Genomic DNA, 72,089 nt, shown 5'->3' on the forward strand with positions numbered 1-72,089 from the left:
TCATTTGTGAGAAGTGATGACAAGAATATCCCTTATTGTAAATATGCCCCACAGACTATGAAATGACAGGTGAGCTGTGGGCTGGGCTATGCATATGTGTCATTACATCAGACCGATTTTTGCACCAGTGATAGGACTGTAGCAAGTGTGCAAGTTTAATAGCAACAGCTGTGGATCCAATCGTGGGTGCTCTGATGTGTACAACGCGGCATACAGTAGTCCGCAGCTGGCGCAGGGAAAATTACCTACGGTTGCTGTTTAATCATAATGGTTTTGTTTCCTTGACAACAATCAGCCAGGACTGTTCAGCAAAAAGGGAATTGAAAGTAAAAAAGACCACAAGAAACAAGTCAGATATAAAAATTTGTATGTATATTACAATGAAAGTATGACAGAGCACAATACCATCAGCAAGCTACCAGTTGTAGCCAGCACCATGAACATGTGTTCAGAATTTTACAATATTATACATCTTACACATTATAAAGCAATATATATATATATATATATATATATATATATAATTTGTTTTTCTGGCACAGAAATCTCCCAGTGCAGCATTGTCACCAGCTATATTGGCCGTGATGTACGGTCGGATCGTCTGGGAACACGTATGAATGTTCTGACAAAAGTAGCACATTTTAATAGAACATAAAACGTTCACGGGGATCATGCAGTCTTCTCTCCAGTATAACTTATTACCAAAACAATGTCTGTACTTCGGAATCCCACGTCCTCTCTCGCAGTGGTTGAAAAAAAATAATGGCATTCTTTTTTTCCTTTTTTGTTCAGTTAAAAACATAAAATATACACTGGTTGGTTTAAAAATATAAAGGGTATATATATATATATATATATTTCTGGTCTCTCCATAGTGTAAAGAACTCATTTGTTGAATCGCCAGGGTTCCAGTAACAGAACTGTGCTATCGTACAATAGAAACAGACAAAGCTTAAACAGAACTTTGACTTTTGAATAGATTTAATAGTTTGCATACCTGTAACGTTATGACTACTACCTCCTACTATAAATCTGCTTTTTGCCTACATTAAACCGATGGGAGCCATTTTGCGGTCTCAGCCAATCAATTCGCTAGAAACTGACTTTACTGAGGCAATCATGCTTCCTTCTAAAGAACTGATTGGTATTGGTCCAAAATGGCTGTCTCCACGGTAGACAACACACATACTTTAAATTATGGATAGGTCAGATAGTAAGGGGTATTTACTTCTGAAAAAATAAGTGAAGGTGTAGCATGTAGCAGCCAATCAGAAATTAGCTTTAATTTCTCTGGTGAATTCTAGAAAATGATAAAATCTGATTGGTTGGGCAACGCCACCACCGGTCTGTTTTAGAAGGTTTAGTAAATCTACACCTAAGAGAAGAGAAATCTCATATATGAATGTTCATTTGGAGGACTCCTATTGTGCATGAAGGTAATGCACAAAAAGCAAATTACCTCAGATTTATTGGGGTCGCAACCCAGGGCTGCCACAGTTTCGATTTTTGCCCTTTATTAAGGCTATAGTGCTGGGCTTTTAACCATTGCTGGTTTGAAAATCAAACTGTGTGAAATAACAGCTCACTCCCGACTGGCGCGCAATCACACAGTACCGCAACCTGAAAACTATGACGAGCTTAATAAGTACACCTGCAAAATGTCCATTTTGATAAATAGCTAATTTTAGGCTCTATACAAGGAAGACTAATCTCATTGGTAAACCTAAATTAAAACAAGCTATCTACTGTAATGACTGGAACAAGGGGGAAAAACAAGGTAGTAATGGTCACAAAAATACAAATCCTCTGTATATGAAATTACCCTGCACATTTTTTTGTCACTCACCACAGTAAAATCTAGTCTTATTTTGGCATAAAGCGATTGTAGCGCCAAAAAGAACAATGACACCAAGTGCCATGAAGCATACATTAGTTATACATATATACCCAAATGGCGAATTATCTGAGGTTCTCTGCAAGTAGCAGGAATTCAGCGAACCCCACATTGTGGATGACACATTCAGTCTAGACATTACTCCTGAATAGCCTGCAAGGGTGACAAATTATCGTCACAAAAGAGGCGGACAACTATTATCACCGGTGTTGGTGACAACTGACCAGTGGCCGTCCTTTCCTCTGATGAACCAAAGTATTTCAATACGCTGAGCCCAAGCCATTGCCGGCCTTCATGACCTGTGCAAGTTATGAACAAATGTATCTTCCGGCCTCTGAAAACTTTGTGCCAGAGAATTCCATTCAATGTTGAGGTTCTGTCCTATTACATTGCAATCTCAGTCCCTGTCAGGTCATCTGACACGGTTACTATGGGATCCTGACACTGCTGCTTACACCGCCAGGCCTATAATAATTTAAGTACAGTACATCCAGGTCCAACCTAAAATGTAATTTACGAGAATAACATCAGATTCTAGTAACTGGTATGGAAATATCCAAAGTCCATTGTCACCATACAGGGCTTGTCCAAAAGTAATGTATAGTATAAAAATGTCAATGTTATACTGAATAATAAGCAGAAAAAGGCTTGCGATCCCCATAACAACTGATCAGATTTATTTACTACACTTTATAAAAGCAAATTCTGACTGCCCGTTATGGGAATCACCTTTTGTCGCCAGTTGTCACAAACGGGCATCAATCTGATTTAAAAAACGGAATAGAATTTTAGTAGGCCGAAGAGCGTAAAACAAGGCTATTTCATACTGTTCTCTTGCAAGTGTCTGACTTGCACCCTCCTTGCATGGACTCCCGATATTACGCCACTTTCCAGGCACTGTCCTCTATCGGACTGTATCAGATGAATGTCATCAAATAAGCTTTATTGACCACATTGTGCTAAACATAAATACAGGATCTTCTCAGATGTAAAGCATCACATCCTACAGAAATAATCTCAAGTCTTTAACATGTGATTGGACAATGTACAGAATTCAGTAATCTCATCTGACCACTGGTCAGTGAAACCGTACTTGCCTCAGTCAACAACATCGATGCCGTAATGCCAATCCTTGATGTGTATTAAAATCAGCATGGGGGTAAAATGTTGTAAGTAATATTTTGCATAGCAATGGTAATTACTAAATGCTAAGGGCATAAGAACATAATTGGAATGTCTTCGTATGAATGGCTAAATCAATTCAGGGGATGCAAACCTTTCGGGAGAGTGACTGTGTTATAGCGGTCACCCACACACACACACAGTGGAAGAAGCCCCTTTTGAGGGCTGTACCAACATTAAGCATATTCGTCCTCAGTGATCTAATACATTCGATGGAGTTCCTCCTGCTTCAGTGATGGGATTGGTTCCTGGTGCACAGGCATGCCACAAAAGGGCTGCATCCACGGTACGTGGGTAACAAGTCCACAAAGACACGCAAAATGTGCAAATCAGGAACAACCCAGGATAGAAAAACTAAATATTTACTACTACGATTTACGAAGCTTTGGTTAGAGATAAAGTTCCAGCCGATCAGCTCCGAACTGCCACATCAAAGAATGAGTTTGAAAAGGGACAGTTAGGAGCTGGTTGGTACTTTATGTCCATTCAAGGCTTGGTTTCCTTTGTATCAGTGCAAAATTCTCTTTATTTGATCTGGTAGTGACCCTACACATTGGTTCTGTGCAAGACAATCTTCTGACAACAGACCGACACTGCTTCACCATTTATTGGTTTCTGCAATTACGATCAGTTCTTTCACTAGGTTAATGGTAACAGTCCGCTGTTGCCTAAAGCAGGTCTAGGTCACGTGATTTCCAATTAAAAGCACCTGTAGCCTACAGAGGCACGAGAGTAGCTGCTTTGTGGGCATATCCAACATTCGGAAACCCACCGCCTGTCCTATTACAAGCAATGAGTGATTGGGGAAGCCCAACTGCTGAAACTCCGTTCTAGAGTGCTGATAGGCTGAATATGGTTTTGGCTACTAAAACCTTCGCCGAGTACAATGGTAAATAACAGAGCTACTAATTATTTCCGCTTTCAAATACATCGTTTAAATATTGCCAAGTTCCTAAGCAACACTAATAAGCGAGAGAGGGTCACCTCTCCCCCCACCCCCAGCACAGTCACCAAAGAGAATATTCAGCTGCCGAGTGTAGTGACTGCACCACCCCCCTCCAACATCCAGTAATGAAGGGGTGAACCTGAATCAATCATGTGACTAACAGAAAAATAAAATAAACATACATATGTGTATGTCCTTGTTGGCAAGACCCAAAGCCAAGTAAGTGCAAATGACAGGGGACCTTCATGAAACATTGCGCACAGGAAAAAGCATAGCAATCAATCAGACGTCCTCTTTAGTCTTCTAGGCTTCACAAGAAAAAGGAGGAAGAATCTGATTGGCTCGCTACGTAAATGCCACATTTCTCATCCTGTGAATGCAATCCCCCACTGATCTTAAGCTGCCACAACATGTATTAATTGTCTAACAATAACTGGTTTTCTTAGCGGAGAGAGAGATGTCTGCTTTAATAGTACAGGCCGGGATTTCAACATGTTGCTACAACTAGAAATAAAATGTTCTCTGCACTTATTTAAAGAAGTTTGTGTTTTAAACTTTTGCCTTATTTATTTTGACCGGCGAATCACCTCTTACTCAGCTACAACATTTGGTAGGCGTCAGCTGAGTAACATCGGATTTACGTACACAGAAGTGTTAGGTCTAGGCTTACTAAATCACGTGTGCGAGGCTGGTGCTACCATCGGTCAAACTTACGCGCTCGCTCGGGGGGGGAGTCTGAAATTGTACCCGTGTCCCCTATGTAGAGGGGTCAGCCCTTTTTATTTTGAACCAAAGCAGCTCATTTTATCAATTCATTTTGAATGAGTGACATTTACTATACAGTAACTTTGATCACGTCTTGGTATGAATGTGAGGGCAATGTTTAAATGCCAACAGATTGGTGTTTAGTTTTAGGGGCGGTGTGTAATGGAAGTGGACATCTACAATGTCTTCTCTTCTAAAAAGTGTCCTATACTGTAGCCAGTGCGGATTCTGAGTCGGACGCAGCTGCGATGTCAGATGCAGCTGAGCGGTGTGCATCATCTGTGCTCGCATCTGAGTGACATCACACACATCACACACCTCCCAGCTTTAATCGTACAGAGCAGCAGCACAAATGCAGGCAGGCGGCAGTGTATTTGAAATGTATGGGGGGATTCCTGGGCAGTGGCTAAATCAGACGCATCAAGATGTTGCATTTTAAGGGAGTGTCATGGGTGTGTCGCTGAAAGCATTTGCTTACAAAATCGCCTACGTAGGAGGCCGTACTCTGGCACCGAAACGGCAACTACCATACACCTGGAGCAATATCCGATGGTGAGCCTGACAGCAAAGCAGCATCTATAGATGCTGTGAGTGGGTGTCCCAGTCCTTTGCAAATTCAGATGCCTGGCTATACACCAGGGATACACAGGGGCATTAGCATAAAATTGCTGGCGCCACTGCAGAAAAATATGCAAGGACAGCCGCGACTGTTTCCGACCAGAATCAGCTCCTTCTCCCAAGTCTGTGATTGGACTGTACAGTCTCTCCTTGCTGGGGAAGCACAATGACTACAATTATTTGTCCACGGGCCAAGTAAAGCAAAAAAAAGCAACCAACTGGGTAAAACCATGCTGCTCTGCAGCTGGGGCAGATCTAACATGTGCAGACAGATTTAGGCTTTGGGTGGGTTGTGTCCAAACAGTGTAACAATAAAGCTGTCTAACATTTGTGGGCTGCATGCAAAAGCAGACAGTATTTATCGTGCACAGAAAAAAAAACATAAATGTATTTGCTCCCCTTGTATTGCAACATGGTTTGTTCCAGACTTGCTTTTTTTCCCCCTTTACTTACAAACATAAAATCAGGACCTATTTGCCTAATTGGGCTGCATTGTAAATTAAATCCATTTTGTGAGTTATCCAAGTTTTTTTTTTTTTTTAAAGCGGCAATCATTCACACTGCAAAACCAGGTTATCACCATGATTGCCGTTTAAAACAAAAAAACAGGAGAGAGAACGCTCAGAAAATCTCTCTCACACCCTGTTACATCCCCCCTCCCCCATAATGGTACATTTCTATAACTGCACTCCAGCACTGAAGGTGTAATAGGGCCAAGATGAACCACCAGGTTAAAAGGCTTTCCACTGAAAATAATCTGAGAAATTGTCAAAGAAAATGACAGTTGATTACCAAGGCACAATATGAAGAAAATAAGAGAGTCCCTGAGACTCTGGTTTGGATTAATCCCTTGCCCATCCCAACCCTCCCTCCCCAATATAATGAGAACATTTAGGAAAATATAATACAAAATCTTTTACAGGAAATATAGACTACACTTGCTAAAATCACTCGCCAGAAAGTGTCAATAGCTTCTTTTTTTTTGTCTTTTTTTTTGCACAACCTCCATGTTCTCTCAGACTAAAGGTGGCCATACACACGCAGATTTATCTCCAGATCTGTCTGGTTGGAACAAAAACATGGTTATGGATGAGAGCAAATGACAGTTTACCATTTGCTTGGAAATGCTGGAAAACTGACAAACTGTCACTCATCCATAACCATGTTTTTGTTCCAACCAGCCAGATCTGAAGATAAATCTTACTAGTGTATGGGCATCTTAAGGGGCAGATGTAGTAAATCTTGGTCAGATAATGTACCAACTAAACAGCTCCTAACAGTCATGTTACAGGCTGTGTTTGAAAAATGTCAGTTACAAGCTGATTGGTTGGTACTTTCTCTCTCTCTCCAAGCTTTGATACCCCATCTCGCCTCAAATGTACTATTGTATCCAGGACAGAGAACACAGTGATCCATCACCTACATAAGTAGAGCCGAACCAATATCTGGGTAATCAATTCACAGGCACCTAGTGACATCCCAGTATGTTGTTCCTAATTAGACCCACACCTGGTCAGCCTCCCTTTTTTGAAGGTGATGGTCCACTCTTATTGGCTGTGTTATCCTCTTTACCCAGCAAGCTTTGCTCTGACAGACTTAACGAGAGAAAAACGAGGCTGTGTTACACGAATAAAACTAGACTACGACTTCATAGTATTGCTACAATTCTCATAGATACATATTTAAAGTATATAAAATAAACAGTGCCGTTTCACAGCATGAATTTTTTTCCTACTTTTTTTTTCATTTTTAGGTTTCTTTATCATTCTAGACGTCAAAACATATTTCCTAGTGTGCGGAGGAAACACAATGTAATACGCAGCAGCTGTAAGCCATGCCTTCAGTTAAATGCAGTGGTAGCTGAAAGTTTAAAACACAAAACAAGCGATTCACAATTCTGCTTCACTCGAGCGAAGAGCTATATAAGAGTTATAGTTACGCTTCTTGGTGGTTGGAACTTAAAATTTAAAGCAACTCGGCGTCAAAACCTGAGTGCTTTAAGCTGAATGTAAAGGCCCCTTTAAAATTTTCAGTTCCAACCCGTCGGCAAGCTTCGTACGCACAGCTCCTTGTGTTATCTGACCACATACCATGTTTAGAGGGAAGTCTGGTGGTTTGTCAGTAAATTTTGCAAGAAAAAACCTGGATGGATGTCACCCTTCCTACATGTTATATTACATAATGATGGAGCAGAAGGATTGTATACAGTATATACAATCCAAATGCATGGCGAATATGAAGTGTGCTGATGTAGGTTATATTGCTATACTCAGAGGAAGGAAATGTAATGATAAACAGCCTACAGTTATGGTATAAAAAGGATTCTATGACCTTCCGGGATGTCTCAAAGATCACAATGTACAACCCTCCTGATGGGCGAAGCTAGCATTAGGGAACCTGTCAGTCTTAGGTTGTTGATTTTAAAAGGGGTTGGAAAACGTCCCAGTATATATCCCGATTAGCCTGAGGACAAGACAGCAGTGGGGCGTACCTGTCCCAAAATGGATTTGAGCATCATGTGATAAAGGGTGCCGGATGACTTCGCCAACGGTCGTTTCTCCAACATCAGAATCCTGACTGTAAGGAGCCCGACAGTCGAAATCCTGACTTACATGGGTTATTTTCCCTCTTGGGGGTCCACGACCCCCACAGGGGGAGAATAGAATAGGAGGCCAGTGCAGCTCACCACTGAGCCGGCAAGAGGCTTGAATGTGCTAGCCCGCCCCCCAGAAAGGCTCTTGACGGATTCTGATGTCGGAGAAACGACCGTCGGATTTCTGACTGTCGGTGAGTTATACCATAACCGTCATTACGTTCCACCTCATCCAACTACAGCAATTCCCATTAGTAAAATAGACTTTCCCCCTGAACATGGGAGGTCATTCGGGCCAGCTTCAGTGCAGGAGTAACCAGCGACGCTGCTTCTCCAGCACTGAAGGAATAAACTGCAGGAAAGAAGGAAGACGCATGCCTACGAAACCACAGCCAGAAGGCCTTCCCTCCCTTTACTGCATACAGTAGGAGCTTGAAAATTGTAATCACTTCCCAAAATGATGAGATACAGAATTGAAAGGAAGTTTTTCTCGCCTCCTGCTCTCCAAACACGAGTATGTGAAATACTGACACTGATAAATCTACTACCTGTTCTTCCAAGAAGTTATAATTTATTTGGGTAAGTCTAACTATGAAACTCGGCCAGCATGTACAAATTCTACTTCATTCTTAAAACTATATAATCTCTGGTAATCAAAAATATGTGACCTTCTCCTCTCTGTTTCTCCATGTAATACTTAGCAATGGAATGATATGACTGCAAAATTGGGCTTATTTGAGCTTTGAACTCTTTTTTTTTTTTTTATGCAACTAGCATAACCCTCTTCCCATCATGTCTCACCACAGGTCTCCACCAGAAGCGTTAGCTGGGATTTCTAGTGCTGTGGATGGAATGACGGGGGCCCCTCTCAGCAGGTCTGCTCCTGTAGGGACTCAGAGTAGGACGCAGTCCTGGCTGAGTGGCAGGTAACAACTCATATTAAGGTTTCTTTGTTTCCTTTAGGTTTTCTTTTTTTTTTTTTAGGTTTTTTTGTTGTTGTTTTTTTCTGGATGTAAGTGCTTTCAGCTGGATGGTCCTGAGTTGGTCCAGAGTTTTGGCCACTATAAAAGAGCGGAATTAAGTCTCAGGGAATGTGTGTAGCCGCTATCGCTGGAGCCACTTTGCAAACTGTAGTGGTCATCCACGTCGCTGACGCTCCCAATACTGTCCATTTCACCGGGGGTAAACTCCATGCCTTCAATGTCCACTTCTGAGGGAACAAAGAACACACAATTTAGGAAGGGATACACAAGAAAGTGACTATACATCTTCCATCATTAAATAGGAAGCAAGAGTCAAAATATGTATGGTTATTCTTTCTTCATTGTATAGAATCAGAAAACTGATGTTCTCCAGCCCACACAGGATCCAAAAAGCCGTACACCAACGTGTCAATAAATGCCTTTATTAGCAGCATTAGGGGGAAATGTATTAAACTTTCTAAAGAGGGGAAAAGTAGACTAGCAGGGAAGTTACCCAAATCAACTTCTATATAGCTTTTATCAAATACTTCTATAAAATGATAGTTAGAAGCGGATAGGTTGTTTTGGGCAACATCTCCACTTAACCACTCTTTAGAAGGTTTGAGTATGGCTACTTATAGAAAACAATTAGCTGCAGACACACACTGGTACCAAGTGATCCCTCCTCCTGAAAATACTCAGATACTCAGGTGTACAACTTCTCTAGAATGTGTCTCTCTTCCTAGAGCACGACTGACCAGCCTGTGGCTCTCCAGCGGTTCCCAGCATGCCCTGCCACAGTTATAGCCAGGGTTGCTTATGCTCCCTGAATGGCCCAAGGGTCCTGGAAATCACCCCCCCCCCCCCCCCTCCATACACAATGGGAGGCAGAATGATGCCAGTCTCCCAAGACCCCCCCTCGGTGTAGGGTCCACAGAACCAAATGACACAAATCGTGTAATTGTAGCCCCCCCCACTACTGTGCAATGGCAAAAATGTGCTGGTCATACCCCCAGACAGGATGTTTCTCTCTAGCTCCACCCTGATCCTGCCCTTTTCCATCCCGTCGGCAGCCCTGCCCCTTGCCTCAAAGAATTGGCTGCCCTCTCCCAGAGAGGACAGCCAGAAAGCGGTCAACCCTGGTTATAGCTTTCCCCAATAGCAAGACTGTGGCAGCGCATGCTGTGGCTTGTAGTTTGACAGCAGCTGGAGAGCCACAAGTTGGCCACTGAGCGGTACATTGTGTAACGTGTGTTATTTTCCACAGAGTTTATGCTACTTGAGGAACTGAGAATTGTAGAAACGCAAAAATCCAGGTGTGAACAATGGGTAAAGCCTGGTCTCGTTTCCGAAAACATTGACAGATATTTGTTCTTGGACCCACAGGTAGCTATGTACTAGAACCTTAAGATGTACCAGATGTACCATATATATCTATATGTACAGTATTCATGAAACTGTAATATGTGTTTGATGTTGAAAGCTCTTTAAGTCTTCTCTGTCAATAAAAATTATTTTGAAAAAGTGTTGCTTCGTGATCTACTACCCCTGCCTTCGAAACCTCCAGAAATCTTAAAGCAAGGTCAATGGCAGGGAACTTGCTCCTGGCCTCCCCTCTGTGCTACCTGCACCAGACATTCTAGGGGTGTAATTATATATAATTTACCCCACTGTGTAATATTATTAGCAGGCAGGATGCATTTTACTTCCTCACCTGCATTAAATCACTATGTAGGAAAATACTGACTGGGTTCACATGATTAATATAATTGTATCTCAATCAGTGCTGTCTACAATATTAACCTTTGTACTTCTGTAGATGAATAAATGAACAAATGCAATAAGTAAAAGGTGCCCATACACAGGTCCGATGTCATCTGATTCCGACGGATCAGGCCGATATACAGTATAGGATTAAATCAGTCCAAATCGGAGGTGTTTGACATCAGGACCGGTCTGATGCGGGTTTCCGTGCGCATCAGATCGGATCCTGTAGATATTATGTGCAGCACATAAGATAAATCCGAATCGGATCATCAGTGGGGGAAACAACTAAGGTGATGGATTCCCTTAAACTCCCCCGTCAGCTCCCCGGGAATTCTTTTACATGCGATAAATCGCATGCAATTTATGGCTTGTAACAAAAGGCACATCAAGTGCCAAATCGGATGGAGCCCTCCCAGGCAGCTGCCAGGGGAGTTCAAGGGAAAACAGGTCCAAATTGTGCCTCGCACAAGTCAGACCTGTGTATGGGGACCTTACGTCTTGCACCACAGTAGGTTAGGAGGTATACAGTGCAGTGCAATGGAACAATGTAAGCATTCAGAAGGCAATACACCGAACGGTGCCTGCAGAATTACACGATGGCTACTGAATAATTCATTTCCTCTTTTACTAGGTGGTGTTCGGATGTTTTTCCCATTCATTTGTAACACTGAAATGTAAATATATACTGAACTCAGCACGGAGGCATTCCTACATCACCACTCGGCCCATCCAGATGTTTGCTTTGAGCTCTGGAACCTGCACCACTGTAAGTGGGTAGGATAACGGGCCCCTAAAGTGAAGGGCTTCACAGTGCATGCATCAGACTCTTGCGTATTATGAAGAGGCCCATGCTACACCCACAGTCACATCAGCAGACCCCCATACTGATTTTGCTACGGGACTTTCCATCCCTCCTCGTTTTCATTTTCTACACTCCACTGAAAAATAATTATGAGACCAGTCACCAAATATTCCTCAATCCATTATCTCTATGGCAGGGGTCTCCCTAAAGCACCGTATTGTGAAAGGGTACATGGAGTGGGCATGAGATAGTTCTTCCCATTGGATACGCACCTTTTGTCTGTCTGTCTCTCTCTCTCAATATATATATATATATTGCACTGTTCAGGCTCTGATTAATTACAATTCGGTCTATCTGCCAGAGGAATCATGCAAGAGGCAGATGGTCTATGCCTCCGTTACGAATGATGCAGCTTAAGGGGAAAATGTATCGATGGGCAAGGAACCCTATTGCCGATAACGCTGTTAAATAGCCCAGCCTTTACTGGAGGTCTAATAAACACAGTGGCACATACTGTATACCAATGCAATGAGTCTTTCGTTAGTAACTAGGCCCTTAAAAACGAAGATCTCTTTCAATGTAATCATTCGAGCAATTTAGAACCCAAGTGCAGTGGGGAACTTAGTGGGGGCATTGCACTTACCGTAGGACCTACAGAGGGCTTTTAACTTTCAGGTAGATTGGCCGGAGTTGGTGAATTAGATCCCAATGTAAGCCCTGCATACATTGCGAGTTCAGTGGCCAGAGCTATGTCATTAGTGTGCACAGTAACCTGTGCACACCCTCGTACCGCGTGCAGTTTTAACCTCGGGGCTCAACCTGGAAGCCAAAAGCCAGCGGTAAATCCCAGGATAATTCAGTTACCCCCCAATGTAGCCTTAGTAACCCTGGATAAAAAAAATAAAAAATGAAAGACCCTGATAAAAGTGTTTAGATCCTTTGCGCGCTCCAGGTCCCCCTCACCTTGTTCCGAGTCGGTGGACAGGATGGAGCCCATGCTATCGGTGCGCATGCGTTCCATCCCGTGCACGGAGAGCTGCTCTAGGCGGCGCTTGAGGTAGCGATGTTCTCTCTGAAGCTGCTCCTTAACGTTCAACGCTTTTCGGTCCTGTTCTTCTAATTTCTGACGACAAAGAGAAAAGAACAAAAGATTATAGAACAGGTATTCTATAGTCTAATTCACAACTGATAAGGGAGTATCCAGGAATGCTTACATCAGCGAAATCAATAAAAGTCTAACTTAATTATAATTGTTTGATCCATTCGAATGGAAATGATCCCCTACCATAGTCACAGCTTCCCTACCTTTCATTTATGAGAATTGTTCTGCAGGTAAAACCCAGAGAAATCTAGTTAAAAACAGAGTAGTTTATAATCAGGAAAAAGGGATTTGAAACGTCCCAATGTATACCTCTATTATTGTATCCCAATGTATACCTCTGTTTTCCAAGTATGATAGGAGTAGTTCCTCAATCATAAACTGTTAAATGCACATTTATTTTAATGGAGTCAGTGTAGAGCTGGATACACACTGTAAGATTATCTTTCCAATCTGACTGGCTGGAATAAAAATCTGGTAATTTCGGGGAGAAAATGACAATTGACCGTTTTATCCCAAACAGAGAAAACAGACAAAAATGGTCATTCAGACATATTGGTTAAGGCCTTTTGATTAAATCAATTTATGCCAAGGTTTTTGTCCATTTTCCAGCATTTGGGAGCAAATGGTTGATTATAATTGGTTCCCAGACATTACCAGATTTTCGTTCCAACCAGCCAAATTGGCTGAGAGTGTGTATCTATCTGAAGGGAGTGTTACTGTAGATTCAATAGTTTGATACAATGTTTGGATAGATTGCTGTGTTGCATCCATTCTAATTCTAGCTTCTACACTTCGCCACCTCTTCTACGGCCCGGAACATTGAACCTTATTTAGGTCCATTCGCAGTGGCCCGTTCGTTCACATGGGGGCCGATGCTTTCTCAATGCATATGTGCATGCGCTGGGTGCGTGCGGCCACGGCAGGTGCACGCACCCAACCTGGCGGCCTGTGGGCAGCAGGGCAGGGGTACTCACCCATGTGAACACCCAGTGGGTTTGATATACATTCTGAGACAGCCCATCGCATCCAACTGAATTCCCCCCATATAGGAATGTAAAAAACTTTTTCACTGCGCTTTCTAAGTGAGACCACAATACAAAAATAAAAACAGCCCTCCGACAGGTCAGACGGAGGGGAACCCCGGACAACCTACCTTAATGTGCATTTTTGCTCTTTTCAAGAGGCTTAGAGTGGTATGTCTGTTGCTATCTGGGCCCAGCGGCACAAGCTGCTTCAGCTGCTCCAGGTATAGTCTTAGTTTTGCTCGCCTAGAAAACAGAACATTCAGGTGATGTCGCCGCACTTACTGTACAGCCCGGGCTACAAACAGTCCCACACCCCCAATGCTGTGCTATAAATAACAGAGGATGGGACATAAAGTCACACAGCATCTGGAAAAGGACGGACGATGTCTGGGGAGCACAATCTGCTGGGGACAGAGCTCTGTGCAGTAAATCCCCCCCTGGTGCAATGTGCCTGTAACAGTATACGCCTAGCTGTACATGGGATCTGTTTGTGGTTAGCTTGCCGCAGACACAACAAGACATTTACTGCAACCGTAGAGGAAACGGTCACTAATAAGGTGGCTCTGTGTGACATGAATCTTGTTCACCTCTCGAAAAAAAACAAAAAACAAGACCAACCCCATGCTTCAGCGTTCCCTGTAAAGGGCAAATGAGTCACTTCCATCTAACATGGCAGCATTTGGACTTAAAATAGATCTGGAAGCGGGAAACCCTGCGGGAGGGAGCGATAAGTGTAACAGGGGGGACACTGTCATTGAGGCTACAGTGTGAGACGTTACGCTATGGGCTGTGCTTGGTAAAGTATCTGCCCCATAGACTGTGGCCACTGGCTGAGCTATGTGCATAGGTTCTGCTGCCTAGTTACCCAGCCTAATCTTTGTATCCCTAAGAAATATCAGGGTATGATCAGCATACCTCTGTCCAATCATGCCTACCATCAAGCATCACCCAATCAGGCCCTGTCACTTTCCAAACAGTCTATAACAGGCAGTTAAGAGCTGATTGGCTGGTAGCTTATCGCTCTCTGCTTTCTACCGCTCCAAGCTTTAATCATCTCCCCATGGATATATCTGCCTGTATCACCCCCAACGTGGTGGTCCTGCATCCCCTAACTACAGCATCACAGCTTACAAAGCAATAGTAAAATAATGCAGGCGCGTCAGAGGGAACGACACCGGGTGCTGCTGATTTTACTGAATAAAACCTAAGTGAGGCAGAGCAAGTATTTTATTTTTAGCCCGATGTCGCAATGCGACTTAAGGTGGCACGGAGATCATCTGCCACGTGGCAGCGTAATAAGCTCACCCACTCAATACAATGTGGGAGTGTGGCGCAACATGAACTCGCTCCATCTGTGTTATATAAATAACCCCTTGTACAGGAGGATACACACAGAACACAGCAGCATAGGACAGTGGTCAGGGTGCAGCTTACCTGTGCTTTTCCAGCTCATTGTGCGATGACCTACCAAAGAAACAACATCATTACAGACATGCAGATGTGATGCTCACTTTCCTCATATATATATTAAGCGTGCACAGAGAGACAGCGCGTATATGCACATACAGTATGCAGGACTGCGCGCGTCCCGAGAGATGAGCACCATACAGTATGTGCCTGGCTTACTACAGGACATAAATATACACCCTCCAATGTGCCATTAGGAGACGGCAGGGTTACAATAGGCCACATCATCCCAAGGATTTTATCCTAATGTATTATATTCCTACAGTATACACATGTAAGCTAGCGAGCAGGCCCTCTAGTTATTTAATTGGCTTGTATATATAGTACCTAGAGATATATGGCATTATTTGTTAGTCAGTCTTTCCAGCCCCCAGATTCTAATCAGTCACCCTAAAGCTGTTCAGAAAACGCAGCAAGATTCCCAGGATGATCTTGTGACAGCATCTTCTTCCCGATTTCCAGTGTTCATTATGTACGCAGCAGTAAGCAATCTAGTAGTCAACCCGGTCCTCGAGATTTACCAATAGGTCATGTTTTCCAGACCACTTAGCTGGTGCACAGGTGTAGTCATTACTAACGGTTACGTCTTCCAGACCACCTAGCTAGGGCACAGGTGTAGTCATTACTAACTGTTATGTCTTCCAGACCACCTAGCTAGGGCACAGGTGTAGTCATTACTAACTGTTATGTCTTCCAGACCACCTAGCTAGGGCACAGGTGTAGTCATTGCTAACTGTTACATCTTCCAGACCACCTAGCTAGGGCACAGGTGTAGTCATTACTAACTGTTATGTCTTCCAGACCACCTAGCTAGGGCACAGGTGTAGTCATTACTAACTGTTATGTCTTCCAGACCACCTAGCTAGGGCACAGGTGTAGTCATTGCTAACTGTTACATCTTCCAGACCACCTAGCTAGGGCACAGGTGTAGTCATTACTAACTGTTATGTCTTCCAGACCACCTAGCTAGGGCACAGGTGTAGTCATTGTTAACTGTTACATCTTCCAGACCACCTAACTAGTGCACAGGTGTAGCCATTACTAACGGTTACGTCTTTCAGACCACCTAACTAGTGCACAGGTGTAGTCATTACTAACAGTTACGTCTTCCAGACCACCTAGCTAGGGCACAGGTGTAGTCAGTACGAACTGTTACGTCTTCCAGACCACCTAACTAGTGAACAGGTGTAGTCATTACTAACTGTTACGTCTTACAGACCACCTAGCTAGGGCACAAGTGTAGTCATTGTTAACTGTCTATAGATTGTAAGCTTGCAGCAGGGCCCTCCTACCTCCAAGTCTGTCTGTTGTTACCCAGTTTGTCTTATCACTGTCTACTATTGTAAAGCGCAACGGAATCTGCTGCGCTATATAAGAAACTGTAAATAAATAAATAAATAAATAAACTGTTACATCTTCCAGACCACCTAACTAGTGCACAGGTGTAGTCATTACTAACGGTTACGTCTTCCAGACCACCTAACTAGTGCCCAGATGTAGTCATTACGAACTGTTACCACCTAGCTAGGGCACAGGTGTAGTCATTACGGACTGTCACATTTCCCAGACCACCTAACTAGTGCACTGGTGTAGTCATTACAAACTGTTACGTCTTCCAGACCACCTAACTAGTGCACAGGTGTAGTCATTACTAACTGTTACATCTTCCAGACCACATAACAGGTGTAGTCATTACTAACGGTTACGTCTTCCAGACCACCTAGCTAGGGCACAGGTGTAGTCATTACGGACTGTCACATTTCCCAGACCACCTAACTAGTGCACAGGTGTAGTCATTACTAACTGTTACATCTTCCACACCACATAACTAGTGCACAGGTGTAGTCATTACTAACTGTTACATCTTCCAGACCACATAACTAGTGCACAGGTGTAGTCATTACTAACTGTTACGTCTTCCAGAGCACCTAGCTGGTGCACAGGTGTAGTCATTACTGACTGTCACATTTCCCAGACCACTTAGCTGGTGCACAGGTGTAGTCATTACTAACTGTTACGTCTTCCAGAGCACCTAGCTGGTGCACAGGTGTAGTCATTACTGACTGTCACATTTCCCAGACCACTTAGCTGGTGCACAGGTGTAGTCATTACTACCTGTCAAATTTTGAAACATGTGCCGGATTCATTCCTAACCAACACATTCTACAGATCCACAGGTGTCCTTGAAAACATGAACTGTTGGTAGTTCCCGAGGATCAGTTTCGCTGCCCATGATCAATAACAAGGACTGTGCCGATTATTGGGCACACAGAGTTGTTAACGCAATTTACTGTACACCAAAACGTAGGGATTGAATCCATAACAAATTGTGTCATGTGCACAGCTGCACATATGTTAGGATGCATACATATACAGTGTAATGTGTAAGCATAAGATACTGGAGGCCCTTAGTGTATCTTACACTAGCGGCGTAGCATGTCACTGACATTGTATGCGAGAGTACGTCTCAGTCTGCAGTCATAATGCGCTATTTACTCCACACGCACCATACGAACATACAAGTCATGTGCTTCCTCACTGGACATACGGAACCACTACATGTGCTACTATGTTACTGTATTAATGAAATCCTAAGAAAGGGGTAGGAGGACACTAGGTGGTAGTAGGGGGTTAAGCCCACAATTAGCGAGTCTTCCTGGATGGATGGATGTATTTATTAATAAAAGCAGCCAGATACACAGCGCGTCTGCTGGCCCCACCAGAGAGTATTGGAGCATCAGCCATACCTAGGATCTGCAGAGAGGACACTTTGCTTACTACAGGCTCCCCTTAGTGACCATGCAGTTTCAACTGACAGGAGACACAGGCTGTTTCTGCACCCAAATAGTAATACACCAATGGGGTATGGATCATTAGGTCACCACAAAGTTGGTCGACATGCAGGAAGGTTGACCGGGTCATTAGGTCGACATGGGTTAGGTCAACAGTCAAAAGGTCAACATGGGAGTTTTCACATTTTTTTGTCCTGAATGTCGACACAGTTGACATGGACACTGAAACGTAGCACCGCTACGTTCGGCACACTATATTATTCTTCCACCATGTCCTAGTGGATGGTAGTGCATGAAATACAGACTGTCGGCTCAAAAAAAAAAGTGAAAAATCCCATGTCGACCTTTTGACTGTCGACCTAACCCATGTTGACCTTCCTGGATGTCAACCTAGACTCATGTCGACTATCATGCTGGTGACTCAATGACCGTATCCCCACCAATGTTAAGCTAGTTTATATACTGCACTTGTCCTACAGTATATTGATTGTCTTGAACTACTGTATAAGTCGCTGTGTTCTTGTTTAGCTGATTCGTTTATGTGCTCTGTAATCGGGGGATGCGGATCCCTTCTAGGGCCATAGAAATAAAGGAAGATAATAATGATAACGCTCGGGGCAGCTCACTACACGTTCCAGGACAGTTATCGAGTACATGTGGCCATAGACAACGTCCCACTCTTTTCAGTGCATCAAACATGTCCCCCCTCTATTCCTAGTAGGCCATGAGGCTACAATACAAGTTGTTATGGCGGCCATTGTGTTTTTAGTGCATTCTGCAGAATGCCAAAGCCAAATGTCTGTGGTTCTAGACGTGGCATTATATGGTGGTGCAATGCAGCAAGCTAACAACCCTTTCAGTAAACCATTAAAGTCTTCACTGAATTATACCAGTTTTAGTATACTCAGGAGCATGGTAATAAATGCAATAAATAAGCAGCTTTCCCAATAAAGCCCGCGGACGGAACTGGATTAGGTGGCGACGTCTTGCATTTACTTAGATGGCAAATGGGCTGCAGTTTATTTGTATACTAAATAAAAATCAGAAGCCATAACAGCAGCTGTCAGGCAGATATACTGCAGTTCCTGGCAATGTGGAAAACCTGAGTAATCACCACCACAGATAGATCATAAGCATTGCTATGCTGCACTATAACAGCACACAGCTGCAGGTACAGGGGGCAATGACAACGAATGGTGTGCACACGGAATACCTCTATACGCTAGAGACAGTACACATACAACGGGTACCCTCTCACCATGCCATCAGCCGGGGCATGTTCTCCAACCGCTGCAATGTAAGGAGAAGCATCCCACTGAAAGCGCTGGATTGCTGTGCCCACCACCATACAACACAGGGCTGGTTTTAGGGGAGGAGCAGATATATACCTATCATTCACCATGGTCACTAGCTATTGTGCAGGGCTGCCTTCTCTTCTAGCATCTCCACCTTATTCCTTCTATCTCACATTTGCGCAGAGGCCATTGTTTTCCACTCCTCGCTCTCGTGGAAACCCTCCTCTATGCTTTGTCCTCTCTTTCTTCTGGGACCCCTCCTCTCTGACCTACCACCTTGTCCACTAACATCTCTTCTGGGACCATTATCTTGCTCTCCCTAATGTGACTTCTCTGGCACCTTGGCCTGTCTCCTCCCTCCTGGTATTTCTCCTCACTTCCCTGGTACCTTGTCCCCTCTCCTGGACCCCCTCCTCACCCCCTGACACCTTTTCTCATCTCCTCTCTCCTGGGACCCCTCCTCACTTCCCTGGCACCTTGGCCCCTCTCCTCTCTCCTGGGACCCCTCCTCACTTCCCTGGCACCTTGGCCCCTCTCCTGGGACCCCTCCTCACTTCCCTGAAACCTTGTCCTCTCTCTGGAACCCCTCCTCACTTTCCTGGCACCTTAGCCCCTCTCCTCTCTCCTGGGACCTGTCCTCACTTCCCTGGCACAATACAGGTGAATAAAAAAAAAAGGGTACTTGTGTAATAGCACGGCGCCCGTTACGTAGTTAGCGTAGCGGCCCTTTCAGAATAAGCGTAGTGTTCGCGCGGCCAACGTAGTTAGCGTAGCCAGTCAGAAGTAGCGTAGTGTTCTCGCGGCCAGCGTAGTCAGCGTCCCTGTCAGTTATGTGTTCCTGAAACACCCCCACTGTCCACACCAGCCCGAAGCATGGCAAACACACGAGTTACGCATCCCCCAGACCTATTCATACCCCCACTATCCACATTGGTGTGGAGATGATTATATAAAGAGCGAGCCACCGAGCCCGAAGTGTGGCGAGTGCAGCGAGCCCCGCAAGGGGATGCAGTATACATTTAAAGTAATCTGCATCCCGTCGCAGGGCTCGCTGCGCTCGCCACGCTTCGGGCTCGGTGGCTCACCACAGTTTATAAAATCAGCTCCATGCCGACGTGGATAGTGGGGTATTAACAGGTTCGGGGGGATGCGTAACACATGCGCTCTCGCCACGCTTCGGGCTGGCGTGGATAGTGGGGGTTTGAAAAGGAGGCCCTCCCTGAAGCGGACACAGGCAGGGTTTCCGTACCCTGCTGCAATAATTACTGAGATGCAGGAGCGTCTGAGAAGCAAATGCGTCTCAGACAGCTGGAGCGACTCTCCGCCGGTGCCCGCCTGATCCCCTCTCCGCCAGCGTAGGGGATCTGGCGGTTACAGGCGCTGTGGGAGAGGCGCTTACTAGGCTTGCCATGGACGCCGGGACAGAGCCATGGACGCCGGGGACAGAGCTGGGCTGCTGCGGGGTCACTACGCTAACTACGCTAGGCAGCCTGGGCTGCCGCGGAGTCACTACACTAAGTACGCTAGGCCGTCGTTAGGCTATGCTGACAGCATAGCTTAGCCTATGCTGAAAACGTAGCGTAGCCGGGTGCCATGCTATTACACAAGAAAAGTGCATGGGATACAGTTATGAATCTCAACTTTTAGATGGCTCTGTTGGCTGTGCACAGGCCTTTCAATCCAAAAAGGATTGTTTTCCACTCAGTAATGTATACTCTGCTTGACAAGGTAGCCAGACAACTGAACGTGAGCTTTGTCGCTAAATTGGAGTGATGACGCCGGGCACGAGCGAGTGATGCGTGTTATATTATTTATCAAAGCCAAATGAATATAAACAATAATCTATGTAATTTTACATTATGTACTAAACTTTTAAATAGCAATTACCAAACCTTTGTTGTTAACATTCAAAATCTGGGAAGTTTTTGGTTTTCATGCTGTGAAAAATAATCTATCTGAAGTTGTCTGTTTCCGTCAGATGACTAAATCTGTCCAGAATGCGGTTTGGATACTTGTGTAGTTTCATGGCGCCGTGCTACTTCCGGGTTCTACGCTCGCCACAAACTATGTTAAAAAAAGTAACTTAACTCCATGCCAACATGGATAGTTCATACCCCCACTATCCATGTTGGCATGGAGTTGACTTTAAATAGCGTGGCGAGCGTAGCGAGCCACCGAGCCCGCAGCGTGGGCGAGCGAAGCGAGCCCCGCAGGCTACTGGCGCCGTGAAACTACACAAGTACCGCGGTTTGCTCCATGAAGAAAGCAGACATTTGTTTATACAATAACATTCTGCAGCAGAACAATGCGAGAAGAGTGATTGGCTTGCTTCTCCTAGGTAACAGGCATAGCTGGTGGATTCCTGCACAGGGCACGGGCCATTAAAGAACTGTTGCTACTCATGATAATGGTTGCTTAGAACAACATGTGCATAACCTTCATATATCAAAATGTAAATGTTTAGCTTAAGTTGTCCTCAGAGCCAGATTAAGGTCTAAAAGCGCCTGGAGCTGAAAATTATCAAGGGCCTATTATGCGCAAGAATAGGGGTTGTGGCCAGCACCTAATAATGTGGGGGGCGTGGCCAGTGTTCTGGTTGGGTGGTCTGCTCATGGGTGTGTCTCTATTTGTGTAAATATTTTCAACTAATTATTTATGCCTGGAAAAGGCAGGGTGCCGGTATAGGAAAAATGCAGGGAGATATATTGGCGGGTGCCCTCCACCCGCCGCGAGCTGCAGCTATGTTCCCGGCATCCCTGGCAAGTCAAGTAAGCGCCTCTCCCACAGCGCTGGTAACCGCCAGATCCCCTGCGCTGGCAGACGCCGGCAGAGGACAATCATGCGGGCGCCAGCGCAGAGACGCTCTATCTGCCTGAGACGCACGATGTCTGATACGCTTGTGCGTCTCAGTAATTCTTGCTACAGGGTACGGCAACCCTGCCTGTGTCCACTTCAGGGACACAGTCAGGATTACGGGTTTGGTCCCCCACTATCCACGTCGGCCCCAAGCGTGGCAAGTGCAGCGAGCCCCGCGAGGGACCCTGTACATGTCCTCCCGACCTGTTCATACCCCACTATCCACGTCAGTGTGGAGTTGATTTTATAAAGTGTGGCGAGCGCAGCGAGCCCCGCGAGGAGACAAGTAAAATGATCCCGAAGCATTGCGAGCACAACAAGCTCCGCAAGAGGACGCGGAATACACATCAAATAATACGCGTCCCCTCACGGGGCTCGCCACACTTCGGGCTACTTTTATGCATGCGCTCACCACGCTTCGGGCTCGCCACAGTTTATAGAATCAACTCCACGCCAACGTGGATAGTGGGGGGTATGACCAGGTCGAGAGGATGGAAAAACTCCACCGACTCCTCCTCCGTCTATGGCAAGTTGAAGATGGTGAATGGTTCGGCAGCCATAAACCACACAATGTAATAATCAGTGACACAATGCTGACTGACTACGCTAACTGCGTAAGCTCCGTTAGCCGCGAACATACACAGTCGCAGGGACGCTGACTACGGGAACACGACGCTGATGCTGACAGGGACACTGAATACGCCAACTACGCTGACTGCGATGCTGACAGGGACACTACGTTGACTACGTAAGTGCCGCTGTGAAAGTACACAAGTACAGTCAGTCAGTACAGTCAGAGTTACTAGCTGTAAGGTCGGTTGGAATTACCAGCTGTAAGATCAGTCGGAATTGCTAGCTGTAAAGCAGCCCATACACGTCCTGATGCGGGCGTGCGTTGTGGGCTTCAATAGCACGTATCACATTGCATTGCATTGCATGTGCATCCGTTGTGCATGCAATGCGATGCAATTTAATGAAACCTAAGTACAAAAAGTATGTGCAAGCACATACTTTTTGTACTGTGCGATGAGGTGCCGCGGGAGCGCGCACCTCAAAGCACAGAACGAACAGCCCAGCATCGCAGCGTGTATGGGCTGCTTAAGGTTGGAGTTACTAACTGTAAAGTCAGCATTAATAACTGTAAGGTCAGCGCTACTAACTGTAAGGTTGGTGTTAATAACTAAGGTTAGTTGAAATTACTAGCTGTAAGGTTGGAATTACTAGCTGTAAGGTCGGCGTTACTAACTGTAAGGTTGGTGTCACTAACTAAGGTTGGTCGAAATTACTAGCTGTAAGGTCAGAATTACTAGCTGTAAGGTCGACCTTACTAACTAAGGTCGGTCTTACTAACTGTCAGGTTAGTGTCACCAGCTGTAAGGTCAGTCAGAGTTACTAGCTGTACGGTCGGTTGGAATTGCTAGCTGTAAGGTCAGCATTACTAACTGTAAGGACAGCATTACTAACTGTAAGGTCAGCGTTACTAACTGTAAGGTTGTGTTACTAAGGTTGCTTGAAATTACTAGCTGTAAAGTCGGCCTTACTAACTGTAAGGTTAGTGTTACTAAGGTCAGAGTTACCAGCTGTAAGATGCGGTCTTTCAACATTTATTGCTCTTGTGTTTACATATAACTTATCCCCGCAGAATCTCCCATTTCTCACATGAGTAAGGTACTAAGCATGTACATATTTTTACTTAACTGGATAGCACACTGCCATTTGCAGCTACAGTACGCTTCTGTACTATCAGAACCCAACCTAGTACAAGGCGCTGCGCACATTTCTGCCACCCCATATAAACTTCAAAACATATGTCCCGCATTCAAATGAAATTAAATCCTCCGTCCTTGGCGTCGGATTTCACAGATGAATCAATTACTTGGATATTTACACCTGTCACCAGCTCATGACGGAGTGTAATGACTCCATATACTGTAAATGTCTACCGGGCACATTACACAACCTCGCACAGGTTTATAGAAAGACAATTATTTCCTTACAACGCTGTCCGGTAACGTTTCGCACCAATCTGAGGCAGAGCAGGGCACAGCTAGCACGTATTCAGCGTAGAACCTTACCAGGCTACTACTAATGGTTACAGAAACGTGGCACGGGTTAGAATTTCCCAACCGCTGCACACAGTCATTGCCAACATATAAAATCATTTCCAAGGAAACGTCTTTGCTGAGCAAGTGCACATCGGCACATAACACACGGAACCGTTTATTTCGATTTGTTTTGGAAATGCGATTCCCAGGTTTCGCCAGTTATTATTTCCATTTGTTTTATTTCACAGCTGGGAAAACAAACAAACAATCAAAAAAAACTGCACATACTGAAAACTTCTTCACTATCTCCCAAAAGAACAGAAATAATCCATATTGTCTGCCGTTTCCTGTTTTTATTTCAAACAGAGGAGAGGGGAGAGTGTCATCGGATCCCGGACACACCCTGCTCACTAACATTATGGGCCTGAATCTGACAGAAGTGAGTTTGCGGGTGTATACGATTTCGGCATACTGTAGGTACACGGGCTAAAATAAATTGATGGTCAAATCAGGGATATGCGCACAGATGGAGGCGGCCATATTTTATTTTAAGTTGGACTAATTGTAGAAGTGATGTATCGCTACAGGTACGGAATGTTCTGCTTTCTGTTTAAAAATGTATAATATATCCTCCGCACTGCACCCTGTACCTACAGCCGGCAGTACATGATAGTGGGCCTTTAAAAAAAAATGACAAAAATAGTTTTGTTTGAATCTTGATTGTACAGATGTAGTCAAGCCAACCGCCACGTGCGACATTCGTGGCACAGCGCCGTACAAGTGTGCTCCCACTGCACACAGGAATGCATTGAGCGGCAACAATGCAGAGCAAAGATTGTATGTAGGCATCTCATGTTATACCTACAACTAGTAGGCACACTTTTCATCCCTTGTACCTATAGTTGTCATCAGATTTTTTATTATCATTTTGTGAAACGTTGTGTATTTTTATACAATTTGAAAATGTAAAAAAAAAAAGCACTTTGCTTAAAAAACAAAACAAAAATGCACACACATGGGACCTTATTCTGGTCCACACGCAATGCCCTTTGCAGGGAATGGGGAGGCAGCTGACATCCACTGAAGTGACTTGCAAACCCCTCCCCCCCCGCATCACCAGTGGGAACGCCCACCTCCCGCACTGCTAGGTGCGAGCGGGACGGCGAACATGTAGTTGGCCATGCCCGCTCGCACCCAGAAATGCACAAAGAAATGCGCCTGCGCAAAAAAATCAATAAATTACAATAATCCCCATGTAGTAAATATATGCCAAAGTTTTATCAGGTGCCGGACGGGTTCCCGACAGTCATTTACCTGAAATCGGGATCCCGACTGTCAAAACGCCGACAGCCGGGTGCCCGACGGCCACCCGCTATTTTCCCTCGTGGGGGTCCACGACCCCCATAGAGGGAGAATAGAATAGGTGGCTCGCATAGCAAACCACTGTGCCCGCAGCGTGGTGAGCGCAGCGAGCCCACAAGGGGCTTTTTTGCGCTTGCCATGCTGTCTGACTCCAGGCAGTCGGGATCCCGAAATTGGGATAATGACTGTCGGGATCCCGACTGTCTGAGTCCCATACCACACCCAGTTTTATCATCAATGGGTAGTTGAAAAGAAAAATGTTTACATTTTTTTTGTTTTGTTTTTATGCAGGTATAAGTGCAATTGGAGGACTGGGGGTGGTGAAATCGCATAGATGCGTATGGCTTAGAATACGTGTGCAATTCCAACGAGTATTTTTTTAAATGGGACATAGTGTAAAAGTCAAAATGAGGGCCACTGTACAAGAAACGGGTGCGGTTATTAGATAGTCAATCAATAGGTCTGCCCCCAAAAGGTCGAGTGTGATACTCGACCTTTTTGCACACTGACCCGGGCTATTTTTGCTAGTGGAAAAGGGGTATCAGTGAGGGGCGGCGTCTCCCTGACCGCTGGCCATTGTACATTTGCAGCTGTTTGATCAGGGCTGAATTACCCCATGAGTCCCAAGCGCTGCAGACAATAGTTACCGTATACTGCTCTGGTCACCTCCGAGCCCCCGACCTTATCAAAACAAGCCATTAAAAAAAAAAAGTCGTTTAAATACAATATAAGATATAACGATGAAACGCGTAGGAACGAAATGATTAAGAAAATGCTACATTTCTACAAATAAAACACTTGGTAGGAGAACAAAACAGCCTGTCGCTCATTCGCGCAGATGTTTATACGCTAAATACACGCTCGGTTTGAAAACTTTCCTACTGAACAGCAACTGAGAAATAATTAACAATACATTAGTGCTGTATATACACAGCGCTGGATGTTACAAGACGTAAATGCCTCTCTGCCAATACTTTCAACTATAACCTCGTGGGACATAAATCACGAGGAACTGAATATTTACATTACTTTTCAGGAACATTTCTGCTTGCTCTGCACATTCTGACTGTGATCAGGAGGGAAGATGAATTACACGAATCTGGCAAAATGATTACCATGTGTAAACACGGGGCTCTTAAAGGCACAGTATCACTGAGGTTTAGAAACTGTTCATAGCCCTTGCGAACGCTACGCCTCACTTGTACCCTGACTCCACAATGAGACGTCGGAAGCCTGCTTTATGCAGCAGGAAACCACGGTGACAGGTCTTATTTAGAATACACAGTGCACTCAGCAGTATGTGAACCTACTCCCCCAAGAATCTCAGAGAGGCTCTGGAAATCAGGGGCCTATTTGTGTAGCGAAACCTCTTCCTTATTAGGGGGCTAACAAAGATGGGAGAGGTTTCTTCTAGAACATGCAACATATAGGGAACTTTATAATAATATAGGTAAGTAGGGGCCCAATTCAGGTTGAACATCGCAGCTTACCGAGCGCCTGAGACGCCTCCTGTCCCAACGCCTACCCCCCACAATTCTCCTTGGTAATATTCGGTAACCTGCAATGGAATGTCTAACGAAAACACATCCCCTCGGATGCCTCCGCTGCAGGAGAAATCAATCGATGGTCACCGACCACTGAAATATTTCTCCTTCCTTTGCAAATAGATTATCAGTGAAAACAGTTATCAGTGAGGCCCACCCTCGTAACCATGGGAACACAAAAAAAAAAAAACCACTTAAAGAAAGATCGCTGAGGACACTTACTTCGCCAATGAAGAACCGCATGACAATATCTACATGTCAAACACCCCCCCCCCCCCCCCCCAAGCCATATCAATATATACACACAGTGCTGGAACTCCAGCCGGACTATAATCATGAGAATCAACTGTGACGGCTGTCCACAACTCACCACTTATACTGTGTGAGTCTGCAAGGCTGTGTCTGACCACTAAAGGTTCAAAGGCACTAGGTCGTCACCTACAGTATATTAGGTCGACATTTATTAGGTGAACATGGTCAATGTACCGCGTTCACTTGCCATGCTTCGGGCACGGTGCCTCGCTATGCTTGGCACACTATTATATTCTCACTCTATGCCCACTTGGATACTTAAGAATAAAAAACCACCTGATTTTTTATTTATTTTTTAAATATGAAAAACCCATATGGACCTAGTGCCCGAACTTACTTGTGTCAACTGAATGACCATACCCCGTGTCTGGCCCTCACCATGTTTTATATCAAGATACAAATCTGACAAATGACATCTAAACGGGGTTTTACAAAACATTGGTGGCTTCATCAGCCTGGCCTACTATGAAAACACCTCTGTGCATTATCCTCATGGGGATTGGTGATCCCTAGTGTGCCTGTGTCTCCCCTCCTCCCCTAAATCAGATTAAACCACCTACTGTAAAACGCTCTAGCTTTTAGGGCTTGGTTTTGGGCACGACTGTCATGTCGCCTCTGTAAAATCTTCATGATCGGTACAATCCAATAACTCCCAACACCTGGAGGACCAAAGCAGAAATTGTATTTTACGTTTCCCCAGGTATGCAGCAATTTGTGATAATAAAAGAGATTGATTCTGGTGACTTTGTACATAATTATTGATATTAGTAATTACTAATTCTTCAGACTTGCATAGTGTTAGTTGACTACCATGGCAACCACAGTCACCAGACAACTTCCCCAGCCATGTTTCTACTCTGATCTCCCCTGCTCCTCCTGGCCAGAGAGGGCGGGGTGTAAATTACTATTCTTCCGATAAGTGCTGTCCTTTGCAACCAGCGCAGTTCACTCTACTTCCGGGCTTTGGCCCGGGGGAATCCTACTGTATATGTGCAGAGGGACGTGGCAGCTGCAGGGGGTGCTGAGAGGGATCAGATTAGATCACTGTGAGAGAACAATGTGTCAAGAGGCTTGTAGGCTTTAATATGGTAATGCCAGCAATTTTTTTGACCTTTATACTCTACCATCCATGTGGAATCCGATTGGGAAGACACAAGGGGACATGGCCCTTATTCTGATTGATGCGTACTTTTCCGCATACTTTCGGATAGCGTCTTTACGGCGTCTGCGCATGCGTGGAGAACGCAACGCGCATGTGCCACGCATTGACTCCGTACCTGTTCGTGCAAATCCCGTACAAAACTGTGCACCGTAATCAGTCTGGAAATATGGGCGTATTATGGGCGTCATGCGGAATGACACATGGGCGTAGTTTCAAAGTGGGCAAAACTGGGAGGAAACATGGGCGGACACGGGGGAGTACACTTATGTTGGGGGGCGTGCATTCGGATAGCACTCCGAATGCACGCGAACAAAACCGATAGAAATGTGCGGTGTCCATAAGCAAGTATTGCTTTGCGGAAACCACTCGGTCCTGCGGTAGGCGAACGGAAAGCCTAATGACTACAAGCATTAACACCTGAACCCAATACAATCGACTCCTTTACTCATTACTCACTAATGGCACGCTTGTCAGTGCTTTAATTGAAACCATTGCACTTCAATTGCTGTAAGGGTTAATGTGTGCAATGCATGTGTTAGGCATGGTTGTAAGGATATATTGGCATGTAATTGATTCCAATTCCAAATAAACCTTTTTTTAGGAGGATAGGATAGGATGCACCGCTTGCCATCCATTCGGATGCGGTATCACCGTGCATACTCTGTAATACCGTGCAGAATCTGAGTGTTTCCCCCGCACACGCATGGTTTGTATGTCGTCCGTAAACACGCCCTGTTCTTAAAGAGTGAGTCCGTCCGAATGCGGAGGACACGTGGGCGTTTCTACGGACGATGGCCGCACGCGGCCGCACTGACTGGCGTGCGGACCGCACCGTAAGAATTCGGGAATATCCGCACCGATCAGAATAAGGGCCATGGTCCACTACTTGAGTGTCTACATCTCTGGGAGCCTTTCATCCATAAACGACGTATCCACAGTATTTAGTATACTGGTATAAAATATCATCGGAGCCAACGGCATCCGCTTACATGGGCCCTATGAATCTAGAGTGGAATATTTATCATTACAGCCGGTAATTGGATGTATTTTGGAACCATTTATTTTTAGAAACATGATAAACGACCCAAGGGTGACACTTGTGTGAAATATCAGGCTGCTAAGGTGAAACACCGCGGCGGCATAAATGGAGATTATCCGTTAAATGCCAGCGTCCGACCGAGGATGTGAAAAGGACGAGACAGACAAGCGGGATGTGGGGAAGGGAAAAAAAAATCCCCGTTACATCAGACAGGCTGCAAACCCAGAAAGCAGATGACACACTCTAACCATGCTGCGTACTGTATAATTAGCCCAATGCTGCTGATGTCATTTGCATGCTTACAAAGCTAAAATACCATTCACACTGTTTTTTTAAGGCGTTACCATTGGTTACGCGTACTCCCAGTAAACACAGATGTCAAAATAGCCTCCAAAAACTAGGATGGAAAACTTAATGAATTTTTAATTTATTTTATTGAGCAGTTTAAGGTGTTTTACGTTTTTTTTATCATTTGACAAAACTATCCTGTTTATAATGACTCCTTAATAACATTCAATTGTTTGGTTGGATAAAGCCCGGTCTGGCCAGCTGAATAATGGGCAGTGGCGCACTCCAGCTGCTGGAGGACTACACGTCTCAGCATGCCCATAAATCACGAAAATAACAGTGATGACATCAGCGAAGTCGCCGCCTCTATAACATGGGCTAGGTTTCCGCAGTGTTTTTTCTAGACATGATGCATAAATAATGCAGGGCACATCAGGTTCTATTTTCAAGATTGCGCCATCTATTTAAATCATGAATACTTTCATATATATATACTGTATACCTCCCAACAGTTCACCCTTTCCAGGTCCCTACATAGAATCACAAGTAAAGTAATTAGCCCCACCTGTGGATCTTTTGAAATGTGTCAGTGAATAATGAGTGCAGCTGTCGGGTGACCTGGAAAATGTGGTTGAGAACCACTGTTCTAGAATGACAATTATGTGGTCGACCACTCTGTTTTTTAGGCGTTCGACTGTCGGCAGAGTCTAGATGGACAGTAACAAAAGTTAGACGCAATCATTATATCGACAGGGACAAGGTCACCGCAAGTTTTTCACGTTTTTTTTGTGTGTCTACAGATGGAGCTAGGTCCATTTTTGGGCGGGACTCGCCAGATGCCTTTCACTGGCGAGCGCCGGCGATAGAGACCGGGACGCACGTGCGTCTCACGTGCACGCGTGTCCAAGTATCACGGCGGATCACGGTCTCCCTGCCCGTCCCCGCTTCAGGGAGACGCTGCCCAGTTGGGGGGGGGGGGGCAGTGAGGGGGACCAGTGGTGACTGCGGGGGAAGCAGCGAGGACCCCTGACAAACTCCGTCGCCTCGGGGCGCGCGAGACCCTCGTACGCGTGCGCCCCTGGCGGTAGCCGACCGTCCACTGCAAAGATGAAGCCAGCTCCATCTGTATGTTGCCAAAGGTCAACATGGACACCAAATAAGTGTACATTGTCCCCTTACATGGCTTGCGGCTTCGGGCATACTAATATGATCTGACTCTATGCCCACATGGATGGTAAAGTATGACCCGTCGCTCTAAAGCAAAAAAAACATAAAAAAAAACCTTGGCCTTGTGACTGTCAATCACGTTCCCATCGATTAGACGCTTGCATCTATCTCTCATTACTGTCTATCTAGACTCCGTTGACGATCTTTAGGATAGTCGCATTCGACCAAAAGTGGCCGACTGTGTGATTGTCTCTCTAGACGACGTCGATCACATACGCATATAAATAGCTCCAGCATATACCGACTGCCCTTTATAACTGTGAAGGAACTTCAGAATAAAACAAGGTTAGTTAGTAAAGATCCGACAGAGAGAGAGAGGGAGAGGGAGGGAGAGGGAGAGAGAGAGGAAGAGAGAGAGAGGGAGAGAGAGAGAGAGAGGGAGGGGAGAGAGAGAGAGAAGGGCCCTGCTTACCATCATGTTATTGCCATTTCTTGTTACTGGGGGCAAGACCACTGGAATGTTTGTTTTGTGAGTGCGTGTGTGGAATTTATTCATATATATTCTGTTGAAAATGTAATTAAAAACTGGGTTCCCACTGACATTGCATAAAACTAGGCAAAACATAAAGGAAGCACCTCCACATAAGACCGAAAAAAAAATGATATACAGTATATATAAATATTTATTTGAAAAAAACCTTCCAGAGGAGGTGACGCATTCCTCCAGATAAAACTGGAATTTTCCAAGTCTATGATTGTAACAGTTATCTTGAACCTGATCTGGAAGCGACTTCCTTGCTAAATATAGCATCCACACCGAGAATAACTTCAGATTTGACAAGTCTCCCTCGGTGATAACATTGTCAGCAGCACTATCGGGAGGACAAGCGGACAGAACATCGCGCTTCCCATTTGCGTGGATAATATGGATTTGGAAGTCCTCCGCTCTCTCGCAGCAATAAAGACTTGCCTTTCATTACATAGTCAAAGCCTTGCTATCTAAATGAGTCAGCTCCAGACTGAAAACAATGCCACTAGCTGATGTGTGAATGTCTCCCATTCATTCCTATTTCTGAATTACAATTCAAGGCCTATTTAAGAAATGCTTTATGTGGAAACTATTAAATGGGCAGCCCAAACACAAACAGCCCCAGTGACTGGGAATACAACACCAATGTGACGCGGTCTGTCTCCTGGATTTGACCGGAATGCAGATTTCTGCTGTAGACCCCGTACCGAATTCTCCTACTACTACCTGGTTTCCCCAAAATACACTTCCCCCCCAGCCTTAGAATGCCTCCGGATACCAGCCTCCTCTTCCGTGGTCTTTATGGGGCACTGTCAGCTGTGGGAGTGATTCCTACTGATCTGCTACCCAAGTCTTAATGAATTGAGGTTGTACTACTACTAACCTTGGCCTTGCAGCTGTTGTGAAACTACACATCCCAGCATGCCTTGCCATAGTTTTAGCATTCCCTAATAGCAAAACTGTGGCAAGGCATGATGGGACTTGTAGGGCCAAGGATGGACATGCCTGTACTAGATGGTCTCTCAGAGGTGTAAGATATATAGAGAATAATATTGTTAACGATGCGCATGGCCGTGGGTCATTAACAGCCCCCCTCCTCCACCCCTTTTCATCTGTACATGCAGCTTAATCCGACATTATCATCAGCAACTGCGTGTACAGAGCGAGGGTGGGTGACATCACTGACCGATATCATTAACGATATCGGCCAGCGTGTACGGGCCAATATCGTTTCCCACGGCACTGCCGATATGGCTAACTATATTGGCGGCGGCGGGAATTGCTAAATGTTTTGCCAGCATAAGTGTGTGAATATCTATACCTCTACTTACATACAAAGCCATTACTCTGTCTACACCGACTTATATCTCTTTGCTTATCTCAAAATATGTCCCAACCCGACCTCTTCGCTCTGCACAAGATCTGCGTCTCTCATCCACACTCATTACTTGCTCCCACTTACACTTGCAGGATTTTTGTCGGCAGCACCCACCCTATGGAATGCCCTTTCACGCACATTAAGACTCTCCTCTAGCCTCCAAACTTTCAAGCGTTCCCTGAAAACTCACCTCTTCAGGCAAGCCTATCATATTCAGGAACCCCCACACAACCTCCAGTAGCATTCATATCTAATTGCATCCCATCAGGACTGTCTTGTAATCTGTTGGGACTGCCATGCTATGGAATTCTATCATTATGTATCCCTATAGATTGTAAGCTTGCGAGCAGGGCCCTCCTACCTCCATGTCGGTTTGTTCCTACCCAGTTTGTTTAATCACTGTTGTTTCCAATTGTAAAGTGCAACGGAATATGCTGCGCTATATAAGAAACTGTAGATAAATAAATAAATTATCTTCCAGGTTTGTGTTATCAGTGTCATCACTGTGACTGTGCCTCACTGTGAGGTGCGATTGGCAACACAGCACTACAAAATAAAACCACAGCATATGATCAGCGGGACAGAACGCTGCATTTATGTATGAAACAGACAGCGTTGTTGGTGAAGTTTCTCAACCTGTCCCTTCTCTCCCATGAGACACGCGGTCCGTGGTCAGTACCTAAACATAGGCACATCCGAGGGTAGAAAATAACCACTTACACTAAATATAGTTTAATCCAGACACAGAATCCACCCTACTTCCCGTGTGATTCTTTACAAAAGCTCTCTTATTAAGGACCTCTGCGTAATGCCACAAGAGTTGAATTTAATGTTCCGAGACACCTTGCAATTATAAAGTTACATGCTTATATTTGGGGGCTTTCAGTGGAATTAACTACTTAGGTGAGTGTCACCATAATCCGCAGTGCTTTATGACGGGTCACTCAGCCAGCAAAGACTTTAATCTGGAAGCAGTGACATAACATAAAAAAAGCAGAATGGGATAGGGCTGTACGATATTCCCCAAGTCAAACCGTCATGTTCCTTTGCCGGTGGTTAAAAAGAGAGCTAAAAAAGTGAATAAAGGACTCATCTATAAGGGTAAATTCAATTGATGTCAAAACTGCTGTCTTGCCGAAAAGATGCCAGTTTTCGTCATGAATAGATCGGAAAAGGGTTCCGTTCTATTCAATGCTAGATGTTTTTTTTTTGGGCAGGTCGAGATGTTCCGAACTGCCGAAAACCAGGCAGATTGACGGAATAGAAAATACAGAAGAAGCAGTGCTACAACTACAATGAATGAAAAAAAAAAAAAAAAAAAAAAAAATTGTTCAATAAAAGTATTTTATATTAAAAAAAAGTTTGTGACACATTTAATAAAATTAGCATATACACACGCAAAACATACAATAATTAATATGAAAAAGTAAAAAAATTATGAAAATAGCCTCACTCATAGGATGAATTTGAGAGCCTCAGTTTGTTGTGTGGCTCTGGAATATCATGTCATGGGTTTGAAGGTAAGTGCGCTTTACCAATTCAGCTGCCTGAAGACTGTTGGTGAAATTTCAAAAGCAAGTGGTGAATCCTCTCTATTTGTGCGGTTCCCAATCCGGTGCCGCTGGAGGAATTCGTGGAGATGTTAGAACGGACAGACCTTCAGGTGTTGCCCAAAATCCTCTCTGGTGGTGCGGTGCCCCCAGTTACTGCTGGAGGAACAGAGGGTATGCAGGTATGCAAGCGTGGAGAAGTCCTCTTTTAGTGTGATGTTGGGTAGATGTAGTCACCTGAGGATGTCTCAATTGTTGAGGGTCCTGTGGGAGGTCACAGTGGGTCCTGTCGGGGGTTCAACAACATAAGGGGGGGGGGCAGGGTTGAGCTAAAAAGTGGCAGCTGGAGTAGATAATCAATCCTAGAGTCCTGAGGCTGTAAACCTGACGCGTTTCGCTACTGGCTGTAGCTTTTTCAGAGGTGACTTTGTATGGGGCTTTCTTTGATACTATGCGGCTTCTGATACTTTAGATTGAAGGAATAGCTGCTAACCCACCTGCTTTTGACGGAAACACAGCCAAAAGCGAAAGGTTTTAACCATGTTTACGGCAATCTCAATCGGACATGAAAAGATGCCAGATTGAGGCAGGGAGGACGGCGCCGGATGAGCAGCAGCAGCTTAAACGGTGCTGTCCTCCTGTCCGCCGCTGCCTGCACCCACCTGCTGCACTCACCTGTCCCACCGGGCCAGATGAGAGCAGCTCACCCGGCCCCGGCCTGGCTCCCACTGCCACACTCACCCGGTCCTAGCGCTGGCTGGGTGTGCATCAATCAGCGGGCAAATCCGACATCCAGATTTGGCCGCTGCATTCAATAATGAAGATAAATTTACTAAAATGGGTGTTCTACTGAAGAGGGGATGTTGGCCAAAGCAGAGAGGCCGGGCGACATACTCCGTCTGCTTCTCAAGTGATGCCATTGGATGGAGGTGCTACCCATTCACCAAGAAGAGATGTGAGGAATATGGTGAATGGCTGAAGGATCCACCAATTGGGATGCAGGGTGCTAACACCAGTTCTAATTAAAGAAGTGATGGAGCTCTGCTAAATCACCCCTCACTATTGATATTAGTACATTGGACCCTACACCATCTACCCTCGACCCCTTCCCTTCCTCAACCTGAAGTCTTAGGCGATATCTGGGAGGGGCCACAAACATGGATCTATCCCGTGTCAGACATGCTCCCACAACACATGCTTGACACGGGACAGTCTTTATTATACAGTTGTGTGCGCGTTGGCAGAATAATGGCAGTACTTTCAGTTCTATAATGCAGTCACTCCACATACACACAACCGCGGTTTATGCTTCAAATGGATTCTGCTGCTTAACAGAGCAGTGGGAACATCTGCAGCAAACATCACCTATGGCATAAGGCTGCTCCATACAAATTCTACTAGCAGGAAACAAAGTGGAGACCCAGTTCTACATTCACACAATACTTTCCAGGGAGTTTCTAATGCTGAATATTTGGGGAATTCCAATGGGCTATACTGGAAGACGAGGGAAAGTAATGGAAGGGTCCCGACCACAGGGATAGATAGGCCCTTATTCAGGTTGACTCGGTCGGGCGCAAATTTGCACTGGGACCGATGTTTGGCGTATGTGCAGCAGCATTTTTGCGCATGTGGGGGTGGAGAGGGGTGAAGAGGGGTGCGGGTCTGGGCCATTAGCACATTAGCATATGTGAACGCTGGGCGTACACATGATAATGCGTCTGTGATGCACGTGCAGGGAGCGGACAGCTGACATAACCGGATGTCAGCTGCCGCCCTATTCCCTGAAATTCTACACGCATAAGTACGAGTTGTCTGGACCACCCTTACATATGCGTGCGTCTTCACCATTATTCGATGTTCGGCAACCATCGAAAAAAAATGGGGGGAGGTTCCCACTGGCATGAGAATGGATGTTTATGTAAAACATCCATTCGCATGCCGGGCAAACAGGGGTGGGCGTACCACCATTCGCAGGGTGGGTTCTGGTTGACCCGCAAGGGTGCGAATTCGTGCATAAATGAGTCAACCAGAATAAGGGCCATAGGCAAGATCTAAGGCAGAAAATTGATGGCCTCATTCAGGAGGCGGACACACAGGCGTTGGCACGTGTAGATGGGCAATCATTGTCCCAATGTTACCTCTTGGAGACACAGAACGTTTTTTATTTGAACAGTGGTACGGGGCATAGAGGGTTGAACAAAACAAATGAATCCCCCCCCCTGCTTTTCAACCAACACGCCACTTTTCGATGTGCGCTATGTCAATTCATTAAGGCATATGTACGTCTGTTATCTGCACATTTATCATTGAAAGATGGCAATGATTTTGTTATTATTCAGTTATTTATATAGCTACACATTCATCTGTGCTTTATAGACAGAATTACAGCCATCCACATCTGCCCCTGCCCTACTGGGCTTGCACTCTATATTCCCAACATACAAATTCCGCATAGCTAACGGGCATCGAAACCAAGGGCTTAGTGCTTTGAGCTAGTACTGCTAACCACTACGCCATCTGTGCTGCCCATTATAATTCTTCAAACTTTTTCTAGCTTTTCAGCAGGGGCCGGAAACCGAAGCTACTGTATGCGCTGCGTCCTCTATACCACGGGCCCCCACGCAGTGCATGTTTAAAAGGTTGCTTTAAACATTGCAGCCAGTAATTGCGCACAATTCTCGCACATTCCGGTGGGGTGCGATCCATTGAAGGCATACAGAAGCCAGGGAAACGTAGCTGTGTTTTAGTAAATACGGGATGGCAGGTATAATGTATGAGGCCCTAAACACATTTTTACTTAAATGCAGTGAAAAGCCTTATCCCTCATTTGTAATAAAAGAAGTTTTGAAAGGATTTCTGAAAAGTGATCCGCAGAGTGTTGTAATAGAACCCACCTGCAAGCATGGCTGGAAACGCCACTACCAGGGCTTCACACACAATTATTTGGTGGCTGTGACTATTTTTCCCTGAGTAACGCAGCTCCAACAACCGCGTACACTGAATTAGAACCACCTGCTGCATATACACTGTATGCCAATGTTACTATCTGCAGTCACCCGCTGCTGGAAGAAAGCTGGCATTTGGATGGAAGTCTTGATGTAAATGTTACCACAACAAAGGAGTGGAACAAAATGTCCCAGTTCATGTCACGCTGAATGACCTGAAACGCTGCCCAGCAGACTGGTGAGGGGTGAGACAGGAGAACATTACAGTAATGTAATCTCACCCGCTGCTCTGGGTGACTTGTACTTGTGCTCCTGCTATTCCCAAATAAGCCTGTATCGGGCTGGGACGAGTTCTCTCCCCGTCTCCTGGGTGTAATGTCCCAGCTCGCAGCATCGCTCCCTGTACGTAGGAGACGGGCCCACCGTCGTAATGCACGGGCTCCCTTACACCATATAATACCACTTAAGGCATCAATGGTGCTCTGCGCTCATTAATTAGCAATAACTCTGGGAATGTGCTTCGCTTCCAAGATTTGAGATTTTTTTTGTTAAAAAAAAAGAGAGAAAAAAAAAAAAAAAACACTATTATGAAGCATTGCATGCGGGCTGAATGTAAAGATGTGCTAATGTTTAATTATAAAGGAAACTGGCGCTGTTGGTCGTAAATAGTGGAAAATAATTAAGAGGCCTATTGAGAAGAGTTGGCTCTGGTCCTGGGGAACAGTGAGGGCTTCGGAGGATGAGAGCTGCGGTCAGACCATGGGCTTGTTGTTATAGTATAATGACATTCTCAGATCTAGAGCCTGGTGGAGGTGGTGGCTCTGGCCGGGCACAGATACGGGCATGCAAAATAAAAAGGATCACATTCTCTCTTTTCTCTGCCCAAGAGTTTCATAAAGACCAGCACAGAATACGGTTAGTCAGGGCTTTAGTATTCTATGAGAACGGCGCTAAGTCTTGGAGAGAGATAAAGTCAGCCGAGATAAAGGAGGTTATTCTGCTTGTCATGCAAAACGTAGGCACTCTCAGGTGTCTTAGCTTTGCGTGTTTCCTGTAGGAGGACAGGTTGGGCAGCTGACATCCGGTGATGTCAGCTGCCCATCCCCGGCACCCACGTCATCGGGGCTTTCCCATGGGTGCTTCCCACGGCCCGCCGCCTCTAACGCAAACCCGCCGCCTCGCTGTCCCCCCCTCTGGCTTACCTTCCTGAAGGGTCCTCCTGGACCCCGGAAGGTAAACCCCTCCTCCCCCTAGTGAAGCAGCCGGACATCCTTCAGGCGGCAGGGAGGTGACGGAGACCCGTCACCAGGGACACCAGAGTACAGGTATCGCGGGGGGGCTCCGTCACCGCATCGCGATGCCAGCCGCATATGATAGTACATATGCGCTGGCATCGCGGTGGACAGCCGGCGAATAGCGGCGATGTATTTTAATACATCCCGCCCTAAGGCTTAGTACATAGACATCAAAGGTCCTACGTATCCAGGGGTTAAAGAGAGGGGGACCGGGTGGAACTTAGTTCCACCACATCTAATGGTGAGGTGGAACATTTTAACCTCCACATTAGCCCTGAACAATAATTCTCACAGAAAAGCATTCTAGTTTGCAGGGGGATGCCAAAAACCCTACCACTGGCCTTGTCTCTGCCTAAAGGGGGTAGGGGAGGGGAGTTAATTAGGTGGCATAGAGAAAGGAGTTCCCCCACCTCTGCATGACCACTTTAAGCCCTGTACGTAGCTCAGCATACCCAGGCAAAACATTTTGGCACTCAACCATGCTGAGACTTTTAGGGCTTAGGGGGGTATTTAAACTGTGCTTATAATTCCCAACAGGGGAAATAGCGGCACTCGCCTATTCAATCCTGCCGTTACCGACAGCGTTGAAGGCCGTGGATTGTTGAATTCATGGCCATTTTCGCCGATCCACTGACTTTTCCCGACACTCGACTCGAACATTGAATTCCTACTGTCAAGTTACTGTCGGATGAACTGAAAACAGCCCAAAATTCCGACTGTCAAGATAATCGGAATACCGTTTTGAATACCCCCTTAATCAGGCTGTTTGAAAAATGGCAGTTAGGAGCTGACTGGCTGTTGCATTGTCACCTTTCACTTTATCATATTTCCAGGTTTAATGCATTGGCCCCTGTGTCTGCTCTGCGGGCTGCAGCGATAACCAAGGTCCTTACTACGGGCTGTCTCCAAGGTATACAGTGCTGCAGCATAATATGGGGTGCACAAGGAGATTTGTCCAAGCTGGCATGAAATCACCATGACGGTCTCCAGCAAATATCAAGACGTCATTGCTGCATTAGTACAGGGGGGAAACAGGCAGGTGAACATCGAAAGGGTTTTAGCGGCACACAGAAGGTTGTAAAGATTTGACATGGAGTTGAAATTAAGGGGCAGATTTATTAAGTTCAGTGAAGTGATAAAGTTGCTGGTACTTTATCACCAGCCAATCAGCACCTAACTGCCAAGATACAGGCTGGGTTAAAAAAAAAATGACATGAGCTGAGGCCGGTGGTAAAGTGCCAGCCACATTATCACTTCACCAGGCTTAATAAATCTGCGCCTAAATATCAGTATTTTATTATTAAGGGACCCATTTATCATTTAACATTTGCAGAAAAATCGGGGGTTAGCCGCAAATATTAAGTATCAGCAGAATGTATCAGAAGGGACCGCAGCAGATCCCTGCTGCAATCCCTCCAGCACTGCTGCGGGCTGTTTTTCTATATATTCAGTAACAGATAGTAAACACGACCAAAACCGACCAATCCACACTGTATTAGCTCGGTCTGTTGGGGTCATTCAGACCTGCCCGCACGTGCAGGTCTGCGAATTTAGCAGACGACCATTAATAGACTGTGCACGCGAACAAATTGCAGAACGCATGCGAGAGGCCGTGCTGCAGTAAGATCCTGCTGCTATTTCTATTTGCACAACGTTCGCAAGGTGATTCACAGGAAGAAGGCGTCTGGGGGCGGAAAACGTGCGTTTAGTGGGTGCGCCTAGGAAAATGCTGGGAGTGACAGGGAAAATGCTAGGCGTGCCTGTTTTAGATGAGGGTATATGACATCAGCTTCAGGCCAGAAATCTAAATAAATAAATAATATATAATGCATATTCATCGGTCCCATCATTATTATTTAATCATTATATATCTGTATCATTTATAGCCATAGAACTTGCCCTCTGAGCTTAACTAGATTTTAACCGCCACAATGTGCCGACCCCTGACCTATCATAAAGTGGTTTATGTATTATGCATTTAGCTAATGAACAGTCTTTGGCCACCATTCCTGGCTCGGCTAGTTAGCCTGGCCTCAGCCTGTATGCATAGTGCTCAGTTTACTGCTAAAATATATGGTATCCAGCGTGACATGATCGCATCTCATATGAACATATATTTTAAAGAGGAGAACATAAAGATACTGTATGGCGGAAAGTTTGAGGCAACCAGTAATTCCAGTTATATAGTTACCTGACAGCAGACTGTACAGCTGGGTCAGTAAGGTTGCAGGAATACGTCTGTGTATCAAGTTCAACCTTTTCTACATTCTAGGATGACCCAGAAGGAGGTAAAATAAACCTGGTAGTGAGGCAGCTGTCACAGAAACTTCTATCTCTTTCCTTGCCCCTAACCCTGCATTTCTTCCTACCCTGCCTCTGGTCTCTCCTTGCTCCTAACCCTGCGTTTCTTCCTACCCTGCCTCTGAACTCTCCTTACCCCTAAACCTACATGTCTTCCTGCCCCGACTCCTGCCTAGGGTCTCTCCTTACCCCTAAGCCTTCCTCTTGCCTCTGTTGTCCCCTTGCCCCTTACTGTACCTTGGATTTCTTTCTACCCTGCCTCTGGACTCTGCTAGCCTGTAACCCTGCATCGGGTCTCTACTTGCCCCTAACCCAATGTTTCTTCCTACCCTGCCTCCTGCCTAGGGTCTCTCCTTGCCACTAACCCAGCGTTTCTTCCTACCCTGCCTCAGGTCTCTCCTTACCCCTAGCCAGTGTTACTTCCTACCCTACCTCAGGTTTCTCTTTACCACTAGCCGGTGTTTCTTCCTACCCTGCCTCTGGTCTCTCCCTGACCCTAACCCAGCGTTTCTTCCTACCCTGCATCTGGTCTCTCATTGCCCCCTACTGTGCGTTTCTTATACCCTGCCTCTGGTCTCTCCCTGCCACTAACCCAACGTTTTTCTTCCTACCCTGCCTCTGGTCTCTCCTTGCCACTAACCCAGCGTTTCTTCCTACCTTGCCTCAGGTCTCTCCTTACCCCTAGCCAGTGTTTCTTCCTACCCTACCTCAGGTCTCTCTTTACCCCTAGCCGGTGTTTCTTCCTTCCCTGCCTCTGGTCTCTCCCTGACCCTAACCCAGCGTTTCTTCTACCCTGCCTCTGGTCTCTCCTTGCCACTAACCCAACGTTTTTCTTCCTACCCTGCCTCTGGTCTCTCCTTGCCACTAACACAACGTTTTTCTTCCTACCCTGCCTCTGGTCTCTCATTGCCCCCTACCCTGCGTTTCTTCTACCCTGCCTCTGGTCTCTCCTTGCCCCAAACCCAGCGTTTCTTCTAGCCTGCCTCTGGTCTCTCCTTGACACTAACCCAACGTTTCTTCCTACCCTGCTTCTGGTCTCTCCTTGCCACTAACCCAATGTTTCTTCCTACCCTGCCTCTGGTCTCTCCTTGCTACTAACCCAGCGTTTCTTCCTACCCTGCCTCTGGTCTCTCCTTGCTACTTACCCAGCGTTTTTTCCTACCCTGCCTCTGGTCTCTATACAAATATAAATATTACCAGAATTAAGCAGATAAGAATCTCACATTATTATTATGCAGAGATTATGGGCTTAATTCATGTATGGCCATTACGGGGCGTATAAGTATACATGAAACAAATGTACTGTAGTGTTTATACTAGTGTACTACTACACCCAAAACAACCAGTATCCGTCCTCAGACGTTGCAGCTAATATGCTTCTTAGTTGCAACACTATTGCGGCAAAAGTACAAATTGCGAGTACCCTGGACAGTGGCGATTGGATTTGCATACCACATTAATTATAGAAGTGATGAGTGCCATGCATCCCACCACGCCACATCGCATCGTGCTTAATCTGTGACTTTATACCAACTCAACTATGAGAAAACCCCTAATCCTAAGCGCCCAGTACACTATAAGCCTCTTTGGATGCAGCTGCGATGCGGCACATATGCTATAGTGAGAAACAGGTACCAAAGTCTGGGATTCACTACCCGTGGCAGAGCGTCTTACGCCTTGGGGCGCATAAGGATGGGTGCATTAGGATTCTGGTGCAGAATAAATTGTCTACTGGACTTCCTCAGTCTAATATGTGCAACTTCTGTGTTTGTATCACTAGCACAATGGACCAGAACGCAAAACGAAATGGTTAGAAATACAGAATTGGGGGTCAGTTCAACTCCCCGTGATAATCTCGTGGTAAACATTTGCACAAAAGTACTTGGTGCCCCCATAAGGCCCTGAACACTTTTTAGCTGGGACGATTTCTGCCAGCGAAGGGTACGAATTCAGGTTCTGTCGCCAGCGTAAAAACCGCTGCGGCAATGGCACATCTTACCCTTTGCGTACAATAGTATTGACCCCCATAGAGAAATGGGAACCTGCACTCAGTGGAAAATATAATATTCATATTTTAGCATCCACCAAAAAAAAAAAAAAAATTTGGGAGATCAAACTGTCTTGACATCACTGGGAGGTCACCCAAAAAACATGATTTAATGTCCTGGATTAGAAATGCAACATTCATGCATCAGATTCTTAATTCTGGCACAAAAGTAGCAGCAAACGTTGCATGTGCCTGGCAGAGCAGCACAGACGACTTCCCAGGGATGGCCCTGCGATACAGACACTGTGTACTTTCTGCAGTCCTGTGATAGAAGTCATGTCTCCTTACCTCCCCCCCTGCACGTACACACAGCACTGCCCAGACAGGTCATCAGGGGTCCTGGACACATGAGAAGATGGCACGATTCCTGTCTAGGCACAAACTCTCCCTTATCATTGCACACAGCTCTTTATTCCTCCAGCTGTGGACGGCCTGCACTTTCTGCTGCACACATGACTGTGTGTACGTTCTACAAACTCCAGACAATAACACACGGTCAATATAAAAGCAACACAAAAAACTTTTCTATTCCAGTGATGCGAACATCTACCAATCAGAAGCACCGGAAGCACCCATTGCATTTTGGTCCTACAACAGCAATGTATGTATGGCAAAGGGCACTCATGAACAAGAAATGCACCGACGTTAACTTGAATCATCTATAGATAAGGTATTATATAAACAAAATGTTATCTTCATGCTTGAAATTGACGTTCAATATAAAGGATTTAAGGACTGCATGGTTAATATGGTGTAATTATAACCTCCAAGTCGTTTCGGTGATCATTCATTTGGATGATAACATTTCCAAGAGCCGTCGTTACCACACTGTGCTGGTAGCTAGTTGCTGCTCATGCTAGATGTCATGTTGGAGGGCAATTTGGCGCAGCCGTACTAGAGTAGCTGGAAGCAGCTGCTTGTTTCAGTACTGCGGTATTTGAGGCGTGTGTATGTACAATATTATATATATATGTATACACTATATATGTATAAATACTGCCCTTTTATGCATCTATACATACTGTGAAAACATCGGTCTGTTTTTAGATGCTACCATCTGATTATGGCCCCTCCTGTGTCTGCAACTTGAGTACAAAACCACTTTCACCTACTGTTCATTCAAGCACCCTGCATCTTTCAAACCCCAGTACAGTTCCTATTCCCTGGTTAGGGTGTCGCTATCTGTTGTGGAGCTTCTAGCACAGTGTGGTCTGTATATTAGTGCAAAATTACAGACCATGCTGTGCTATAAGCACCCCAGCAGAGAGCGACACCCTTAGGCAGGGATGAGGAACTGCCCAGGTTTTGAAAGATGCAGGGTGCTAGAATGACCACTATCACTGACACACTAGCGACATACAGTTAATGTGCCCATGTAAATAATCATGTTTGCATGCACTGCTAGTCAAAGCCCTGAACGTTTGCACAACATTTCTGTTACCATGCACATTAATGGAAGCTGTGTGCATACACACCATAGGCAGGGCCGCCAAGAGAAATCCTGGGCCCCGGTACAACAACTTCCTGGGGCCCCCACGGACGGAGCCTCCGCACACTCTACGGACCCGTTGTTACGCCACTGCTTCCAAGGTGGATACACGTACAACAATTTATACTGTAATGCCTATTACACATGTCACACACCCATTACATATTATACCACATGCCATAATGCTCATTACACGTTATGCCACACACCGTAATGCTCATTGCATATTAAGGGGTTAACATACTCTGCCAGGGGTTAGCATTCTCTGCCAGGGATTAACCTGTCTGCCTTGATTTACATGCTCTGCCAGGGGTTAACATACTCTGCCAGGGGTTACATGCTCTTTGCAAAGGATTTACACATACCCTCCAACATGGCCCATTCCATTAGTTACAAAATGCTCTGTTCCTGGACTTCCCTGCCAGTGGCAGTTACAGATGTGAGCCTGCAGCACAGTCCAACATACCTCCCAACTGTCACGATTACAGCGGGACAGTCCCAATTTTCGGGTCCTGTCCCGCTGTTCCACCCGCGGCAGGCATTGTCCCGCTGCGGGGGGTGGCAGTTGGGAGACCCCACAATCTAGTAGAATAGACCGCTGTGCGCATGCGCACAGCATCTATTCTCGTATGAAAATGAGGACGCGGCTAATTAGCATAAGCCATGCCCTCATTTGCATACGCCCTGCCCCCTTTTCGGGGTCCCTATTTCTTCAGGACAGAAGTTGGGAGGTATGGTCCAATATTCAAAAAGGGGGGGTCATATATACTGCCACCCCAAGCATCACTGTCCTGGACTCACTGGCAGTTGATGTGACTGCCCCTCTTTGAATTTTGGACTGTGCTGGAGTCCAACCTCTGTAACTACCACTGGCAGGGAAGTCCAGGAACAGAGCATTTTGTACCTAATGGAATGGGTCATGTTGGGGGTACTTGCCACCAAATAAAAAAAAACCTGTGTGTCCAGACCAGGGCCCCCCTGACAGGCTCGGGCCCGGGTAAATTGTACCTGCTCCCCCCCTCTCTCGGCACCCCTGACCATAGGACCCACACACTGTAGGAGCTTGTAGAATTTTTTACACGTGTACAGATGCAAAACAATAGAAAACATCACTCGGGCACTGCGTCCCTCCCTGAATCAGGCCTCATGTGTGCTACTCATCATGGTAACCGTGTACATTTGCCTTTACACCTATAACAGGTGTAAACGGCACCCCACCAAACAGGAGTCTCTCCATTTACTTTCAAATCTATAGCCCACAGATGTTTTGACAAACCATCACTGTGTAAGATGCCCCTAACCTCTTGTGCACCCTAGTCACTTGTGACCTAGGCCTGGATAATGTGTATTATAGTACAATAACTAAGAGCACCCTAACCTCTTGTGCACCCTAGTCACTTGTGACCTAGGCGTGGATACCTTATATTATAGTGCAATAACTAGATGTAACGAGGGCTGCATAGGCCCGAGTGTAATTAAGAGCCTGTGAATTTGCAGAAGTTAAATAAAGTTGTAAACATCAAGATAAGGCCGGAGGCAAATATTGAGTGGCAGTTAGATCTGCCCTATCGGGTAGCTGGGGGGCGTCAGCTTAGAGAGGGGTACTTATAGGCAAACAGGCAGGAAGGACTTCCTCTTTGAGTCTGGATTCCCACCCTCCCTCCCCTTTTTAAAGTGCTACAAGGGCTTTTTGAGCCTTCACCAAATTTGAATTTAGTTTGATTTACAATCGGCGGTTGAGCGCTCTCGACCAGCACTCAAGTGTGGTGTCAGGTGGTCTCCGTGGGGTATGGCCCGCCCCTCTGCCAAGAAGGTAGGCGAGTCCCGACTCAACGTGGTGGGGCGCTGGACACTTCCGGGAAGTGACCGCTTCTGGCCCTAGGAGGGGCGTGGCATGCCGCTGCGGAGCGGGCTGTACACACAAGTTATTTGAGTGATGCCAGCGAGTGGGGCGACCTGGTCGCCGCCATGAGGGGCATCCGTGTTTTTTGAGGGTGCTGGTCTCAAGTGCTTCTTCTTGCCATCCCTAAACAATTTAGGGTCATACCATCTTTAAATAAATATCCTAGATGACCTTTAAACTTACGCAGTTGGTGTCCGTGTCTTATTTATTAGTTAAGGTGTCAGTGTGAGTTATTGCTAGGCTTAAGTGTTAAGTAATAGATAGAAGATAAAACAGCATAATTCTCTAGGCGCCTTAAGAGCACCCTAACCTCTTGTGCACCCTAGTCACTTGTGACCTAGGCCTGGATAACGTATATTATAGTGCAATAACTAAGAGCACCCTAACCTCTTGTGCACCCTAGTCACTTGTGACCTAGGCCTAGATAACGTATATTATAGTGCAATAACTAAGAGCACCCTAACCTCTTGTGCACCCTAGTCACTTGTGACCTAGGCCTGGATAACGTATATTATAGTGCAATAACTAAGAGCACCCTAACCTCTTGTGCACCCTAGTCACTTGTGACCTAGGCCTAGATAACGTATATTATACTGCAATAACTAAGAGCACCCTAACCTCTTGTGCACCCTAGTCACTTGTGACCTAGGCCTGGATAACGTATATTATAGTGCAATAACTAAGAGCACCCTAACCTCTTGTGCACCCTAGTTACTAGTGACCTAGGCCTGGATAATGTATATTATAGTGCAATAACTAAGGGCACCCTAACCTCTTGTGCACCCTAGTCACTTGTGACCTAGGCCTGGATAACGTATATTATAGTGCAATAACTAAGAGCACCCTAACCTCTTGTGCACCCTAGTCACTTGTGACCTAGGCCTGGATAACGTATATTATAGTGCAATAACTAAGAGCACCCTAACCTCTTGTGCACCCTAGTCACTTGTGACCTAGGCCTGGATAATGTGTATTATAGTGCAATAACTAAGAGCACCCTAACCTCTTGTGCACCCTAGTCACTTGTGACCTAGGCCTAGATAACGTATATTATAGTGCAATAACTAAGAGCACCCTAACCTCTTGTGCACCCTAGTCACTTGTGACCTAGGCCTGGATACCTTATATTATAGTGCAATAACTAAGAGCACCCTAACCTCTTGTGCACCCTAGTCACTTGTGACCTAGGCCTGGATAACGTATATTATAGTGCAATAACTAAGAGCACCCTAACCTCTTTTGCACCCTAGTTACTAGTGACCTAGGCCCAGTTACCATATATTATAGCGCAATAACTAAGAGCATGATAAACTCTTCTGCACCCTAATCACTGGTGACCTAGGCCTGGATAACTGATATTACAGTGCAATAACTGAGAGCACCCTAACCTCTTTTGCACCCTAAAAACTCGTGAATTAGGGCAGGATAACTTATATTATAGTGCCACAAGTTAAATTTATAGATGTGTCTTCATACTCCTTTGCTCCTGGCACCCCAGGTTCCTTGCGACTTAAGAATCATCCAATTTAAGTTGCATTTTATTTTCCACCCTTAAAACGTCAAGCAATGAGAAAACAGCATTGCTAGCATACACTGACCACTGAGGCTTGCCGTACTTGCACATCTGTGTCACAAATCTAGATTAAAAAGGCTCAGATACAAGCGAGCGGCCACAGCTATTCCTCCAACAACGTTCGGTTACGTTAAATCTGCGACTTTGTACATAGGTTGTAAGAAACCTGTGTGACAGAAATCACCAACGAACAAAGCAAAGATATTTAGAGGGTATTTAGGGGGCTAGCCGACGAATCAGAACATGCCTATTCAATGCAACTGTTTTCAACTATTTTATGGTCCCTTTTAGCCGATGCGGGTTTGACTGTGTTTAAAGTCGATTCTGCATCTGCAAAAACGGATGGAAAAAAATTGTCGAAAACGGCCGCGTGAGTGTTGCGCAAAGTGACTCAGCCTACAACTGCGATCCCATACACACAAAACATAGCCCTAGCTCTCCCTCCCCATGGACCATGGCTATAGGGCTACTCAGGGATCTGCGACTACCACTTTGTATTTGTACACAGTTGCTCGGATCTGCAAAGCCGCCTGTGGTCACCTCAATGCATTTTCAGGCCGCTTATTTCCACATAGCAGCCGCGTACTAAATCATAGCTGTGACTGCATTAGCCTTCATCTCTGAATCAGGCTCACTGACATCAGTCATACTGGCTTAACAAAGTATTATGATGAATTTTAATTATAAACCGCCAGTACTGTATATGCCTACCCTTAGCTGAAGTATTCACATCCGGGAGACATGGACCAGCAATAATAACCCGTCAATGTATTTCAATGGACGCAAGGATATAACAAACAGTCCTCAACAGTATGTTAGTCGCCGTCATTTTAAGCATTTAATCATTAAGAATATCCTTATTAGCACATAAGTTAGTGTGTAGGTGTAAAAGCAAAACACAATTAAACAACATTTGAAATGGCCTCCCCATGGCTCAAACAAATCCGCAGATGAGGACTTCTGCTGTCTTAAGGGCTGCGACACTTCTGTGCACCCAACATAAACACTACAGCTATGTCCCAGCGCGCCTGTGTCTGCAGCCCGGCTCTTGGGAGCTCAGCAGGGAATAGAAAGTGTCGCAGGACACAGTAAATAGGATGCAAAACACATCACAACAAATAAATAGACCGCTTCCACTCCAAAGTCACTTGTGTACCACACGGTGTGGAAGCAGCGGACGAGGTCAACAAGGACACATTTAAATAGTGTAAAACTGTAATAACACCGCCTGGAAGGACACTGTACATGCTGCAAAATGACTGCAGTCCATACACAGGCTAGGATTCAATGCACGCTGTGTTTTCTAATTTAGGAACAGCTACATAAGGCTGTGCAGCGGAGTTTAGCGAGGACATGTTATCTCTGTGGGATCAGTGAGAGAGTTCAGCAGAAGACAGCAGGGCAATGCACGGGCGTGATTAGGGAAAGAGAAGTGCAAGGACAAAATTGTGTGTGTGTGTGTACGAGCAGGAAGGCATGTGTGCAGGAGAGCTGTAGGGAGAGCACACACACAGCAGGGCTTGCATGCATGCTGTACGCGTGGCAGTGTTTATATGAGATCAAAACACAGCCAAGCCCAGGCAGGAAAGATGGCGACGGCCCCCAGCACCTCCCCCCATGTATTCCATAGGATCGGTGCTGTCTCACTTGTCAGGGGCTGCTCTGTAGTTACCTGTTATTCTGGGATTTTCTAGATAGTGAGGCTGCTTTGCTTTTCTTCAATGAGTAATCACTGTCGAAGGGTAAAACTGATGCATAGCCGTGCTCTGCTTCTGCCACGAGAGAGAGAGAGAGAGAGAGGCAAGGGGATGTTCAATAGAAGTATACGTGAATGAATATTACACCGTGCATAAATATTAACACCCCCCCCCCCAAAAAAAAATACATATATTAGTCACAACTAAAAAGAAAAAATAACTCAAAGTTGTTGCACAGCTCCACACAAACTGAGTGGCATGAGGGATCTCCCCACTAGTGACTGACAGCTGAGTGCAACAAGCACCGTCACCTGACACACAACACGATCCCCGCAGCTGACACACACACAATATATGTTCATCCCTCCCATCCACACGTGCATGGTGTATCGCAGCTACCTGCACAACCGTGCACATGCTGTGTTTACATGCACGCATGCAAAATCCTGCAAAATGCAATGGTGCAGCAGATTACACACATATATATATATGCAATCGTTGGTGGAGATTTTCCCTACCTGGGAAGGCACCAGGGTGAGTTACTTTGTTTCATGTGGAGTGCCGACCCGACGACAGATATATATATATATATATATATATATATATATATATATATATATATATATATATATATATATATATATATATATATATATACACACACACACACACACACACACATATATATACACAAAAAAAAAAATCAGTGAATTGCTCCATGTATGCAGCCTGTTTATAGACATCATAGACATCATCAGGCCACATCTGATGAAGGTGCTTGTATGTTTGTATGTTATCTTTGGTGTGTCTGCACGCACTGCCATGTCAGTATCGCTGTGTGTGCACACATACGACACAGTGCAATCATGCAGGATCTCAGAGACCATTCTAGATCCAGGGGAGATAACTAGGTCCTATGGAAGGAGATGCAGGACAAGCAGGGACAGGACATTTACATTGCATGCATCCTATACAGAGGGTTACACAGATGTAAACAGTGCTGTATGTTCCCATGGGTCGGTATACGCCTCTGCGTGAACTACATGCAATATATTATATATACATATTTACAAACACACACGTATAATACATGAAGAATAATGCAGGCAATGGTGACTTTGCAGTGTCACTAGAGCAGATCCCCCACCCCACCCCATGTACCAGGCAGGACAGTGTCCCCCAATCCAACCCACCACCATCACATCAGAAGCAACCCCCATGTCAGTGACAAGTACCTCGGTCTCTTCTCTCCAAATATTCAGCTGCCTCCAGAAGGATTAACAGAGAATTCAACTCCATACTTGAGTATATAAATATATGTATATATAATATATATAATGTAAAACTAAATAATTGCACTAATTACAAAATAAAAAGCTGTTCCCTTTGCCCCTGGCTGCAGAGGAAAATGAAAACAAGTCGAAGTGGGACGAACTACAAGGAGTTCAGACGCTTTAGGGACTTCTTAGTCCATATAAACGGCAGCCACAGCTCCGATTGACACAGGAGTGACGGACGGACCCGGCGCCCAATGGCAGGGCGGCGCTGCCGTGGAGGCGGGGTCATTACCCCGCCCGCAGCCAATCACAGCGGCCTGCGTCAGAAGTAGGGGCGGAAGTGTGAAGGGAGGAGAGTCCGAGAGAATGTTGACAGATCCCAATCAACTCGCCGAGGAGGGATGGTAACGATTGAGATGCCGAAGCCTAGCAACAGCGGCTGAGGCCGCGCCCCCCGCGACTTGGATTGGTCGCGTTCGTGCATGTTAAGTAGCCACCGCGCGCTGATTGGCTGTGTAAAGTTGCCCCGTGACAGCGGGGGATGCTCGCTGGGGCAGCGGCCAATGGGCGCCGTTGAACTTGACGTTGCTGTGAGGAAGGGAATAGTTGAAGGAGAGAGAGAAAAAAACTAAAGGGGACACGGCTGGTTAGGGACCGTGGTGAAATAATTAGGGCAGGAGTAAAACGTGCACTTTATTATGACATCTATTATTTTTCATATGATTACTACTGCAACTACACATTTACACTAGCTAGTATTGTGATTGTATATATTTTATATATATATATATATATAATTATAAATTAACTGTTTACTGTGGGCCAAAGTACTGTATTTTGGTGTTTTTTTTCTATCTGTGAATACGTGTGTGTGTGGTACTTGTTTCCTAGCACGGCGCCCATCGCATACCGTATTGAGTGGTATGCGATGCGATCTTCCAGTTAAATTATCAGGAGTGCTTGTACAATGAAACATCGCATGTGAGCCCCGCAAGGGGACGAGGAATACATGTAAAGTAATCCGTGTCCCATCGCGGGTCTCGCTGCGCTCGCCACGCTTCGGGCTCGGTGGCTCGCTGCGCTCGCCACACTATCTAAAATCAACTCCACACCAATGTGGATAGTGGGGGTATGAAAAGGTCGGAAGACGCGTACCGCCGCCCCTCGCGGGCTCGCTGCGCTCGCCACGCTTCGGGTTGGTGTTGATAGTGGGGGTGGCGTTGACAATGGGGGTGCATTTAACATTGTAAGCACCCATCAGGGTGCTTGTACAATTAAAAATCGCATCGCATGCCGCTATAGCAGTGGTTCCCAAACTGTGTGCCTAGGCACCCTGGGGTGCCTCAGGACACTTGCAGGGGTGCCTTGGCTTGGTGGACTAAGATCAATTCATATTATTTATGGTCAATGTACCAGGCAAAACCAGTGCTTGTGGCTGCCAATCATAATATATGTGGACAAACAGAAGCAAATCCTGTCCCTCACCAGATAACTGTGACATATAAACGGGATGCAGTGTAAATACCGGCGGTCGGGATCCACGTCCCCCCCTTGTCGGGATTTCGGCGGTCGGGATTCCGGCGTCGGGATTTTGAACGCCGGGATCCCGACCGCCGGGATTTAATACTGAATCCATATAAACACAATGCACTTAATTTATTTATTTTTTTCTGAATTTCTCGATAAGAAGCATTTGGCCTAGGGGTGCCTTGAAAATATTTTGATGCTCTAGGGTGCCTTGATTCAAAAAAGTTTGGGAACCACTGAGCTATAGCAATGTGATGCGATTGTATAAGATGCACTTCGATGAAAATCGGGGCGCCGTGCTAGGAAACAAGTACCATATATATATATATATATATATATATATATATATATATATATATATATATATATATATATATATATATATATATATATATATATTGCAAAAGAGTAGAAAAGACGCACCAATGAGCACAAAGTAACAGAATTTTACTGATCAAACAAAGCTCACGCACACAGGGGGTTAGAAGTATAATGCTTGCCAGCCAGATCAAAGCACCATCACAGCCCGGATACTCCTGTGGGGGATCACCGCCGCTCAGCTTCAGCCGCAAGGACCTCAGACCAAGACACCGCACCACTCGCACAGGACCAGAGGGGAACGCCGGCTGGAACACAGGTGGAAGAAGGACGTCTCCAACGTCGGACCAAAGAAGCCACGCCCAACGCGTTTTGTCACACAGAAGGACTTCGTCAGGGGGTGTGGTTACCTCAGGTGAGTATCGGGTATTTATACCCACATTTTGCAATGAATTTTTGCACTTTCATTTTGGCATAAAGGTGCCTATACACAGAGCGATCCTGTTTTGCATGGCGACAGGCAGTCCCCCACATAGCAAAGCACAAAAAGTATGTGCTTCTTTATGAACTAGATCGCATCGCATCTATTTCAAACCGACGCTGCTTTAGCATATCGCAGATGTTTTTAACTAGATGCAACACAATCTAGTTAAAAATACACGGAGCACATCGCTACATGTATGAGCACCTTAACGTGAAGTTTTGCTCCATCCGTGTGGTATAATGTGATTTTTGGCTAATTCCATTTGAATTTTGGGTCATTGTGTGTCGCATAATGTTTAAAGGGCAAGTATTATGGGGTCTACTATTGTGTTGCATAATGTATATTAGAGGTATATGGCGTGGCACACTACACTCAAGAACACAACCCTTTTTCCGGAGCGCGAGCAACAACATTGCCTTTTCCATACCCCACTTTAAAAATTCCACTTCGACCACTGGTGGACATTATGTGTAACTTGCACTACTCTGGTCATAATGTGTAAGCGGGATTTACTGTGGGCATATGTAAAAGGAACTATTACTGTTGGCATTATATATAAGGGGCACTACTGTGTGGCGTAATGTGTATAAGGGGTACTGCTGTCTGAAGTAACATTAAGTGCTGTACTGTGTGTTGTAACATGAATAAGAGACACTAGTGTGTGGTGTAATGTAAATAAGTAACACTACATGCAGTGTATAAGATTATGCTGCTGTGTGCTGTAATTTAAAAAAAAACACTCCTTGTGAGAACATACCCCCTTTTTTACTGTGCGTGCCTCAAGCATGCACGGTCTCTATTATAAGGTATGGAAGGGAGGGCGCAAAATTATGCTTTGCAGGAGGGCGCCCAATACCCCTAGCACCGGCCTTGTAAATATATATATATATATATATATATATATATATATATATACGCTGTGTGATGGCCGGCACTCCCAGTGATAGGTCCAACGTATACCGACCCGGTGCCTTCCAGTGTGGACCCTCGGGCCCCAATGCAGAATGTGGAAATCAGGCGGCATTCTCGGTTTTAGTAACACCGTGAAAAATTCTGTTTATTGACTGACAATAAACAGAACTTTTCACGATGTTACTAAGGGCCTTATTTTGGTTCATTCTTTCTGACAAAATCCTTCTTAGATGGACAAAACCATGTGCACTGCAGGTGGGGCAGGTGTTACTTGTGCAGAGAGAATTAGATTTGGGTGGGGTTTTACTTCAAAGTGAGATCTATATTGCAGTGTAAAAATAAAGCAGTCAGTATTTACCCTGCACAGAAACAAAATTACTCACCCAAATCTAATTCTCTCTGCACATGTTACATCTGCCCCCCCCCCTGCTGTGCACATGGTTTTGTCCATCTAAGAAGGATTTTGTCAGAAAGAATGAACCAAAATAAGGCCCTAAAACCGAGAGTGCCGCCTGATTTCCACATTCTATATATATATATGCTGTAGGAACCTGCTGTGTGGTCCACGCTGTGCTTCACCCCAAATGGATGCCCTTGTTGCCTAACTCCTGAGGAAGGTCCTTTATGGACTGAAACGCTAACGTTGAGTACCCTTCTTTTTACATTTGATGTCTATGTGAATACAAATACACAGCTTTTTATTTTGCATCAAACAGTCTGGAGAGTGTGTCTTTTTGGTCTTTATATATATATATATATATATATATATATATATATATATATATATATATATATATATATATATATATATATATATATATATATATATATATATAGTGTGGGTGTATCCAGGTGTGATCCAGGTACAGACAGACAGCGGCACTCAATGGGTTTTCAAAAGTGGTTTAGTGGTACTCCAACGTTTCGGGGACTAGCCCCTTTGTCAAGGTGTAAGAACAACAACAAGCGTGATCAAACATAAAACTTAAATAGGGTGATATTACCGTGAGGCGAGACCACTGCGACGCCGGGAAGCCCGCTGCCGGAAGCCGCTGAGACCGGAAGGCGGAAGCCGGAACTAAGAGGGGTCTTAATATGCGTGTCAGCGCCATGGTGCTGAACCGCAAGCTCTGAGAGCGTGAAGCGGTTCACGGGAGCGTCTGTCCGGCGCCGTTAGGTCAGCCAATTAAAACATCCTAATAAAAAAGGGCAAAGTTATGCATTATAGTACAATATCGTAAAACACATGTACAGTGATTGATTCATGGTGTTATGAATGTGAGTATCACAAGAGGTGAATAAATAGTAGAAGTGTTATGGAGTGCATTCAGGGCCAAGTGCAATCTTATCTACAGTGATCTTACTGTCTGAAACATGTGTGATGTAGTGTATGCTCATGCTTCTGTGTCAATCAGTCGACGGGAAGCTGGTGTCAACCCGAACTGGTTTCGACCATTCATTAATGTAGAAAAATTATTTGTCGCTGTCAGGAGCCGACTTTCTTGGCTCCTGATTGGCCGCTAGGCGGCCAATAGAATCATCCGAAGGAAAGGCGCGGAAGATGAAAATCTCTGCGCCTCTCCAGTCCGTGAGCGGGTACCACAGCAGCCGGGAGCAGCGCGCCTGGAGCTGAAGATGCCGGGGTCGTCGCCGGGGACCAGGTGAGTAGGATTTCCTTCCTCAGGTACCCCTGTGGACTACTTCGGATCCTGGACCCCGGATTCTTCAGTCCAGGAGCCCCGGAACCCCGGACCAGCCCTGGAACCGGACTCTTCTGCCCTGGAGCCACGGACCCAGGATCCAGGGACCGACCTACGGGCTCAAGGTAGGTGAGTATCAGTGTGTGTGGGCTGTGTATGTATTAAACTTTTATTTTTCAGGGTGTCAGTGTGTTTTATTTAACTATTTCTTGTACTATGGAACTACAAGTACCAGCGGGCCCTTTAATGCCCCGCATGCTGGGACTTGTGGTTCTCAAAGTCCCAGCATGCGGGGTAGGCTTGCTGGGACTCATAGTTCTACAGCATAAGACAATAGTTTTTAATCTTTTTTTTACACTTTACATCAGCCCGATGCCCACCGCCCAGGGGCATCGGGGACAGCCCCGGACTTTCAGCATGGGCTGGTAAGTCCTGGAGGGGGGGGACCCCTTCTTTGGGGGGGTCCCCACTTCCCCAGGACCCCTGCCCATGCTGACCAGCCAGGGGGTTAATGCTTTGGCCGCGGGAACTTATATAATAAGTGTCCCCCGGCTGTGGCATTACCCTGCTGGCTGGTTGGGTCTGGTGCTGGTTCTTAAAATACGGGGGACCCCTAGTCATTTTGTCCCCCGTATTTTGGGAACCAGCGCCGGACCTTGAGCTTGGTGCTGGTTTTTAAAATCCAGGGAACCCCAACTTGATTGTTCATTTGATTTTATTATACCAGCACCGGCTTTTTGAGCCCGGGGCTAGTTATGCTTAGGGGGGGGGACCGCACGCCGTTTTTTTAATTTTTTTTTTTTTTAACCAAAATCGCATATATGAAAATGCGCACATTTTCAGGACTGAAAATGCGCACATTTTCAGGACTTAAAATCGCGGCAAATCGCATTTTTTGCCGCTAATTCGCATCTCATTACATATGCGATTTAGTGTCAAAAAACGCGATTTTTAAAGGTGCGATTTCTGCCGAGTTTGGAAATCGTCCAAAAATCGCACGCTATTACATTTCGCCCCATGTGTATGGGGCAGTAGAAAGATACTTAGGGGTACATTTACTAAAGCTTCTAAAAGTAGAAATTGTGGTGTGCTGCCCAAAGCAACCAATCAGATTGGTTTTGAAAGAATAAGGGTGAGATTTAATAGCATGAGAGATTCAGAAAGTGAGAGATTTGGTAAGAAATCTCCAGTTTTTTTAAAGCTGCAACCATTTACACTGCAAAACCAGTTTTGATTTTGCAGTGTAAATGATTGTCGCTTTAAAAATACACATAATTGGATTGTGACATATGTCTAAATAGCGCACTGTGTATAAAGCTGGCGGCGTCGGCGTCCCTGCAGTGATTAAGGTGCTGGAGCGGGCAGGGGTGTCCATGCCGCGGGGGTACCTGCGGCGTTGTGTATAAAGCTGGTGGCGGCGGGATCCCTGCAGTGAATAAATAACTAGCGCTATGCGGCGGCGCGGGAAGCACTTCTGGGTTTGAAAACACTTGCCCATGCTGATTGGCTGAGATTCAGCCAATCAGCGTGTGGCCAGTTTTTTAAAAATCAGAAGCGCTTGCCGCGTCGTCACATAGCGCTAGTTATTTTCTATTTACTGCAGGGACCCCGCCGATGCCACCAGCTTTATACACAGTGCCGCAGGTACCCCCGCGGCACGGACTCCCTTGCCCGCTCCAGCACCTTAATCACTGCAGAGACGCCGACACCGCCAGCTTTATACACAGTGCCGCATGTACCCCCTGCGCGCTCCTGTCAGACGCCGGCACGGACCCTCCTCCCCGCTCCCCAGACGGCGCAGCAGGTACCCCCCCTGCCACCAGGGTACCCCCACCCCGACTCGTCTGTGACCATCCAATGATGTGAAAGGAGCGCTCTCTGGTGTCTTAGCTTTCCGTGCTCCCAGTACGGGAAAAGGGCGGGCAGCTAACATCCTGTGATGTCAGCTGATCGCCCCCAGCAGCCACGTCAATGCCTAAATTCCATGGGAACGCCCTGCGGTGCCGCCGCCCCATGCCCACCATCCGCACTGGTACCAGTTTGCCGTGCCCGCTCACACCAAGCATATGCACATGAGCAGTAGTAAACATCGCACCCTCACCCGAATGCACGTGTGAGCGAATTATGTCGAATAAGGCCCAAAGTGTACAGATATACAGATCTAACCAATCAGTTCCTTATTGTCATTTTTAAACACAGACTATCACATGGCATTTAGGAGCTGATTGTTTGGTACTTTATCTCTTTCCACTTAATCTATCTCTCCAATGTTAGATACATCTTACCCAATGACAACATGACGTGAAGCTACCCGAGGAGGTAAACCCATCATGAGCCATAATATTTACACTACATTGTGCCATGTAACCCTACACGGTGTACATGGCACATATCTCAAATGATCAGAGAGAGATAAAATGCCAACCAATCCGATTCTGTCATTTTACAGGCTGTACTAGTTGCTAGGAGCAAGTTTTCCACTTGAGATTTGAATAATCTCATAAGTAAATAAACTGTCTTTCGTGTCTGTTCCTTTGTATGCGATAGTGCACTGAGTGGTAAGAAGAGTTAGAGGTCAGAGGTCGTAAGCAAAGGGCATAGAGCGTGAATAAAGGCATTGACTTATGTAATGACTTGTGTAGGTAGCATGATATAACTCCTGCAGGAGAGTAGCACAGCAATAGTTTATTGCCTGCTGACCTTTGGGATCACTCAGAGTTTTTCCACAAGAAATGTGGTTGTGTAGAAGCGTTGCCAGGGGGAACCCAGCGGCACAGGAGAGATGAGACACTCTTCCCAGTGGGATAGTCTCCTCACAGACTGACTAGCAGTGCGGGATGATTGCTTTGGCACCTGACTTTCTTTCAGTTGCTGTGGAATTAAAAGCCGGACGTCAGAGCATTAGTTACTATGTCGCCCATATTCCAGATTCAGAAGAATTATACCATCAGACCCATTAAAGTTAAATTAAATGAACAGTATAATACAGTAGCACTCTCTGGCCTCGATTCTGTATTAGCCCCTAGACCGCTTGGTTTTAGGGAGGAACTAGAACAGGTTGAATTAACTTAGCAGGAGGCGTAAAAGGGGCATATTACTTAAAGGGTTTTTGTTGTTATAGGTTTTTTTTAAAGTAACAGAAATAATTCTTCCCTTGACTGACAGATACAATGATGAGGGGAACCTACTGTACATTGTTGGCAAGTATGCTACCTGCATCTGGGAAATCATCAGGTGGCCCAGAACCATACCACAAAGCGAGGGATGTTCAGTTTGTCAAAAGAGAAATAGAGGAACAATAAACTACTAACTCATTTTACAGACTTGGGGGGATGTATGAACCAGCTTTAAGTTCAACATTATTGAAATCAGCTTTTTTTTATTTTTCAAAAATGTTGTAATAGTGCACATCCCTGCATCATTGTTCCTGCATCACCCTGCCGTCACTGTCCTTGCATCACCCCGCCGTCACTGTCCTTGCATCACCCCACAGTCACTGTCCCTGTGTCACCCCACAGTCACTGTCCATGCATCACCCAGCCATTACTATACCTGCGTCACCCAGCCATTACTATACCTGCGTCACCCCGTAGTCACTGTCCCTGTGTCACTCGGCCGTCACTGTCTCTGCATCACCCAAATATCTGTTCCTATGTCCACGCTGTTCATGTGTCCCCATCATCTCTGTACCTGCATCACAGCTGTCCCTGCCATCACTGTCAGTGTCCCTGTGTCCCCGCTGTCCTTGCGTTACCCTGCCCTCTCTGTCCCTGCATCACCCCACTGTCACTGTCCCTGCATCAAACCGCCGTCACCCCGCAGTCTCTGTCCCTACATTATCCTGCAGTCACTGTCCCTTTGTCACCCCGCAGTCACTGTCCTTGCATCACCAGACCGCCTGTCCCTGCGTCCACACTGTCCATGCGTCCCCATCATCTTTTGTACCTGCATCAAAGCTGTCCCTGCCATCACTATCGGTGTCCCTGTGTCCCCCTTGTCCTTGCGTTACCCTGCCCTCTCTGTCCCTGCATCCCCACCGTGTGACATAACATGAATTTTGGCTCATTCAGGGTGGCATAGTGTGAATTTTGGCTTAATCTGGGTTGTATAATGTCAGTTTTAGCTCAATCCAGTTGGCATGATGTGAATTTCGTCTCTTTCAGTGTGGCATAACGTGAATTTTGTCTCAATCCGGGTGGCATAACATTTATTTTGGCTCAATCCAGATACCCTAATGTGGAATTTGTTTTAATCTGGGTGGCACAGCATCAATTTTGTCCCAATCTTGGTAGCATAATGTAAATTTTGGCTCAATCCAGATGGCATGATGTGAAGTTTGGCTCCTTCAGTGTGGCATAACATGAATTTTGCCTCAAATCGTGTGGCATGATGTGAATATAGGCCTCACCCGACCACCGGGACATCCTATCATATCTGTTAGGAACTCTCTCTATCAACCAGTCTCTCAATTTCTGGACACTATACAGTATTAAATCTTTTGGTTTGCAAGCAAGCAACTTTTATTAAGGACACCACAAGTTTCCTAAATAGATTGGAACAGGTGACGCACATTCCAACAGGCACCATTGATGTATGCAATTTATAAACTAGCACTTCGCACATGGGAGGTTTTGATGCCCTCAAAGAATTTCTCATAAAGGAAGACAGCAAGGAGGCGCCTTTGGATTTTTTTTCTTCAGCTATTAGACCTACTGTTGAAGAGAAATGATTTCCTGTTCAATGGACAGTATTATAAACCGCTTAGGGGGTGTGCCATGAGCAGTAACGTGGCACCCACCTTTGTTAATATTTTTATGTTCAAAGAAGAAGAATAAACCTTCTTTCGCAATCCAGACATTCAGTCGTATTGGTATTCTTATTATGAATGAATACGACTGGCAACGGCCGTTTTTTTGCCGAAATACGATTCGTAAATAGGGCAGATTTACTAATGTGCCCTATTTACGGATTTGCATTTGGCCGCTGGCGTAGCCAGTTCGTATTCTGGCTGATTTTTATTCGTATTTAGTGGCCATATATACGGTCGCTATATACAAATACGAGTCGGCCACCCGCTCAGATCAGTCAGATCCGTGCAGGCCGCAGTGTAAAAAAAACATTAAAAAAAACAAACATTTTTTAAAAATGGCATGGGGTCCCCCCCCCAACGGCCATAACCAGCCCCAGGCTCTAAGACCTGGTCCTGGTTTTAAAAAATCAGGGAACAAATGTTCCAGCACCAGGCCCAAGCCCAGTCTTGTTTCACCAAATATGGGGGACAAAACTAGTAGGGGTCTCTCGTATTTAGTGAACCAGCACCGGGCCAAGCCAGCCAGCAGGGTAATGCCACAGCCAGGGGACACTTATTATATAACCATTTACCCCTACTGACCGGTCAGGGCCAATCAAGGAGTCCCCTCCAGATTTATCCCTGTTCGGGCTGAAGCCCGGGGCTGAAGCCCAGAGCTGTCCCCAGTGACCACCGGGCTAATTAATTAAATGTGTACAAAAAAAAAAAAGAAATAAACTATTGGGTTCTGCTATGGAACTACAAGTCCCAGCAAGCCTGGTCTGCATACTGGGTCTTGGAGAACCACAAGTCCCAGCATGTGGCCCATTAATGTTCCACAGCAGAACCAATAGTTAAATAAATACACAATGACACCAGAACAATAAAACTTTATTACATTCAGAGCCCTTTCATACATACTTACCTATCTTGATAGTAGATAGGTCCCCTTGTCCTGTAGAATTCCATATGGGAGTACCTGTGGAGGGAAATCATGCTTACATGGGTTCTCCGGCGTAGATCACGTCCTCTATGGTCCAAGTAGGCATCCTCGTTCTTGGCAAAACCAAAAACACCGGTACGGGTATCCCTACACTGACTGAGGAGAAGCCGCAGGATGTAAACAGACTGTGGCTTCTCCTCAGTCAGTGTAGGGATCCCCTGTACCGGTGTTTTTTTGAGCCGGGACTGGTTATGGCCGTGGCGGGGGCACCCAACGCCGATTTTTTTAATTATTTATTTTTCACTTTTTTGTTTTACACTGAAGTCTGCACAGTGTATTTTCTAGGCATATTTTACAGGCAATTAGCGGCGGTATCCAGCTAATTAGCAGCTGTATTTTAATAGTAAATTAGGAATCACTATACTAATGAATGGTGATTCCTACTCATATTCTATCGATGGCGTATACATTCGTATTCCTAAATATGAATACGAATGTGTCATGAATACGAATAGGATTATTTGTATTTTCGGCATAGTAAATGCCAAAAATACGAATAATCCTAAAATAGGCATATTTAATTATACGAATACTCCTATTTTAGGCATATTTAGCTTAGTAAATTTCCCCCTAAGGCTCTACTCAACAGTCTCCCCAAATCACAAAAGGTCCACACAGCCAGGATCAATAGCGACAATTTCAGATTTTCATAGGAGTTAAACAAAGTGGTCATAAAATTCTCTGAAAGAGGATATGACCTAAAAACAACTTGTTACTAAACCAAGAAGTCACAACATTGCCCCAGATAGACCTACATAAATCCACCAACAAAATCTGTAAGGAAGTCATTCCATGGAAAACGACATATAGTACATATACAGTAGCTTGGTCATTCAAAGATCGGTCAGGGCTCTTTGGCCAACCGTGACAACAGACAAGGACCTTCCCATGTTCAAGAATAAAAGACCGATGGCCTGCTTTGTCAAAGACAAAAACATTAGGGAGGCTTTGGTCCATACTGACGTAACAGGCTTCACTAGCCGACAAGCAAATTCCAACTTTATGACGAAAGCACAGGGATGTTACAAATGCCAGGGGTGCTTACGTGCAAGTATATGTTGACAGGGTCAAGATACCAACACCCCCACAATAAAAGTTTAATCAATATCAAACATACATTAACATGCACCAGCACCCATGTTATTTACTTGATTGTCTGCCCGTGTACTCTTTATTACATTGGGCAGACTACTCATATGATGAAAGAAAGAATGGGCCTTCACCGCTCTGCCATTAAACAAGCATTATCATGCAAAACCCCAGACCAACCGCTGTCAAAAAAATTTGCAGAGAAACAGCACACACTATCCATGTTGAAATACATGGCCATCGACCATGTCCCGGCATTACTTAGTGGAGGGGACCAGAGCAAGGAAGTTACTGCGCCTGGAATCCAGGAAGATTTATATCCCTAACACCATATATCCAGCGGATCTACACAACAAGTTTTCTTGGAGTGTAACTTTAGGACCTTAATAAAGTAAACCAGAGCTTTCACACTGATGACACAGTTTTTTCTTTTCTTTATTTTTGTCATTATTTTTTTAATTTTTCCATTATTCGTTTATGTTTTATTTTTTTGTAATTTTTTTAATTTTTTTTCTATATATATATATATATATTTTTTTTCTATTAAACATAAAAATGTTCAGTTCTTTAATTGTGCAAATTCTCCCAATTTTGGAAAAATTATAAAAAAAATTCATAAACCTTTTTCATAAGGTTTCTTATAAACCTTTCCATGAATATAATACCGCTTTCACACTGCCAAAACGTTTCAAAAACCGGTATTTTTAAACGGGTCTGAGGCTTCACATTGCAGTAGATTACCATTTTAAATACCGTTTAAGTACCATTCACATCAATCAACCCGTTTAATCCCCTGAACACGTTTCAAGGCAGAATGCAGGGGACAGCCTATCACAGGTCGGTAATCTGTTGTTTTTACTAAATACCGTTTCAGAGCCATTCTCACTGCATAAAAAACGGCTCTGAAACGTTTAGGACTGTAGGCTTTTTAAACGTTTTGAAATACGGTTATCTTTAACCGGTAAATCAACTCTGGCACTTTCCCACTGCAGCCTTAAATGTTTTGAAATGTGAGAAAAACGGCAATATATCGTTTAACAAGTGCGGTGTGATAAGGGTATTAATATGACTGTATACTGTATTTTATGTTGAGATAATACATCATTTAATGCTCATTTTTCATGTTTAGTTAGTTGTTTCTTGGGTCCCCTGTTCTCTGTTCTTCTACCATATAATTTTTTCTCTTATTCCGTTTTATGCCCGCATGTGGGTCACATGCCCCTGTCCATTGGTGATCACTGCGGATGTATGATATTTTGTAACTGTACTTTATTTATAGTCACATTCTTTTGAATACATAGACATTTTAAGGCTATTTATTTGTATAGGTGTTCCCCCACAATTTATGGCACTCATTTCACTTCACTTTTTTAGAGACATCCACCTTCATTCACCCGCCGGCCTCTAAGGTATCCATGGTTAACAGAGACATGAGCAATTACATCGCATGGTTTCCCTAACAACCCGACACCAAGAGAGGAAGCTGGTATGGCACCCTGGGGTGCTTTGGAACACTTGCAGGGGTGCATTGGTTTGGTGGACCAGGACCAATTCAAATTATTTAGTCAATGTAATAGGCATAAACAGGAGGCTGCATATTTTTATATTTTTTCTTCTAAATTTCGCAATAAGAAACTTTTGGCCTAGGGGTGCCATGAATAAAGATAATGATACTCTAGGGCAGCGGTTCCCAACCTGTGGTACGCGTACCCCTGGGGGTACGCGTCCACACGCTGGGGGGTACGCCGCGGCCCGGCCTGTAATGGCGGCCGTGCAGGGAGACTGTGTTTTATTATGTGCCCCGCTCGGCGCTCAGTCACAGCCGCCTGTCACATTGATATGTAGACTGACAGGCGGCTGTGACTGTCTGTGAGCGCCGAGCGGCGCACAGGGCGGGGACTGGTCTGGGCGGCTGAATGAAGAAGCGGAGGCGGGCATAGAGGGAGCCTCAGCCGGGAAGACCACTCAGAGTGGACCCGGCGTGGAGGCGGAGCTATGTCACTGTGTGTGCGACATGCGAGTGGTGACTGCCGGGTAGTGCCTCCCCCTTCCTCTGATCCAGACTAGCCAAGCAGGGGACAGAGGAGGGAGGTACCCGCGCGGTTATGCGCAGGACAGCCAGCAGACCCACTCCACACGCTGCTTGGTAGCGTGGAGCCAGCTCAGCCAGGGCCCAGGAGGTCGGATTGACTACATTTATGTAAGTAACAAATTTTGCTGACTATGTGCTTCTTGGGGAGAGGGGGTAGGGTGGAGGGATTTTGTCTTTTCTCAGGCATGGGGCATACTTGTTACTGGCACTGTGGGGCATTGCTGGCACTGTGGGGCATTGTTGGCACTGTGGGGGCATACTTGTTACTGGCATTGTGGGGCATTGCTGGCACTGTGGGGCATTGCTGGCACTGTGGGGCATTGTTGGCACTGTGGGGGCATACTTGTTACTGGCATTGTGGGGCATTGCTGGCACTGTGGGGCATTGCTGGCACTGTGGGGCATACTTGTTGCTGGCACTGTGGGGCATACTTGTTGCTGGCACTGTGGGGCATTGCTGGCATTGTGGGGCATTGCTGGCACTGTGGGGCATACTTGTTGCTGGCACTGTGGGGCATTGCTGGCACTGTGGGGCATACTTGTTACTGGCACTGTGGGGCAATGCTGGCACTGTGGGGCATACTTGTTGCTGGCACTATGGGGGTATACTTGTTGCTGGCACTGTAGGGGCATTGTTGGCACTGTGGGCACATACCCAGTACCATGGGGTCATACCTGGCACCGTGGTGGCATTCCCGTTTCTGGCACTGTGCGGGCATACCTGGCACCATTGGAGCATATGTGTATCTGGCACTTTTGGGGGCATATGTGTATCTGGCACTATTGGAAGGCTAACGTGATCCGTTGGAATGTCTGTTGCTTCAGTAATAGAGATTTGACAAGGTTCTGTTATTTTATATGCCCTCCGCAGAATGGGCTGAGCTTAGATTGTGGTCAAGTGGTTGCACTTTTTTTTTTCTCGTCATTGCCAGTATGACTTGTCCCTGTTAAGCCACACCCCTTTTTAGGCCACGCCCCTGAAAATTTCACGAGGGGGTACTCATAAATGAAAAGCCTAATCAAGGGGTACGGGAGACAAAAAAGGTTGGGAACCACTGCTCTAGGGTGCAGGGATTAAAAAACGTTTGGGAACCACTGACCTATGATAAAAAGGAGCAGCGACAATTTTAAGTAAAAGAAGAATGGTAGTGCTCTCTCTACACTGCCTACAATGGCCAAGAGGGGTACTGCAGTAGCTTTGATCTCATAGAAGGTTTCAGGCTTCAAGAAATCATTGCAGCTAATTGTTGTCGGCCTCCTACCTTCTTATATGCACCTCATATGTTCCTCTGCACCATGCCTCACCAAGCGAAGCGTTCTTCTGGCACCGTAAGTGTCTCTGCCTCCTACCTCCCCATGTGCACCTATCATCTCTCCCCCATATGTACCTCTGCCCCTTGCCTCACCAAGCGTCCCTCTGACACCACCTCTCTATAAGTGCCTCTGCCTCCTACCTACCCATGTCCACCTATCATCTCTCCCCCATATGTACCTCTGTCCCTTGCCTCACCAAGAGTCCCTCTGACACCACCTCCCCATAAGTGCCTCTGCCTCCTACATACCCATGTGCACCTATCATCTCTTCCCCATATGTACTTCTGCCCCTTGCCTTGCCAAGCGTCCCTCTGACACCACCTCCCCATGAGGTATACAGGATCGACATGTTCATTCTTCGGGGGGGACGGGGACGACACACATTCCGCAGCGCTTTACAGAGAATATTTGAACACTCACATCAGTCCCTGCCTCAGTGGAGCTTACAATCTACATTCCTTACCACATGTACACTCATACACATTATAGGGTTAATTTTGTTGGAAGCCAATTAGCCTAACAGTATATTACCAACAGTTAGCCAATTAGCCTAACGGTATAAACTGGAATACCCGGAGGAAACCCACGCAAGCACAGGTGAATATACAAACTCCACACAGATAGGGCCATGGTGGGAATTGAACCCATGACCTCAGTGCTGTGAGGCAGTAATGCTAAGCATCGGCACAGTTCCAGTTGATTGGTCCCAAGGCCAGATGGCTAGACGTACTCACAGTCAGCCAGAGATAAGCTCATATGTACTTTGTGATGTTTCTTTGATTAACTATGTTATTATTGTTGTTTTATATATTCTATTTATATTACATTCTCGTTAAATGTTTAGGAATTGTTAGGTTTTGTGCACACAATGATGTCATTTTAAAGCTGTAAGAGAATTGTGTGTATTGGAGAGGAATCCAGCGGCACAGAGGGAGTTAAGTGTGCATAGAGAACGCACCTCTCCAGGGAAGTGTATCAGATTACTCAATAACCCTGTCTTACAACCCAACAAAACCACTGCTCTCATTTGTCCTATCAATGTCTACCTATTCCCAGCTCCCTGTAGTTTAACCTGCTCGCTGTGTGAACCCGTTGCCCTTTCTAGGTGTTTTTTATGACCAAAAACAACTTTCATTTGCTTTTCCCTATATCTGCTCCAGAATAGGACTCATTTGCAGCTGCCAAATCTGTTCCTAGATGATCCCGAGCAAATCTCAGAAAATTACATTTATGATACAAAATAAACATATATTTAAAAATCTTGATTCATGAAAGAATGCTTTGTTCAGAAAATAAAGCATTTTTTATGCTGATTTTACGAATAATAATTATAAAGTCATAATAAAGTCACCCAATTTATGCAGATTAGACTTAGTAGTGTTTGTGGTTGCCTGGCACACTGATTCTGGGGCAACTCATTAGCCAATCACATAGAAGAGGGAGGCGCATTGATTCTGGGGAAACTCATTAGCTAATCACATAGAAGAAAGAGGAGCACTGATTCTGGGGCAACTTATTAACCAATCACATAGAAGAGGGAGGCGCACTGATTCTGGGGAAACTCATTAGCTAATCCAGGGGTTCCCAAACTTTTTTGAATCACGGCACCCTAGCGTATCAGAATTTTTTCGCGGCACCCCTAGGCCCAAACACAATTAATTAGATTGGGTTTATATGCGATTCTTAGGGTCAGTTATGTGCTAATGGGCAGGATTTGCTTCTGTTTGTACACATTTTATGATTGGCAGGCACCAGCACTGGTTTTGCCCATAAATAATTAACCATAAATAAATTGAATTGGTCCTGGACCACCAACCTGGGGCACCCCTGCAAGTGTCCCAAGGCACCCCAGGGAGCCACGGCACACAGTTTGGGAACCACTGAGCTAATCACATAGAAGAAAAAGGAGCACTGATTCTGGGGCAACTCATTAACCAATCACACAGAAGAGAGGAGCACTGATTCTGGGGCAACTCATTAACCAATCACATAGAAGAGGGAGGCGCACTGATTCTGGGGCAACTCATTAGCCAATCATACAGAAGAGAGAGGTGCACTGATTCTGGGAAAACTCATTGGCCAGTCACATAGAAGAAAGAGAGGACTGATTCTGGGGCAACTCATTAACCAATCACATAGAAGAGGGAGGCGCACTAATTCTGGGGCAACTCAGTAACCAATCACACAGAAGAGAGGTGCACTGATTCTGGGGAAACTCATTAGCCAATCACATAGAAGAAAGAGGAGCATTGATTCTGGGGCAACTCATTAGCCAATCAAATAGAAGAAGGAGGCGCACTGATTCTGGGACAACTCATTAGCCAATCATATAGAAGAGAGAGTCGCACTGGTTCTGGGACAACTCATTAGCTAATCACACAGAAGAGAGAGGTGCACTGATTCTGGGGCAACTCATTAACCAATCACATAGAAGAGGGAGGCGCACTGATTCTGGGGCAACTCATTAGCCAATCATACAGAAGAGAGAGGTGCACTGATTCTGGGAAAACTCATTAGCCAATCACACAAAAGAGAGAGAGGCGCACTGATTCTGGGACAACTCATTAGCCAATCACACAAAAGAGAGAGAGGCGCACTGATTCTGGGACAACTCATTAGCTTATCATATAGAAGAGGGAGGTGCACTGATTCTGGGACAACTCATTAGCCAATCACATAGAAGAGAGAGATGCGCACTGATTCTGGGACAACTCATTAGCTAATCATATAGAAGAGAGAGGCGCACTGATTCTGGGGCAACTCATTAGCCAATCACATAGAAGAGGGAGGAGCACTGATTCTGGGGCAACTCATTAGCCAATCACATAGAAGAGAGAGAGGTGCACTGATTCTGGGACATCTCATTAGCCAATCACACAGAAGAGAGAGGCGCACTGATTCTGGGACAACTCATTAACCAATCACAAAGAAGAGAGAGGCGCACTGATTCTGGGACAACTCATTAGCCAATCACATAGAAGAGGGAGGTGCACTGATTCTGGGGCAACTCATTAGCCAATCACATAGAAGAGAAAGAGGCGCACTGATTCTGGGACAACTCATTAGCCAATCACACAGAAGAGGGAGGCGCACCTAAGTTACAAAAAAAAGATTTGTTTTGACACAGAACAGGCACTCTGAGCCTGATTCAGACCTGTTCGCTAAGCTGTTTATGTTTGCAGCCTAGCAAACAGGTAATCACTACTTGCCCTAATGTCCACCCCCCTCACTGTGCGAACCCCTGCATTTGCATGCAAGGGCATGTGTACGCTTACACATCCCCTCACATGTTGGTGCAAAAGTGAAAAATCAGTCGATGATTGCCGACCATCGAATGATTTTTGCCCCACACAGGCATCGACTCGCCTGCATTCCCAGAGGAATACACAACATTTTTATCCGGACATCCTATAAAATGCTGCAGGTTTTCTTACCCCAGCTCCCTGTCCGCTCCCTTTCCTCCCTCAACAAATCAAATCCTGCGAGTGTGAATTCGGACCAATCCAATCGGGTCTGAATCAGCAACATCTATAGACAATGAATGAAAAGTACATTGCCTGGATCACTGCGGCCACGCGGTCATACTGCTGCCTGCCCCTCCTGAAGCGAACGACCTGGCTTCTGTGCGGGCAGCGATTGGTGGACTCGCAAAGCTGTGAAATTCAAAGCTTTGCGAGTCAACCAGAATAAGGGCCAATATCTTTACCAAATAAGGGATAAAGTGGAGATGATCGAATAGCCACTTTCTCTGCCGCTGCTGTATATGTGTATATCTACTGTATATATTCTGTATGTACGTACATACATACGAACAATGGGGTGTATTTACTCAGCTGTCAGGATCATTTATAACATGGCAATACAATACACATGATGCGCCGTGGCTTACTATTCTGCATTCAGATTTCTATGTGTACTTAGAGCTGTGTATGACTGTATTCTGTGTATGAATAGCTTCAGCGCCCTCTCACCTGCATAAACATGGAGTTTTAATAATATGTGCATTTAGTAATAACAGAGAATGATTTCCATATTGTGACTAATGCACATTGGACAATCAGGTGGAGACTGGCCAGTGCTTACTCGGTAAGTGGAGCAGCAGCACAATTCAAAATTCAAATTGGGGATCCACACCAACTGCCATTCCAAACGGACTCACTGGCAGTTGGTGTGGCTCCACTATTTAAATTTGGAACTGAGCTGCAGCCCCTTCCTATGAGCCACCACTGCCCCTCGACTCTCCCCCCTTGCCCCCGGCCCACACAAGCTCTGCACTCCTCTGTTTACTAACTGCTCCAACCCCTCATCTGCAGTACCTTTCTCCCCCTTACTCGCACAGGCCCCATCTCCTCCCCCTTCCATCACAGCCAGTAATGCAATTACCGAAGATGTAGTGGAGCAGCAGACGCATGCATCTGATGACTTTTAAAAATTATTTACACACATACCCCGCCCCAACTACTAGCATGAGAGACAGCCCTGCTCTGAGTATGTGCCCACATTCCCCCACAATAAGGTCTGATCATCCGCGAGACAGAAATGTTCAGCATGACATCATGATGCAGCCGCACATTCTATGATGTGTGAGCAAACAGGGAGATGCTGAAGGGGCTGCTGATGAGGACTCGGGACCCTGAATGGATGCCAGCTGCAGTGGCAGCATGGAATCCCTGGATGGATGCCAACTTCAGACACCTTGGACATGGACAGGTTGACAGGTTGGGGTTGCCTGGGCATTACTGTGTGGGGCATAATGTGTAGTGGGCATTACTGCATTTGGCATAATATGGCACATTGTGCAATACTGTGTGGAGTGTAATGTGGCAAAATGGGCATTACTGTGTGTGGCATAACTTGATGTAACGGCATCTACTATTGCTTAGCATAATGTGATGTAAGGGTCACTACTACTGTGTGGTGTAACATGAATAAGGGGCACTACTGTACAGTGTAATTTGAATTGGGTGTAGTATTGTGTGACTATACTTCGTCCAAGCTGGACCACACCCTGTTTTTAGGCACTCTCTGGGCGAGATGTACTAAGGGGAAAATGCGGTAAAACCGCCTATGTACTATTACTGCCGCACCGATATCGCCGGGCAGGGTATCGCCACCCAAAGCCTATGGGCTTCTTTTCGCCGCCCGCTGCCTCCACCGCAACCCCGCCGCCTTGCCAACCCCCCCCCTCTTCCCCTCCCTTGGGCTTACCTTCTTACAGGTCCTCCTGGACCCCGGAAAGTAAGCCCTTCCTCCCCCTAGCAACGCAGCCGGACGTGCTGAGCTGTCCCGGCTGCAGGGGAGAAGCAGGCTCCCAGGAGGTGACGGAGACCCCCTGCAGACCACATTACAGGTATCGCGGGGGGCCTCCGTCACCAGTACATATGCGCTGGCACGGGGCGGGGCGTCGGGGGCATGGCGAAGGGCGTCAATGTATATTAATACATCCCGTCCTATGTCTTAGCTCAAAAATTGGGATGACAATGATCTTGCTGGCACGGGGCACCAACATGTCTAGTTACGGCTCTGTGGATGAGGATTGCTATGGGTGGGTGATGAAGGGTGTTGCTGGCTGCTGCGGTGATCTGCGCTGGGGCATAGGTGGAACAAGTGCCGGAGGCACCAGCCAAAATCTTGCCTAATGTTTCAACATAAAAGTTATTTAATGATCAGCAGCTTTTACTCTGTGTCAAAGAAAACAGTAAAACTAGCCCCCATATTGAGTGCTGACTCACCTCAGTGTGGTGATAGAGGCTTACCACATAAATAACACAGAACGTCTCACTCTGGTGTTCCTGTAAAGTGCACACAAGAACAGAAACAGTAACCAGGTGCAGATGCGCTCAGTGAAATCATTACAATAATACTTCACTTTAAAAGGTTTTGTTGCCTCACC

General features: G+C 45.6%; 1 protein-coding gene across 2 annotated transcripts; it reads right to left on the reverse strand.

Annotated features, from left to right (window-relative positions):
* Positions 1-350: 350 nt before the first annotated feature.
* MXD4 (MAX dimerization protein 4) lies at positions 351-51,236 on the reverse strand. Of its 2 annotated transcripts, none has more exons than XM_083151422.1 (6): positions 50,928-51,236; positions 49,668-49,764; positions 15,091-15,120; positions 13,785-13,899; positions 12,493-12,652; positions 351-9,208 (listed from the first exon to the last, which is right to left on the reverse strand). In XM_083151422.1, exons 1-6 carry the CDS (start codon positions 50,989-50,991, stop codon positions 9,060-9,062), a joined length of 615 nt encoding a protein of 204 aa, XP_083007548.1. In that variant the 5' UTR covers positions 50,992-51,236; the 3' UTR covers positions 351-9,059. The 2 variants fall into 2 exon arrangements, with proteins under 2 accessions (XP_083007548.1, XP_083007540.1); XM_083151414.1 differs by having other exon boundaries at positions 49,668-49,767; positions 50,928-51,234.
* Between the last annotated feature and the right edge of the window lie 20,853 nt (positions 51,237-72,089).

This window comes from Crinia signifera, chromosome 1 (genome assembly GCF_055691185.1).
Source record: "Crinia signifera chromosome 1, ASM5569118v1, whole genome shotgun sequence".
Lineage (NCBI taxonomy): Eukaryota > Metazoa > Chordata > Amphibia > Anura > Myobatrachidae > Crinia > Crinia signifera.

Coding starts and splice junctions, on each gene's coding strand:
- MXD4 (XM_083151414.1), bottom strand. CDS start 50,991: ATGGAGTTGAATTCTCTGTTAATCCTTCTGGAGGCAGCTGAATATTTG. Junction 49,768..50,927: donor TTTGGAGAGAAGAGACCGAG/GTACTTGTCACT, acceptor CTCTCGTGGCAG/AAGCAGAGCACGGCTATGCA. Junction 13,900..15,090: donor AATGAGCTGGAAAAGCACAG/GTAAGCTGCACC, acceptor TCTGTTTTCTAG/GCGAGCAAAACTAAGACTAT.